Source organism: Bombina bombina, chromosome 1, assembly GCF_027579735.1.
Source record: "Bombina bombina isolate aBomBom1 chromosome 1, aBomBom1.pri, whole genome shotgun sequence".
NCBI lineage: Eukaryota > Metazoa > Chordata > Amphibia > Anura > Bombinatoridae > Bombina > Bombina bombina.
The window spans coordinates 880,476,950-880,549,038 of NC_069499.1; the positions used below are offsets into that span (position 1 = coordinate 880,476,950).

The 72,089-nt window shown below is 36.1% G+C and overlaps 1 long non-coding RNA gene across 1 annotated transcript; it reads right to left on the bottom strand.

Moving 5' to 3' along the window:
• Window positions 1–5,806: 5,806 nt before the first annotated feature.
• Window positions 5,807–22,772, bottom strand: LOC128640371 (uncharacterized). Its single transcript, XR_008399338.1, has 4 exons — window positions 22,712–22,772; window positions 7,995–8,290; window positions 6,979–7,071; window positions 5,807–6,811 (listed from the first exon to the last, which is right to left on the bottom strand). It is a non-coding gene; the product is annotated as an uncharacterized LOC128640371 (long non-coding RNA).
• Between the last annotated feature and the right edge of the window lie 49,317 nt (window positions 22,773–72,089).

Below are 72,089 nucleotides of genomic sequence, written 5' to 3' on the forward strand. Positions count from 1 at the left end.
GGACAGTCTAGTCAAAATTAAAATTCTGGTGTAGACTGTCCCTTTAAGCTACAATTACAGAAAATAAAAAAATCTAAGATTACAGAAAATAAAAAACAAAATTATCAAATTTTTAAAAATTATACCTAATCCCTATGAAAATAAAAGACCCCCAAAATAACAACACCCCCTAATCTAATGCTAAGCTACCAGTAGCCCTTAAAAGGGCTTTTTACAGTGCATTGCCCCAAGATAAATAGCTCTTTTACATTCAAAATACACAAAGTCCCCCCTAACAGTAACCCCTCCACCCACCAAACCCCCAAATCTAAAAAACCTAAACTACCCATTGCCCTGAAAAGGGCATTTGTTTGGGCATTGCCCTTAAAAGGGCATTTAGCTGTTTTACAAAGTGCCCACCCTAATCTAAATAAAAAAATAAAATAAAATAAAAACCTAAGTCTAACCCCCAGGTTGGTACTCACTGTTCCTGAAGTCTGACGAAGAAGGTCCTGCCCCATGGGGTGAAGTCTTCTTCCAAGCGGTGACCTCTTCTTTCTTCGTCCAGGAACAATCCGGTGCGGAGCAAAGGGTGGAGCTGAAGACCGATGACCGCAGAGCTGTAGACTGGCAACCCTGAAACTGAAGACCGGCGACCCTGGAACTGAAGACCGATGACCCTGGAACTGAAGACCAAAAAAAAAAGGCGTTGCCCGCAAAAGCATATGTAATGGGGCCCTCTATATTCACAAGAAAATAAGCAGGAATTGTGTTACACAAAAGTCATTTTTTGTTTCTATGCTTGTGTGACCTGTCACTAGCTAATAAAAAAACGACAGTGTGTACAGTACAGGGCATTTTCCAAATCCAGCACTGGGGATGCAACCTTATAGTGCACTGATTCTTGTCATAATTTTTTTTTGATGCAGTGGTAGTTGTTTAATAGCGATCTTGGAGGAAACAGACTACCTGTAATACAGCCAAACCCTGAGGGACCTGAACGATGCTGGAGCAAGGATGATGTGGAGCAGGAACACAGAGGTAAGAGGGACAGAACTATCACTGTGGGATTGTACTATGAGAGGCTAGTTAAGTGGAATTATTGCTACTATTAAACTTGGGGTGTTATCATATTACACTTAGGATTCATTTCTCTTGTGTTTGTGCTTTACTATGTCTGTAGTGAAGAGAAAACAGAATGATGGAATCTGGAGATGTTAAACATTGAATTACTACTGGATTTATTAATGTATACCCTATTTTCCCACCTTAATTCTCTACAAGTGTACATACAGTCATTTTCATACCTCCTAACATCCCCCAGAGACTTATTGAGACTGAAAATTAGGGTTACTTGTGGGCCATAGGAATTTTGTAGCCAGAGATGTGGGTGTGCCATGGTCAGAACCAGGTGGGTGCGCCATGAGGGGAGCAGGTCAGGCCATGGATGGAGCCCTGGGATTGGGAGGCTTGTGGCTTTGTAAAGAAGTTTGAGGGGTGGGATCATGACAAAATAAAAGACGTAATGTTAGGGTAAAGATCAGTGAGTGCTGCTGTGTGGGAAATTGGGTGGGGTGAATTGAACTGAGTATGGGTAGGTGGTCCTCAGCAGCTTGAGACTTTAAAAAGCTTCTGGAAAATGTTGTGAAAAATAGCAGACAAAGCTCTCAAATCATGATAATACCTCAAAATGTGTAATAATAGGGATCTGTGCATATGTACTTTATGATTGCACATTATATTGTAAAGTGCCTACAAAAAGTATTCAACAATGCTAGACATTGGTCTAGATTCTATAAATTCAGCAGGTCAGTGAGAATGAAGAGACTGGAGCAGTGATGTCAAGGTACAAGCTCAGTCCCTTAAAAATGTTTTTATCTTTTTATCCTTCATTCATCATGGCCTGTTGATGCCTCAAAATTTAATCATTTATATTTTTAAATAATTTAATCATTCATATTTTTAATTTTTAAATCCTTAAAAATGTATATTCAAGCTAATCTAAGTAACTTTAACTGGAAAGAGAGAGGTTTTATTTTTGCATCTAAGACTGGTAAGAAAACTTTAAACATGTTCACAAAAGGATAATAATTTTAATATATACAGATCTTTCTCCAATATTGATGTCAGAGTTTGTGCGCCAGCTGCTTGACTGACTTCATCTCGGTTTCTGTTCCTTTATTAATGCCAGAGTTTGCGTACAACTTACAAATGGTTGGTCACTTCTCAACTCCTACTTGAATACCCACACCACCACTTGTTTGTATCCTAAGTGTCTTCAGAAAGATGCTAATCTCTTTGTACTTTTGTTCTTCTGCTCACTGCTTTTAACCGAGATCCATCCAAAGTCTTTATCATAGCTAGTGGTTGGTTACTTTAACAACCTTTCAAAGAGAGGTGGGGTGCACCGGTCTATACTTAAAGCTTTACTTTTATTCAAAGTATACATTCATAAATCATGTATAAGAAAGGGGCACAATGCTAATAATACAAATAACAGGTGTAACGGCTGATGCGTTTTGGCGTAAGCCATAAATTTAGACTGAATTAATCTGTCTTACAATTGCCTCGAAAAGCCAATAAAGCACTATTATTGGATAAAAACAATCTTGTATCTTCCAACCAGTTGCTTTATCATACCAGGAGTCACATTATCCCATGCGTTAATATTCACTAATCATAATTGGCTAATATCAGAATATAAACGTAACAAAGACTCATTACACTTTAAAATAGATTCAATTCTCAACAGCTTTCCTATCAGAAAATGTTCTAGTTTTGTGACCATGTCTACCATGAATGGCTCATAGCTCATAGAGTATCTTTTATAATACAGGGTCCCATATAATATACATCTCCCTGCATCTTGAAAAGTTTGGTTGGTCAGAATAAAAAGTGATTGTATGGACTGATTGATAGTGGTTTTAATTTAATTGACAATTGAGATTAGGCAAAGGCAATGAACAAACATGTAAGTTTTGGACACTATAATACAATTTTAGAGATTGCTTAGTTAAGGTAGGTAGTACAACAGGAAAAGTATTTTAGGGAAAGTCGGAATAGTTAAAAATATGTGGTCAGAGATGGGTGTAGGTCATATAGGTAAGTGTAGTTATCGATAGTGGGTGAGGCTGGGTGTGTTTCTGTTTCCAACATATACTGCACGGTAACTATAAAACTAGATGGGGACAAACTGTACACAGTGCGCAGCACCCCAAAAGATGATTACCACTGCCAGCATACACCACAATACGTTTTTATCTAGATAACGGAATCTAATTGGTTAGCTTCTTGTCCTGGGTTTCTGCTTTCCTCTAGGCAAATGCAATCCCCCAACTTCCCACCCACAAACAATTTTATATAATTTTTGCATCTTACATTTCTCACAACTGTTCAGCGAATAAAAGCTTCCTAACAGTGAGGAAATTCAATGACTATATTCTTCCTGCCAACTTCTGAGTGAAAAGTGATCACAGCTTTGTCAGTTTCTGGCTGCAAGGAGTTAACCACCAATCCCTGTATGCCTAGTAGGAAAAGGTTACCAAGATAAAAACTGATCATTGTCTGTTCAAGAGGGCAGAGAATGGCATGTGGCCGATTTGGACTGAGATGTAGGAATGTGCAAGCTGATGAAGGTGAAGTGGGGTGTGTATCTCATTACAAGTGTAGTTAGAGCGGACTCAAGAGTGCAGACTTCCTCTACAGCCTGGGCCATAGCAGAAGGTAGAAGGAAGTAAAATGAGGTACAGTAGAAAAAGGCAACAAGGAAGAAGGAATGGACCAGGAGAATGCTTTACAACATTCGAAAAATGAAATTAATTTTAACACATTCCTTCATTCATTTTGAATGTTTCTACAACATTCTAACATTCGTTTAATGTATAGTAGTATTTCTAATGCTCTCTTTAAATGTAATATTAAAATTATGCAATATTCGAAATAGAAAAATTAGAATCAATATATTTGTGTCACTTATGTATCAATTTACTAAATTACCTACACATGAACTATTGAACTTCTGACTAGTATTTGTTTAATCGAATGTTACATTCGAAATTTCGAATATGGATACTCAATTTACTTATAAACATTCAAAAACGAAAGTAACTTTCAAAAATCGAAAATAACATTTGTTTAACGAATTTTAAGGGGTTTTCATCCATATCGACATTCATTTGTCCAAAATGAATGTACACAGGATTATTTGTTGGTCCTAACAAATTGCGCTTTGACACTTTCGCTCATCCCTTATGGAGAGGTTGGGGAGGAATAGCACATCAGCATGCATTGGAGTTGTCCCCCAAATCCGCTATTCTGCCACACCCTAGATTTATTCAACCTAGTTGCAGGCCTAGTCAGTTTACAAATTTACTTATGTGTGTAGTAATTTTCTAGTCAATTACCTTAAATCTCAATTCATCTAACATAAGCTGAAATAATTACTAGTAATTTACATGAAAGATATAATTGAATAATTGAGTATGATATTCTAAAGTTAAATAACCTAAATAAATAAAGCTGGAGACATATTTCTTGTATCATTTTTTATCATCTCTTGGGAAAAAAGAAGGATATTCTATGCTACATCCAAGCCACATTAATATATCTCACTAATGATAAATTCTGCAGATAAAAACTTCCCTTGTTCTTGTTGTAAAAGACCTGATCTAGCCCATTGAATCTGACAAGGAGCTTTTAACTAAGGAAAGAAAAAAAAATCAGCCAGGGTCCTTAGAGATTTAATTTATAATTCAGCAATATATTCAAGAATCATAAAGGTATCTTTAGCCCTAATAAAACTGCAAAAGTTAATGTATGTAAAATAACTATTATGAAAAGCATTATCAATAATTGCAAGACTAATGTACATGCATAATGAATGGATTTAGCTGCTGGGGTATTAGCCTACATCCTGAGTTGATTGAGAAAAAAGAACTTATGCATTTTAATGAAGGAGACATTATCACACACTGTACATGCTAACTGACGACCGTCATATTTCAGATGTTAAATAGATTTATCTTACGTAGCAGAGAGCTGGGAATAGGCTAAAATATGATGTTTAAATTTGGATTTAATCCGTTGTTTGATGAGCACAGAAAATAATTGCACAATATTGGATATTTTTGTCAAAGCTGACAATAACAAAAGTGACATTTATTTTTCTTGCAAGAGACATATCTAAGATGATTGCTTCTATGACGATATATTTATATATATATATATATATATATATATATATTATATATATATATATATATATATATATATATATATATATATACAGTATATTTATGTGTTAATATGTGTATATACACATGTTAACACATAAATATATATATGTATATATTCATATACATATATATTTAAATTTGCCGCCCATCAATGCATGACTTAGTCCCTTCACTGTGCTAGTTCTCATGCTGTGCCTGACACCATGAGAACGAGGATCCCATTGGCGCCTATAAAATTGCGCTCTCGTGTGCACAAAGCTTCCCAGCAATGCAAGGTTGTATTTGCATTGGGCTCAACTTGTAACACCAGCGCACATTTACTGAGTGGAGCACAAACATTGCACTTGCGAAAGCGATATTTTGCGATCCACTCCTAATCTGGCCCATAGTAAATTAGTTTATATAACTTGCAGCAAATATCAAATCCGTATTTCTAGCTGGTTATAGGTCTTGTAAAAAAAACGGATTACAAGAAGCAAAGAATTACTTTAATGGGACTCCACAATTTAATAGAGCCAGAAATCATTATCCTAGGAAATATATAGATTAACTTAAAGAAGAAAAGGCAGCACACTATATATAGATTAAGCTTATACATTGTTTTATATATTACAATACATGTTCATTTCATTTTATGTTTTTTTTATTATTATTATTTGTGATGATGGAATAGGCATGGTCAAGTTTATCTTCAATCTTTTCCTTGGACCAATTTTAAGAATCCTTCTACGTATATACAGATGTTATCAGTTATCATATTCTCAAACACATTCATTTGCACCATCAAGTTTTCCTTTGTGCTTTCCTCTGTATGACTTCTGAATCATATTCACCTCTGTGACATTCTCTGTTTTTGTGCCATCCTTTCTACCCTGCCATTCTCTGCCTGATTTGTACCAAACTGTTCCACTCCCCTTGCCATCCTCATGTCCATTTCACTAATCTCACCTTTTAGTTGTCCCCACACACTTGTGCCACCCCTTCTGATTCTGTGTATATATTACCCACTTTGAGCCATACCCTTTCTCTCTATGCCATGTTCTTCTCTTGGGCAATCCTTTGGCCTTCTGTTACATTCCCTCTCCCATCTATACACCCTGTGTTTTGATCTGGGCCATACTCTAACACATCTTCTTTTTTTTTTACTATCTCTTCCCATGAAAAAAATCCTCTCTCCCATTAGTGCCATCCTCTTCCACGTTTGTGGCATCTTTACCCATTCTGTCCCATCTTCTCCTGTTTGCACATCTTCTTCTCCTTCTGTGCCATCCTCTCCCATCTGTGCCATATTCACTCCCCTTTGAGAAAACCTCTCTCCTATCTGTGCCATTTTCTCACCACTGTACGCTATCTGAGCCATACGTTCCTGCTACTGTGCTGCCCAACGTTTGCCTATGCTCTCTCCCACTTGTGCCATATTTGCTCCCTGTCTGTTGTACCCTGCTTTTTACTCATCGTGCCACTGTCTCTATTTTCTGTGCCATTATATCTCTACGTTTTGCCATTCTTTCCTCTTCTTCATTTGTGTGTCATCCTCTTGTGGCTTTGTGACATGTTCTCTCCTGTTTGGGCCTTCTCTAAAAGGCCGCCACTCTTCACTGAAAAGTAAAAAGAAGTGTTTGTATAACTGTAAATGACCCCACTTCTTTCACCTTGAATTGAAAGCACAGTTAATTCCTTTCATTTGGACAATAATGCCATGATGGTTAAATTGTAAGCTCTCTGGGTAACAGGGCCTTGCTCTTTTTCATTGTATTGTACTTACTTGTTGTATGTCTTGTATACCACTGCACATCTGTTGGAGCTTTACAGATGATAATGATGATGAAATGACCTCTTTCCTTAGATTAACATAGCCCTGGAAAGACAATTTCTGTAATATTGCTTTAGCTCTAAAAGGATATAAACTCATTTTTTTTATATATGCATAATATACTGTATAACAACCATTTAGAAACATGTAAAAGATCAGCATTGAAAATAAATGTATTAAAAGCATTTCAACTGTTATTTTATTAGCAAATTTTGCGTTGTTTTGCACTCCACAGATTTCTGTAGTATGCACTTCCAATGCTTGTGTCTTTTGGAAAATGGAGAAAAAATAGCAAAATAAATCATTATTAAACATGTTATTTTTACTACTCATATAGGCAGAAACATATAGGCCTAGATTACAAGTGGAGCACAAAAACATTAGCACTATCATGCGTTAAAATCTCTTGAGAGCAAGCAAACCATACTGCTTTCATTTTTTTCACACAAATTACAAGTCCGAAGTTAACATTTGAGCGAAAGTCTTGTGTGTGCTAATATTTGCCTATCAGATAGCGAAGGTACATTTAAAAATAAACATATATGGGGGCACACAATAAAATTCATGTCAGATAATGTTTAAGCACTAAGCCAATGGCATAGTCGTAGTTTATCTTTGATATTGCTCATAAAATTTAATAGCTCAAAAACAAAAGCTTGGATTATCTAATTTTACTCCACTATTGGCAATTAAACTCTGTAATTTTAAAATACATTGGTACATTGTTATTAACAATCACCCAGCTCAGCTCATATGCCCCAATTCTGCAATGCATTATGGGCTTTTATAAAATATACAGCTCTCGCTTAAATGTTTCACACACTGGGTCAGTATCTAATCAGCTGAGAACATTAATAAACAAAGACGAGTCTACACATTTTGATAAATAGGATGAGTATTAGGCCAGTTTTAGTAAAATTGCATTTTTTTTTCCCAAAGCGTTAGAAAATAAGGGCAAACACTCAAACCTGATTAGAGAGAAGGAGGGGGAGATATGGTTCTGAAGGGTCCAGCCAGGCAGACAGTGAAAAATGACATCAAACGAGCAAATTAATGATTACGGGGGGAGATTTCATTGTACGGTTACACTTGTGAAGAGGGGGCCGCCCAGGTTCCTACAAATATTTCATTGTCAAGAGACTCCAGAAGATTGATTCAATTAAGATTAGCAGAGTCGAGGGGACGTGGCAGAGGGTTCGTTTAGATTAGAATTGTCTTCCCAAGAATCTTTAAGAGCTTCTGACCCCTCCACGGTCGCCAATCTCTGCAACAAGATTAGTAGACAACATTGTGTGTTATTATGATCTGTAGAGGCCTTCCATCGAGGAAAGTGCTCCCAAGCCCTGATTAATCAATCCAGCTGTGTTGAATAAATTCAGTCTTATACTTAAATATCCTTCTCTTAAAGTAACGGGACATTAAAGAAAACATTTTTACATTACATTTAAATTATGTTTTAATTGTGTTAGAGGATATTTATAAAAATATAAATATAAATGTAAATATATATATACTATACATATATAGAGGAACATAGGGCAATCACACTCTATAGATTTATAGAACAAAAACGCGGTTTATTGAAAAACGTTTTCGGGGAGTTTTTTTTTTTAATGAATTAACCTGTGCTGGAAAAAAAATAATTTTGAACATATTTTTTACCATGCTCAGGGTTGTAATCTTTCTCTCCATTAATAGATCTACAGATGGTCTCATCTGCTCGTGAGCTACTAGTACCAAAGTAAGTTGCGCACAGTTTCAATACATATATATAATTTTTTTTATCATTTTTCATTGTTACTCTTCTATATATTTTTTAAGTATACTGCCCCTTTCAGTATGCTGCTCGGCAGTGTTAAGATTTTAACTTCACTGTTTATTCTGAACTGGTAAAAAAAAATATTAACCTTATTTAATCAGTCTGATTTTGTATTGATTATATTTTACTTATAATTTGTGATAGCTAATTAACACCAAGATTACAAGTTTTGCGCAATACTTGGTGCGTAAATAACGCAAATAAATGAGCGGTATCGCACTTTCCATAGCGCTGCCATTACAAGTTTAGCCAAAACTTTCTCTTGTTGTGTGGTACGGTGCGATAAGCTCCATACCGGCCAAAAGCCAAGGCCTGACTTTACGTGCTCGTGAACGCTTTCCCCCATAGACATCAAGGGGAGAAAGTGTCAGAAAAAAAACTGACACCTGCGATTGCGGAATGGCGATCGCCCTAACGCAATCCCCATTGATGTCTATGGGGAAAAGAAAGTTATGTTAAAACCTAACACCCTAACATAAACCCCTAGTCTAAACACCCCTAATCCACCGCCCCACCCGACATCGCCGACACTAAATAAACTGATTAACGACTAATCCGCTGCCCCCCGACATCGCCGACACAAATTAAACAGATTAACCCCTAAACCGCTGGCCCCCCACATCGCTACTAATAAAATAAACCTATTAACCCCTAAACCACCGGCCCCCCCAAACACAAAACACTAAATTAAACTATTAACCCCTAAACCTAATACCCCCTAATTTTAAATTAAATTTACAATATAACTATCTTTAAATAAGTAAAAACTTACCTGTGAAATAAAAAAAAACTAAGTTTAAACTATAAAATAACCTAACATTACTATTTTAAAACAATAAAATTAACGAAAAATAAAAAAAAACTAAATTACAAATTAAAAAAATCCTAACACTACGAAAAAAAAATAAAAAATTACATTACAAAAAAATAAAAACTCTAAAATAAAGAAAAATAAAAACTCTAAGATTACAAAAAATAATAAACGAAATCATCCAAAATAATAAAAAAATTACACCTAATCTAATACGTATATAATCAAAAGGGAGGGGGAAAGTATCTTATTAATACCCCATAAACAAAATTAATACTTGTTAATGTGAAGAGTGGAAACTCTAATCCTATAAGAAGGTATAGTTACCTTCATAAGCAATAATATTAAGATGGGGAGGCGCTCTCAATTTGTTCCTTATATCAGCAATTCATGCCTATTTTAGGTGGATAATAGTAATTGGTCCTGACTTTGGCAGTTTGCTCTCAGACCGGTACTTACCACTCCAGTACACTTTATATGAGTTATTGTTGCGAGGTTAATCTTCTTTTGTAGTTAATTAACTTGTGCAGTCCGTGAGCATTTTTGGGTTTGTACCGAGCTTAGGATTTGCCATTGCCTCTATTTGATTTATATTCTGAACCCTTTGATTTGGAGTTTGGCGGTAGATGGGCTGTTAACGCTCCGTAGGCTTTTTTCTGGCCGCACCATAAATTTAACTCTGGTATCGAGAGTTCAAACAAATGCTGCGTTAGGCTCCAAAAAAGGAGCGTAGAGCATTTTTACCGCAAATGCAACTCAAAAACGTGCTCGTGCACGATTCTCCCATAGGAAACAATGGGGCTGTTTGAGCTGAAAAAAAACCTAACACCTGCAAAAAAGCTGCGTTCAGCTCCTAACGCAGCCCCATTGTTTCCTATGGGGAAACACTTCCTACGTCTGCACCTAACACTCTAACATGTACCCCGAGTCTAAACACCCCTAACCTTACACTTATTAACCCCTAATCTGCCGCTCCCGCTATCGCTGACCCCTGCATTATATTATTAACCCCTAATCTGCCGCTCCGTAAACCGCCGCAACTTACATTATAGCTATGTACCCCTAATCTGCTGCCCCTAACACCGCCGACCCCTATATTATATTTATTAACCCCTAATCTGCCCCCCTCAACGTCGCCGACACCTGCCTACACTTATTAACCCCTAATCTGCCGAGCGGACCTGAGCGCTACTATAATAAAGTAATTAACCCCTAATCCGCCTCACTAACCCTATCATAAATAGTATTAACCCCTAATCTGCCCTCCCTAACATCGCCGACACCTAACTTCAATTATTAACCCCTAATCTGCCGACCGGAGCTCACCGCTATTCTAATAAATGTATTAACCCCTAAAGCTAAGTCTAACCCTAACACTAACACCCCCCTAACTTAAATATAATTTACATCTAACTAAATAAATTAACTCTTATTAAATAACTTATTCCTATTTAAAGCTAAATACTTACCTGTAAAATAAATCCTAATATAGCTACAATATAAATTATAATTATATTATAGCTATTTTAGGATTAATATTTATTTTACAGGCAACTTTGTAATTATTTTAACCAGGTACAATAGCTATTAAATAGTTAAGAACTATTTAATAGTTACCTAGTTAAAATAATAACAAATTTACCTGTAAAATAAATCCTAACCTAAGTTATAATTAAACCTAACACTACCCTATCAATAAATTAATTAATTAAAATACCTACAATTACCTACAATTAACCTAACACTACACTATCAATAAATAAATTAAATACAATTGCTACAAATAACTACAATTACATAAACTAGCTAAAGTACAAAAAATGAAAAAGAACTAAGTTACAAAAAATAAAAAAATATTTACAAACATAAGAAAAATATTACAACAATTTTAAACTAATTACACCTACTCTAAGCCCCCTAATAAAATAACAAAGACCCCCAAAATAAAAAAATGCCCTACCCTATTCTAAATTAATAAATTTAAAAGCTCTTTTACCTTACCAGCCCTGAACAGGGCCCTTTGCGGGGCATGCCCCAAGAAAATCAGCTCTTTTGCCTGTAAAAAAAAACATACAATACCCCCCCCCCCAACATTACAACCCACCACCCACATACCCCTAATCTAACCCAAACCCCCCTTAAATAAACCTAACACTAAGCCCCTGAAGATCTTCCTACCTTGTCTTCACCATCCAGGTATCACCGATCCGACCTGGCTCCAAAATCTTCATCCAACCCAAGCGGGGGTTGGCGATCAATCATCCGGTGGCTGAAGAGGTCCAGAAGAGGCTCCAAAGTCTTCCTCCTATCCGGCAAGAAGAGGACATCCGGACCGGCAAACATCTTCTCCAAGCGGCATCTTCGATCTTCTTGCATCCGGTGCGGAGCGGGTCCATCTTGAAGCAGGCGACGCGGATCCATCCTCTTCTTCCGTTGTCTCCAGACGAATGACGGTTCCTTTAAGGGACGTCATCCAAGATGGCGTCCCTTGAATTCCGATTGGCTGATAGGATTCTATCAGCCAATCGGAATTAAGGTAGGAAAATTCTGATTGGCTGATGGAATCAGCCAATCAGAATCAAGTTCAATCCTATTGGCTGATCCAATCAGCCAATCAGATTGTGCTCGCATTCTATTGGCTGATCGGAACAGCCAATAGAATGCGAGCTCAATCTGATTGGCTGATTGGATCAGCCAATCGGATTGAACTTGATTCTGATTGGCTGATTCCATCAGCCAATCAGAATATTCCTACCTTAATTCCGATTGGCTGATAGAATCCTATCAGCCAATCGGAATTCAAGGGACGCCATCTTGGATGACGTCCCTTAAAGGAACCGTCATTCGTCGGGAGACAACGGAAGAAGAGGATGGATCCGCGTCGCCTGCTTCAAGATGGACCCGCTCCGCACCGGATGCAAGAAGATCGAAGATGCCGCTTGGAGAAGATGTTTGCCGGTCCGGATGTCCTCTTCTTGCCGGATAGGAGGAAGACTTTGGAGCCTCTTCTGGACCTCTTCAGCCACCGGATGATGGATCGCCAACCCCCGCTTGGGTTGGATGAAGATTTTGGAGCCAGGACGGATCGGTGATGCCTGGATGGTGAAGACAAGGTAGGAAGATCTTCAGGGGCTTAGTGTTAGGTTTATTTAAGGGGGGTTTGGGTAAGATTAGGGGTATGTGGGTGGTGGGTTGTAATGTTGGGGGGGCGGGTATTGTATGTTTTTTTTTACAGGCAAAAGAGCTGATTTTCTTGGGGCATGCCCCGCAAAGGGCCCTGTTCAGGGCTGGTAAGGTAAAAGAGCTTTTAAATTTATTAATTTAGAATAGGGTAGGGCATTTTGTTATTTTGGGGGTCTTTGTTATTTTATTAGGGGGCTTAGAGTAGGTGTAATTAGTTTAAAATTGTTGTAATATTTTTCTTATGTTTGTAAATATTTTTTTATTTTTTGTAACTTAGTTCTTTTTTATTTTTTGTACTTTAGCTAGTTTATGTAATTGTAGTTATTTGTAGCAATTGTATTTAATTTATTTATTGATAGTGTAGTGTTAGGTTAATTGTAGGTAATTGTAGGTATTTTATTTAATTAATTTATTGATAGGGTAGTGTTAGGTTTAATTATAACTTAGGTTAGGATTTATTTTACAGGTAAATTTGTTATTATTTTAACTAGGTAACTATTAAATAGTTCTTAACTATTTAATAGCTATTGTACCTGGTTAAAATAATTACAAAATTGCCTGTAAAATAAATATTAATCCTAAAATAGCTACAATGTAATTATAATTTATATTGTAGCTATATTAGGATTTATTTTACAGGTAAGTATTTAGCTTTAAATAGGAATAATTTATTTAATAAGAGTTAATTTATTTCGTTAGATGTAAATTATATTTAAGTTAGGGGGGTGTTAGTGTTAGGGTTAGACTTAGCTTTAGGGGTTAATCCATTTATTATAGTAGCGGTGAGCTCCGGTCGTCAGATTAGGGGTTAATAATTGAAGGTAGGTGTCGGCGATGTTAGGGAGGGCAGATTAGGGGTTAATACTATTTATGATAGGGTTAGTGAGGCGGGTTAGGGGTTAATAACTTTATTATAGTAGCGCTCAGGTCCGCTCGGCAGATTAGGGGTTAATAAGTGTAGGCAGGTGTCGGCGACGTTGTGGGGGCAGATTAGGGGTTAATAAATATAATATAGGGGTCGGCGGTGTTAGGGGCAGCAGATTAGGGGTACATAAGGATAACGTAGGTGGCGGTCGGCAGATTAGGGGTTAAAAAATTTTAATCGAGTGGCGGCGATGTGGGGGGACCTCGGTTTAGGGGTACATAGGTAGTTTATGGGTGTTAGTGTACTTTAGGGTACAGTAGTTAAGAGCTTTATGAACCGGCGTTAGCCCAGAAAGCTCTTAACTCCTGCTATTTTCAGGCGGCTGGAGTTTTGTCGTTAGAGCTCTAACGCTCACTTCAGAAACGACTCTAAATACCGGCGTTAGAAAGATCCCATTGAAAAGATAGGATACGCAATTGACGTAAGGGGATCTGCGGTATGGAAAAGTCACGGCTGAAAAGTGAGCGTTAGACCCTTTAATCACTGACTCCAAATACCGGCGGTAGCCTAAAACCAGCGTTAGGAGCCTCTAACGCTGGTTTTCACGGCTACCGCCGAACTCTAAATCTAGGCCTTAGTGTTTTTATTATTTTTATATTGGTTTACAATAAATGTTAAGTTTTAAATTGTATCCCCTTTTGGGTGACTTTTCCTGCCTCAGTACTATTTGTAATGGTATTAGTATATCCCTTTTTTGAATGCTCAGACACTGTACATCTTTCCTTCTCCCTTAGTATAACCCAATCTAATACCCCTATAAAAACAATAAAGCCCCCCAAAATAAAAACACCCCCTTACCTAACAATGAGAGAGAGAGAGAGAGAGAGTTACTGATGGTAGCCTTTGTTACGTTGGTCCCAGCTCTCTGCAGGTCATTCACTAGGTCCCCCCGTGTGGTTCTGGGATGTTCGCTCACCGTTCTTGTGATCATTTTGACCTCACGGGGTGAGATCTTGCGTGAAGCCCCAGATCGAGAGAGATTATCAGTGGTCTTGTATGTCTTCCATTTTCTAATTATTGCTTCCACAGTTGATTTCTTCACACCAAGCTGCTTGCCTATTGCAGATTCAGTCTTCCCAGCCTGGTGCAGGTCTACAATTTTGTTTCTGGTGTCCTTTGACAGTTCTTTGGTCTTCACCATAGTGGAGTTTGGAGTGTGACTGTTTGAGGTTGTGGACAGGTGTCTTTTATACCGATAACAAGTTCAAACAGGTGTCATTAATACAGGTAATGAGTGGAGGACAGAGGAGCCTCTTAAAGAAGAAGATACAGGTCTGTGAGAGCCAGAAATCTTGCTTATTTGTAGGTGACCAAATACGTATTTTCCACCATAATATGCAAATAAATTCTTTCCAAATCAGACAATGTGATTGTCTGGATTTGTTTCCACATTTTGTCTCTCATAGTTGAGGTATACCTATGATGAAAATTACAGGCCTCTCTCATCTTCTTAAGTGGGAGGACTTGCACAATTGGTGGCTGACTTTTTTGCCCCACTGTATATATATATATATATATATACATATATAATTATATATATATATATATATATATATATATATATATATATATATATATATATATATATATTAATATCTATCTATCTATATATATTTAGACATGTATATGTATGTATCTCTATGTTAAAGCCCTTTGAAGACTTTTTTTCTAATACCAGAGACCTCATATCTTTGAGCCCTTATAAAGTTTATGTGCAATCATTTTTTTTTCATAATTTTTATTAGATGGTGTTATTTTTAGTATATCTGTACATTGAAATGTATTTTTACCGTGTTTTGTGACACTTATTTGTTGTGCGAAAAAGTTAACCATAGCTCTGAAGATGCAGTAATCATTCTACCTTAAATCGCGTTTGCGCTGAAGCGATCACGTTTACTTTCAACTCTTAATACCTGCGGTAAACCCGACGAGTGCAAACACCCAGGCTCATGCAAATGTTAGCACTTCACTCATAATACGTCCCTATATAAGTAATTGTTTTTCCAAAGCTGTTAACTTTAATAAAAGTTGTGAATATTTGCATACTATTTTAGTGTCCTGTATTATTTTACAGTCGTTGTTTGGTCTGGATTGTACTCATGTGAACTAAATAAAATATCTGTGTGCCTTGCATTAGTTTAGCTTTTTGTACTTTAGTATCCATTTAGTACACTGGTTTTCAAACCTGTACTCAGGCCTCCCCAACAGGCCAGGTTTTCAGTATTACTTTGGATGAGAGCAGGTAAAATAACTGTTTACTAATCAGCTGATTATTTCACCTGTGTTATAGCTCAGATATCCTCAAAATGTGGCCTGTTAGGGAGGTCTGAGGATAGGTTTGAAAACCAGTGGTTTAGCATGAGTTGCCCATCCTTCATAGGTAATAAATTCAACAGAATTGTGAGACAGAAAAATTGTGCAAACAGCCCCATAGATTCAACAGGAATTTGTGGGCCTGATTTACTAAACAATGAGGCGTTTCTCCACAATATAGTAACTCCACTCCATAGGATAACTTTGGGATTAAACAGGTCTATATGACTAAAGAAATTAAAAGGACACCCTAAATGTGTATAACCTGTTATACTAATTGCAGAGTATTACATGTATAGGAAATCAATCCTTTGGCTTTCATCTTGAAATTGAAGTAGCTGGTTTTGCTCATTCTCTCCATACTAAAATTCACTGATTTCTTAAAATTGAGTAGAGTACTAATTTTTCCCGCCGGACTAGTAACATTCTTTTCCTGACCGGAATAGGACTGGAAAATTCCACTAATTCTAAGAAACTTGGGATTTTCCTATATTTAACATGGAGTATATATATATATATATATATATATATATATATATATATATATATACAGTATATATATATATATATATATATATATATATATATATATATATATAGTTGCCCTGCCCTCACTGCTGTCAGATATTTCACAGCTCGGGTGCTTCCTTAAATCACTGTATTTATTGTCTCCTGTATAAAGGGCACTCACAGGCCTTTGAATCATCACTTTATTTTATTCCAAATTAAGTTTTCTTCTAACAAAGGTAAAACTTAATTTGTAATAAAATAAAGTGAAGCGATCACGTTTACTTTCAACTCTTAATACCTGCGGTAAACCCGGTAAACACTATATATATAAACACACATATACACAAATGCATTCAATCTCTCATGCTTATAGAGAATGCCCCTTCTCTCATTTACTTGTATATTTATTTCTTAATATTCAACAGTTCCCCACCAGACAGAGACGCCGCCTCTTCACATTGTCACTTTATATCACATTTCTGACAGGTCCATTGTCTGTGCGCTGAAAGAAGGGTCTTTTTAATCACATCCCCTGGTTGTTTCTGCGTTAGGGTAGGCCCATTGATCCTTTTCACATAGCCCCTGTGCCCTTCTACACATTGCTTTACAGCATCCTACACATTTACACCCGCCTGATTTGGTACCAAGAGCTCTACACCTGCAGCTTTAACAAATGGGCACTGAGGTTAAAAAATGATTGTGAACTATTCCAAGGGACGGGTTCAGAGGTCGCCTTATTGTATGAGGCTGAGAATAATGCGATGTGATAGTTTGTTACTGCTATCTGTCCCATTCACTTGAGAAACTTTCTCTGCATGACCCCTTAGTGTCAAAACATTTCGACAGCCAGCCCTGTGTTGCTATTTCTAAAGAGGCTTAATTATGGGTCTTTGTCATTAAGTGCTTGTTGATTGGGTGATCTGGCTACATAATGTGTGATCATTGTGGGTCACAAAACAGTTATGGTAGGTTACAAAGTAAATTGCTCATGTAACCAGATACCTCTAGAACTAGCTTTGAAGAGTATTCAGCGCATGTGGCTAGTCTGAACATGTGGGGGAGGACTCTTGACTTCTAAATGTCAATGTATTGGGAGGAAGTCAATAGTGCTTCCTATAGCATTCATCCATCCTCAGTGTTTCTCGCCTCCACAATCTGCCTACTTAAGTTAATCCTTGATCAGATTTCCCAAAAACAGAGAAAACTATCTTTTAATATGGTACCTTGAAAGCGATAATGATGCATCAGGGAAGTTGGCTGATTTTTACCAACTTTTCACTAGTGATTTAACTTTTTAAATTAGTTTGAAGAAGAGACCTGCATGTTTTGGGTTCTGGGCTAAAAAAGGCATATATTTTTTTTTGGGGGGGGGGGGTTAAAAGCAAAAAGGGAATTCTTTCTAATTTGTTTGTTCTAATTTTTATTTTTTTTAATTAAAGCTAAACATTTTTTTTGTTTCTACCAATTATTGGTTTGATCCCAATGCTTTAGAAAAAAAACTTTTCAAATGATTTATCAGCAAAAATTCCCATAGACTGTAATGAGGATTTTTTTTTAGAGAAATAATTAGATAAACGTTACTAAAGCCTTGTAATCAACCTCTATTTTGTTAAAATCAGGATGAGTTTTTTATATTGTTTGGATATTGTTAGAATGGGATTCTAAGTCGATTTCCGAGAGCAGTGGCAGGTCTAAGGGACTCAGGAGTGGGAATAAACCCTAGTTCATTACTGTAGCAAATACAAAGTTGTCAGCTGCCCTGAAATTGCAAGGAATACATTTTTTATATGTCCAGTGTTGTATACAGAGCAAGGAGAGGGTCATAAATTGATTGAATGATTTCCCTTTGTACCCTTGATAATTTGTGGACAATTTATTGCATCTCCAAATTTAACAATCTAAAACAACCCCTGCGTGAGAGAATATTTAGTTCAAAGGGGAGTTTAAAGCACAGGTACAAAATTATCACTACAAGTCTGTGTTTAGAGGCACATTTTAAAGGGACATTATACACTCATTTTTTCTTTGCATAAATGTTTTGTAGATGATCTATTTATATAGCCCATAAAGTTTTTTTTTTAAAATAAATGTATAGTTTTGCTTATTTTTAAATAACATTGCTCTGATTTTCAGACTCCTAACCAAGCCCCAAAGTTTTATGTGAATACCGTCAGCTACCTTCTCCAGCTTGCACCTGTTTGTGTAAAGGGTCTTTTCATATGCAAAAGAAGGGGGAGGGGGGGAGTGTCTTATTTCCCACTTGCAGTGGGCTTTCCAGCTACCTTTTCAACAGAGCCAAACTGACAGCTTCTAAGTAAGTTTTTAAACAGTTTTATACTGGATTTTTATATCAGTATCTGTGCATCTTATTCTTTATAGTAGTGTCCATTACATGCAGTTATATGAAAATGAGTGTATACTGTCCCTTTAATAATTCTTCCTTTCAGAGGTTTTTATATTATTCAGATGCTTATTCCATAGCCAAGTTTTGTACAGCGTCATGTTATTCCTGGCCGCATACGTCACTTATTAAATTTCTAGACGTCTGTATCACGCATGCATAGAATTTTTAAGTATGTCAATACTGCGCCCCGCTTTGCCAAACACAAAGGTGTTATGCAAAAGTTTAGTACACATGTAACTACCATTTATAATACACACTCAGATAAGTATTAAAATCATTTTGTTTTCCATAGTTTCTGGTGTGTCATACAATCCTAAGGGTGAAATAACTAGGTCATATTGTCACATGCACTTTTACAGGTAGAAGTGTTTGGCAAAGTGGGGCGCAGTATTGACAGACTTACAAATCCTGTGCATGCGCGATACAGACAGTCCAGAAATTTCATGGGTCTAGAAATTGAATCAGTGACGTATGCAGCCAGGAATGTCATGACGCTGGCATGCATGCGCATTACGCTCAAACTTTGTGAAACAGCTGATTCCATGTCACAGTAAGTGACGTGGTTCGCTACTTTCACAGGTTCGCTGTTTTACCAGAACACCAGCGCAATCGTGTTATTTCTCTCCTCAGTTTAAAGAAGTTTTATATGAAATCTTGTGAGATTTATAGAGATCAAAGCAAAGTGTGACATCAGCACACTGATGAATATGACTGACTGTTGTATATTTTTTGACAGCTGACTATAGCTAAAGGATATCTGTGCACAGAGCACTTACTATTGTAAGCTGAAGAAATTTTGAAGTAAAATATATTTCTTTTTTTACATAGAGATGTTCATGCAATATTTTCTTATCAGCTTTTATAGTTATGTGCATAACTTTCAACTGATTTAGCATATGGGTAGTATTATGTCCCTTTAACAAATATCACAATGGTTTTGTCCCAATAACAAATATCACAATGGTTTCAGAACATGTTAATTGTTATTAAAGGGACAATAAACATTTTGGAATTACAATACATTTCTGTTGTGTTGTTATAGAATAAAATATCAGCCAAGTCTCAATGTTTTTAAAACAAATTAACCTCTTTTTTACTGCAATTATTTTTCAATAGCCAAACTCCACCCATGGCCTGCCTTATTTGGAGGAGCCAATCTAAGCTTTAGACTGCAGATAAAATGTAGTTATAAAATGTTTTGCAGCCTTTATGTAAAAAAGCCAGTTAAAGTGAATGTAAATTTTGATGATAAAGTGCCGGTTTTTAACAATTCGATTAAAAACAGGGGCACTTTAATTCATCAAAATTTACATTGCACTCGTGTTGTGAAAATACTTACCTTTTAATCTTGACAGCCGCTGCATCGCTTCCTCCGCCCGTCGCAAAGCCTCTTCCTGGGTCTAAAATGAGGAAGCCAGCTTCCTCCAATCACGGCGTTGAATCAGACACTGATTCCCCCGGGGGGGAGCCGTGATTAGAGGATGACCGATCCGTCATTTCTGACGTAGGAAGAGGCTTGCGACGACCGGGGGAAGCTGGAGTGGCTGTCAAGATTATAAGGTAAGTATTTTCACAACACGAGTGAAATGTAAACCGGGCACTTTATTATCAACATTTACATTCACTTTAATGACAGATTGGTAGCAGGGTTAGCCTTGATAAGTCAGCACAGTGCATTTCAAGATATGAGAATTAGAAATTATTACATTTTAAGAACTAAATTACATGAACTAGCTACCAGTGGTATAATCCCTTACCCATAACTGTGTTTCTCGCCATACAATGTACCATATTCACTGCTGTCCTCACTCCCCTAAAACTGCAACTAACGTTAACAGCAGTCCTGCCCAAGAGCTGTTAACGCTAACAAAGACCCTGCAATTAACCTCTTCTTTTATGCTCTCCAGCACTAACTATAACACCAACCTTGTCTCCACCACAGCACATCCTCAACAGTCAACTAATCCACCTATGAGATCCCCCACTTCAAACACCTTCATCTATACAATGCAAATAACTAACTTTCCTCCCGATATATAATAAAAAATTAACTGATCCATACAGGGCCGGATTTACATCTCAGGTGGCTGTAGGCACAAAAACCTGAAGCGTCCCCCCCTACCCCCCAGAAAAAAAGTGGAAAAAATGATGACTTTTTTTTATTATTATTTAGGACAACTAAAAATAAATATTAGATGTAAAATTACATTTTCCCTTTTATGGAGATACACAAATACACACACCAATTGCAATATTTGTTGTAATGGAAGCTACACCAAAAATCAATATTCAATTGACTCAAATGGCCATACAATTTCTATTATGTATAACAAAAACAAATCATGTTAAACTTTTAATGCAAAATATTCTAAAGAAAACCCTATTTAAAGGGACATAAAATGTGACAGTTTGCTGGGCATTTTATTATTGCACTAGTGCTTGCACAGAAGTGTGTTAGCCTCTTGCAAAAGAGTTAAACACATAGTCAATGTCAGTTCTGAGACAGCAATACAAATCTGTGGAGACCCAGATGGGCTCATAGGACATGTTTATTGACAAGCCATTAGTGTATTGCTTTTCTGGAGATGACTTTGACTATGTGCTTAACACTTTGTTGGAGTTAAACACAGTTTTGTGTAAACAATAGCAATATTAAAACTAGCAGCATGCAAGCTCATCACCATCAACAACCTGTGTAGCCAGTGGAAGAAAATATAAAATGTAGGTATTTTTTTCCACTACACGAAAAAAATCTTGTAAACTCTGATATTTTTGGTACAAATACACAGAGATGTTACATTTATTTTGTTCTGAAATATAAATATCATATGATGCTGCTCTCAAAGGAAAACATGGAATGTTGTAGATTATATGTAATCCAGGGGTTAACAAATGTGTTTAACATTAGAACTTAGAAATTCAATTTACCACAATCCAAAAATACCACACTTACTTGATAAAAGAAAAGATTAACCATTTTTAATGTGATGTGTGTGTATGTGTATATATATATATATATATATATATATATATGTGTGTGTGTGTGTGTGAGATGTGTGTGTATGTGTATATATATGTGTGTGTGTGTGTCTGATGTGTGTGTATGTGTATATATATATGTGTGTGTGTGTGTGTGTGTGTGAGAGATGTGTGTGTATGTGTATATATATGTGTGTGTGTGTGTGTCTGATGTGTGTGTATGTGTATATATATATGTGTGTGTGTGTGTGTGTGTGAGATGTGTGTGTATGTGTATATATATATGTGTGTGTGTGTGTGTGTGTGAGATGTGTGTGTGTATATATATATGTGTGTGTGTGTGTGTGTGTATATGTGTGTATATATATATATATATATATATATACACATACATATACATACATACAAATATGCCATGTGAGTGGTTTACACACATACACATTTTACAGCCTTACAGTCTACAAACGTTGTTGTCAAAGTGCCCTAAAGGCTGTAAATCACAATTGGCAGCTTGTAACAACGAGCAGAGCAGCTAGTCCCACATAACCTCCACACCTCCAAGACCTTTACAGAACAAAAACATTCATCCTGAAGCAGAATTTAAACTCCTGGCTATAAAAAAGGAATACAGCACATAACAAGTGAATACACTGCAACCCTCTCTGGTATCCAAGGGGTTAAAGTGCTCTGCTTGTTATGTTTTCATTCTAGGCAGCATTAGAAGCCTTGTACAGTCCTAACCTGTTCTGAAGCTTTCATTCCTCAACAAAAAGTGTCTGCTACACATCAGCATGGAGCTTGGCTGTATGAGGCAACAGAAGTACATAAAATAAAAGTGAAACTAAACATGTCTGGCGAAAATAGGAGGGGTTTAGTTTTAATATTTGCCCCTCTCTCCTTCATGGCTCCCTCAACTGCTGTAACATATTCCCAATGAAACACTCGACTTTGTAGGCACCTGGCAGCACAATTCTTACTAAAATAAAAGCCCTCATTAAAAAAAAAAAAAAAAAAAAAAAAAATATTTTTATTACTGACAGGCAGGCGCCCCTTACTGCAAGGCGCCTGTAGGCACATGCCTACTGTGCCTAATGGGAAATCCGGCCCTGGATCCATACATGTAAACTTACCTAACTGAATAATCTTTTGCAGACAGTTTTTCATAGGAGTTCCATCCTATTTTAATTTCCCAGCACTAATTGGATAACCAGGTTAATTAATCAGGATTGCTTATAGTAAGATAGAGTTTAAAAAATTAACCCAGGAATGCTTTATGTGGGTGTTTTTTTGGTGTTAAGGGAGTATTGAATTTGCACAAGGTTACAATTAAAGGGACGTTAAAGTCAAAATTAAACTTTAATTGTTTAGATAGGGCATTTAACTTCTAAATAGGCTCAGGAGCAGCAATGCACTACTGGGAGCTAGCTGGTGATGATGACTACACATATGCCTCTTATCATTTGCTCACCAGGTCCCAGTGGTGCATTGCTGCTTTTGAGCTTCATTAAAGGAACACTCAATGCAGTAGAATTACATAATTAACGTTGTCATAATAAAAAGAAAATGATTTAACACCCACTCTGAATTTCAAATAAGCAGTATGTTTTTTCTGGCAAATTTATTTTTTATCCCATTTTCCGGCTCCCTGTATCATGATACAGACATCAGCGAATCACAGACTAGTATACGTATATCTTGTGAGCTTGTGCACATGCTTAGCAGGATATTGTTCCCCAGAAAGTCTGAATATTAAAAGACTGTGCAAAATTTGATATTGGAAGTAAATTGGAAAGTATCTTAAAGCAGTGGCGTAGCGTGGGTTGTCAGTGCCCAGGGCAAGGCAAGTTTTGCGCCCCCCCCAACCCCATTTTAGATATGCTGCTTCTTCTTACATTTGGGACAAACCAAGCAAAGACCCAAGCCTGGTAGATCACATAAAGCAAGGGACACTGTCTCCTCTCCCACAAAATGTTCCCTTAACCATCTTTACTGGATAACTAACAGTTATTGCTGATGATACCCATATCCCCAAAATATGTCCCTTGTCATAAGCAGCTGCTAATCAGTAGCGCCTTACAAACAAAGCCATGAAAATAATATATTGGCAATACAAGAGGCAGTGGGTGAAGCCTGCAAGCATTATGTGCTATCCCCCTGTGATCAAACCCTGTCTGCAGCTCTCCAGAGCTGGGCAAATATATACAATATTAAATTTTAAGATTTATTCTCTTTTACACATGGGGGAAAGCCCCCCTTAAACCCCATCTGGTGGTGACATGTCCTGATCTGTAAAACTTCATGGTACAAATACTGCAGACCACAGGGTGCACCCACCCCCACATTGCAGCAACCCATATTGTATATGTGGTGCAATAGGTTTTTGGTAAGTCGTTAAAAAGAGGAAAAGGAGACACACAGGTTGGCAGCTGTTACATAAGGTTGTCCCTGCTGGGCAGACTGTCTTTTGGGTGCCAATGACATATAAAAGTGGGGTATATATTCTACCTTAATAAATATAACAATTGTAAGTAATCAATATAAAAGGGGCATGGGACAGACAACCCAGCATTACATACATATATGGGGGGAGGGTGTATGGTATTTAGGGGGGTGCTGTTAAATTTATTTACTAACACAAATTATAATTATTTTTTTTACTTTAAATGCAGTAAGGGTGGGTTTAATGTAAATAAAAAAGGCAATGAGCACCCAAACCCTAAAAATCGGTAAAAGTCCACACCTCAGGAGTCCAGCAAGAAATAGATTCAAGATGGTGAATTCATAGGACTTCTTTGATAGGAGACAAACACAGTGAAATGCCTGGTGAGCAGCACAATCCTGGTGCCAGACAGCACACAAATCCCTAAATCTACTTCTGCCCTAGGAAGATCATGAAGGGGAAAAATCAAATACAGGAAACATTTTTGTCAACTGTCACAAATATACTTTTTTTGTGCAAGGACAAGATGGCGTAAGTTGTAATCAGAATCCGGTCAAACATGAAAGTATGGTCTCTGATCACCCCACCATCCCACTAACTAGGTAACTGGGGTTAACAGAAAGGCAGAGCCCAGCCATGCTGCCACCAGTGCCACGGGTTTGAAAGAGATTTATTGCACTTTTTAAGGATTCCTCCCCCCCACCTCTGCTTAGAGATCCCTAAAAAGTGCCCCAGGCAATGCATGGCATTCTGGCTCTGGGTCCTTTGTTGGAAGGGAACTTAATTGTTGGGTAATAATAGAACTGTAATTAAGCTGCATTTTGCGTGTTGCTAGTATCAGGCAAAAACAGGGCTATAAGTAAGTCTGGTCCTGACACCTTACCTTAGTCGCGGCATCACCACATTCCTGACGGGTCGCAGAACAGAGCTGGGGGCCTGTCAGAATTTTTAGCCTCCCTTCTTCCCTTTGCTAAGTTGAGGCTGGATGCGCCCCTCAGAATTATGCGCCCGGGGCAACCGCCCCTGTTGCCCCCCCCACGCTACGCCACTGTCTTAAAGGGCCAGTAAACCTAGAAAATAATGTTATATAATTCTGCACATTGTGCAGAATTATATAACATTATATTAGTGCTAGCTTTATACAATCTAATATTGCTGGGCATTTTTTATTAAAAAAGACGGTTTTTCAGACCCGCCCTCTGTGCTCTACTGAGCGGTCTGGTTTTCCCTCAGAGCGCATCTGGCCAGCTGTCTAGTCACAGTCCGGCCCGACCGCGCCATTACACTCAATGCAGCTTGCTCCTTCTCTGTCTGATAGCGGGAGTGAGCTACATTGAGTTTAATGGTGCGGTTGGGCCGGGCTGTGACTAGACAGCTGCCCAGATGCGCTCTGAGGGAAAACCAGACCCGCTCAGTAGAGCACAGAGGGCGGGTCTGAAAAAAACTCTTTTTTAATAAAAAATGCCCAGCAATATTAGGTTACATAAGCCAGCACTAAAATAATGTTATATAATTCTGCACTATGTGCAGAATTATATAACATTATTTTCTAGGTTTACTGGCCCTTTAAAACTACATGCTCTTTCTGAATCATAATAGTTTTTTTTGACTTGAGTGTCCCTTTAACTAAGTGTTTTGCTCATTTGCAGGGCTAAAACACACAAATATTTGTAATTAAAAGCAAAATAACTAAATGTAACACATCAGAGTATTTTCTTTTTGCACTTTTATGCTGGAACAGGGTCAAAATGAATTTATGGCTTAATTGTGATTTGGGGCAATTAGGCAGCCATGTTTATGGTTTAATTGCAGTGTGGAGATAGGCTCAGTGTTGGATAGGGTTAATATTGATGAGAGAGAACACAGTATATTTTTTTGTGCCACATGTACCATATTCCCACAGCCTTTAGTATCAGTTAGCTAAAAATCTGAAATATTGGCTATATATTTATGGCATGTAAAGGGTGTCGGGCATTTAAAGCTTGGCTTCATTTTAAAGCTTACTGTATATGGTACTTGAGTCTGCATTCACCCCAATACCTAGGTCACCCCATTTCCCCTGGAGAACTCTGTTTTGGAGCAGGAATATATAACTTTACTAGGAGATGCTTCTCCAGCTCTTCACTAATCCCTCTATTATCCCGTACAACAGATTTACTAAAGAATAACGACATAAGAGAGTGTTGATGAATCAGATGCATTTAAAAAAAAAAAACATAGGAATTAAGGAGCTGGAAATAAATTGAGAGATTTCTTAAAGGGACCTGAAACCCAGTATTTTTCTTTCAAAATTCAAATAGAGCATGTCATTTTAAAAAAACTTTCTAATTTACTTCTATTATCAAATTGTCTTTGTTCTCGTGGTATCTTTTGTTGAAAATCATAGCTCAGGAGCGTGCACTTTATGGCAGCAATTTTGCAAGAATGTTATCCATTTGCAAGAGAACTAGATGGCAGCTCTATTTCCTGCCATGTTGTGCTCCAGTCACCTACCTAGGTATCTCTTCAACAAAGAATATCATGGGAACAAAGCAAACTAATAATAGAAAGAAATTGAAAACGTTTGTAAAATTGTATGCTCTGGGGCCGATTTATCAACCCTCTGTCGGACATGATCCGATCAGCGGATCAGGTCCAACAGGCATCGCTGAATGTGGAGAGCAATACGCTCTCTGCATTCAGCATTGGACCAGCAGTTTTTGTGAACTGCTGGTACAACGCCGCCCCCTGCAGATTCGCGGCCAAACGGCTGCTGGCAGGGGGTGTCAATCAACCCGATCGTATTCGATCAGGTTGATTTCCTGCGATGTCTGTCCGCCTTCTCAGAGCAGGCGGACAGGTTATGGAGCAGTTGTCTTTTTGGCGAAAGCTGAAAGGCTCGCCAGAAACACGGACCCTCAAGCTCCATACAGAGCCAGATAGATAGGCCCCTCTGTCTAAAACACAAAATAATTTGTTTGGGTTTCATATCACTTTAACAAATTTTACAGAATCTGTTAAATTCAGCTTCCAAATGAAGTCAAGTAAATATTAGCATTATATGTTGCATTTGCAAATCATATGCTTTACTGTTTCTATAGATATTGATATGGGAATCCATAGGCACCGTAAAGAACCTTTTTTTTAGCATTAAACATAAAGAAGTATCAATTTGAAATGAATTAAGCACAACTGAAGAAAAAATGCTGTTGTCCTTTTATTCTTTTCATTAAACTCCAGATGAGCTGGCTGTTTATCTGGTTTGCGCAGCGTTGCTGAAATCGTTTGTGTGAAATTTAGCATGACAGCAATTAATGTTTTCTGAGCAGAGAGCCTGGTTTGTGTAATCAGCAGCAGAAACGCAGGATGGCATCAAATCCCTCTTTCTGGCAGAGATTTTTTCTGTACTCGAAGCCTCTGGAAAAGGAATAGTTAAATGATTTTGAGCTTCCAAATTTTTATAGCATTATGTAATGAAGTTAGGTTACAAAACTTTTTTTTTAGTGTAAAAAATATTTTTTAAAAACTTTTGATGAATTACATTAAAATATTTCAAAGGTAGGTGAAGAAGAAGTTGCTTACCTCATTTCTAACATCATATACATTTCCAGTGTCCAACTTCCTAACCAATGAGGTCCGAAGATAAATATTATAGAAGTTTTAAGGGCCTCAAATAAATTTATGGTTATTAATTAAACACACAAATAAAGTTTTTTTTTTCAAACTTTTTTAAAAAAATATGGTAAGGCACAGGGCCAGATTTAGGTAAGGTTGCAGGGTACCCTCTGTCTGCTGATCATTGCTGAAAAGGGCTCTTTTATATGTTAGCCATCTTGTTGTTTCTCACCTGGACAGATAGCTCAGCATGCTAAGGCACTGTGGCTGAGCTCTATAGCAACCCAAGGGTTGCAGGTTCGATCCCCAGCGAGGTCCACTCAGCCTTTCATCCTTCCGAGGTCGATAAAATGAGCAATGCCTTGAGACCCTTATTAGCTGCGCTTTACAAGTACCCAATACATACATTCTTGTTAAAAACACAATCATTCACATAAGCCATTTTTTCAAACATATTTCTGGAGTCTTGCAATGTCATTCCACATTGTTAGAAGTTCTTGTTTAATGTGAGAGATATCATGAAGCCCTTCACATATCTACAGATGGTAATGGCAGGAACGGCTGTTGAAAATTAAGTGATGCTCAATGACTTTCGAACATGAAGTCCCCTTTATAAAGAGGTACCTCAGGAGCGTCTATGAATCTACAACAATTACTGAAAGATATTGATATATTTGCTGTAATTGTGGGTTACTGAACGTGATTAAACCATAGCACACTACATATTTGTAATGAAAACATAATTATATTGTAATCACAAAATGTATACAAACAATAAATATGTACACGGGGGGGGGGGGGGGCTGATGAGCAAAATCTCAAAAAATAAATACAAATAAAAAAATATATCATAAAATCTTTGGGAGCTTCTTTTGAGCATTATATTGCAATGTTTGTGTCTCCCCTTCACATCCATAACCCTGAATAGCTAGAAAAAAACTCTCAAAATTATATTTTCCTTTCTAAATGTCTTTGAGGGACGTTTTAATACTTACAAGACTTCTTAGATAATCGCGCCAAAGCATAGAGCTTTAGATCATCGGGCCCTGGGTATTTCAAGTCTTAATTTTATTTTGAGAAATAAATTTAGCTGCAGTAGTCCATGCAACAATATAGTCTAAAAGTAAATATGGTGTGAGAAATACTTATATCTTATTGGTTATGTGCAGAATACAGTTGTCATATGCAGTCCAAAATGTTACCCAAAATGTACACAATCTAAAGATAAAGAAAGTATATTCTTCCCTCTGATATGTTGAAGGTTTATCTCAATTTTATTTATTTATTTTGTAATTTTTTAAAACATTTTTGTGATGCTGGCATCCTTTTCAGTGGTAGTCATTCTATCAGGGCAACTACGATCAAGTGGCCCAGGTATGTCAACCGCTCCTTTAAAATGCTATATCTGATATAAAAATGAAAGTGGATTCTTGGTTGTCATATGACCCCTTTACAACATTCATGCAGGGCAGCCTACAACTACAGTAACCAGGGCTTATTGATGGTACAGGCACTGGGCTGGGCAGGCACAGCTCTATCAACAACTGGGGCAGTGTAGGAACAGATGGTATAGTGGCAATATATCTACAGCTATAAACCATACACACCCACATGCTGATAGATAGACAGGCAGATATAAGAGATACTGAACTGTTGTGCACTGCATTTCTGTTCTGGTCCAGATTCCATCAAAACAATAACCTGGAGCGCATTTGCCACCCGGCCCCCTAGTTCATTCTATGCAACGGGAATGTAACAGTAATCAATTTCAATTGAGATGATCTTGCCACTCGCTGCTCTCATGAGGGGTGGTCACAAATCCTTTCAAATTCTGCAGTTTTCAAGCAATGTAGTGAGATATTAGGTTCTCTAACAACTTTGAATCTAAACCAGTGAGTTTCTACCCACAGCAAGTTGTACATTTTGGGCTAAATTATAAGTGGAGCACAAAAATAGTAGCGCAATTGTGTGTTAGCATTGTTCAGGTACAATCAAAAGGGCTTCTATTTTTGCACTTGGGTCCAAAGTTATTTTTAATGCTTGAACGATAGCCTAGGGGGCACTAGCACCTGCATGTCGGGTACACTAAATCCCTCACATTATAGACTTCTAAGGGGGTACAAGTAAAATTCATATTGAATAATGCTTGAGTGCTAAGCCCAAGATGCGCTAAGCACATGATGCTCAAGGAGCGGAGTTTTTTTGTGTAGTTCTGCTCTATTTTAATAATAATGGTTATATTATTATTGACCTAAATGTAGCTCGCTCCCGCTACCATAACAGAGTGAACCGCTTTTAAAAAGAAGACCTGATCAGAAGAGCCTAGAGAGGGAACGAGGTAAGTGTAACTGGGGGATAATATCTCTCAAATCTTTTGATTTTTCAAACTGTCGCTAAGATAATATTACAGAATTATGTATAAAAAATGTTTTTACGTTTACTGGCCCTTTAAGATGCTTTGGTTAAACCATCCCCTTGTAATACCAGATTGTACTTTATTCTTTGCGCAAGTTCACACACAGGATAAAGCACCCTGTGCTATCAATTGCGCTTCACTTGTAAAATGTCATCCTCTATATAATGTTTAATTTGGCATAATTGATTAAAATTGTGACGTTTTCGGGGCATTCACCCCTTCAACAGACCAGTCTGATGAGCAGGTGAATGCCCAAAACGTCACGAATATGCAATAAATAAGGACTATCCCCTTATTTAAATCCATAGAGTGCAGACTCTTCTTTGTTGTCTATCTATTTATCTATCTATCTATATTTTTATATATATATATATATTTTTATATATATATATATATATATATATATATATATATATATATATACATATTTGTTTTTACAGTCTCTTTAAGCTTCATCTCTAATCTATCAAAAAAAAATCTCATCCCTTTTTTCCACTCGTTCTTTTTCTCACTATTCCTTATTATCTATCGCTTTGCCATTCCTTTATCAATATCCTTTTTTTTGTCAGGTCACTCCAGGGACTGCTTGATAAGACCTCACTGACAGGCAAGAAACATTGCTTCATGCAACAAAGAATATGTTAATTGTTAGTGTGAGGAAATCAAAAACCCTTCAACATGCAATAGAGTAATATCCATATGAGAATGTCATCATTGACAATGACCTAAATGCAATGCAGCCAAAAACATGAAAACAAAGCACAAATAGCAGGAATTGAAAATTCAAATATTCTTAAACAGTATATATAGCTGGATTTAAAGGGACCACATGCTCAGCAATTTTTTATTACTCAAATGAAAGAACAGCTTTTAAACATGTTGAGTGTTTTTGTTCCCCTTTGTCTTTCAACAGAGGATACTGAGGTAAGCTCAGGAGCATGCATGTGTATTGAGCATTTAATATGTACTGTATTGTTACAAACATTGTGGAAAACACTGTGCATGCTTCTAAAGCTACCTTGGTATGCACTCATAGAAAGAAACGAGAGAAAGTCTGAAGGTAATAGAAGCTATACGATTTTAATAGATTAGGGATGCATCTTAAAGAGACTATTAATATATATATATATATATATATATATATATATATATATACTGTATATATATATATATATATATATATATATATATATATATATATATAAAGAAGTCCACTCCTGACTGACTGACTCATCAATGCCCAGCTCAAAACGTTTAACCTAGGAACGTGAAATTTGGAAGTTACGTTGTTTTTATGACGTAGGCACCCACTAAGGAAGGTTTTTTGGAAATTACATCCCTAAGGGGGTGAAAAAGGGGGTGAATTATTTTTATTAGGATACTTATATCTCAAAAACCGAAGATGTTACAGACGAGAAAATTTGTATTTAGATTCTCCTAAGAAACACATATTTTACCATTTCCTGAGCTCCCACTTAAGGGGTATGCTTTCGGCATTTATCGATGTGCAGCGGACATTAATAAATAGGCCCCTAGATATATAATTACAATTTAATATTAAACTAATTGTAAAAAGAATAATTTTCACATCTGTCAGGTGAGTCATAATATATAATTACAATTTCATATGTAAACAGAATAATAATAACATATTTTTTATGTGCCCGACAGATTTAGACTCAGTGGTTCAAAGTGATGATGCAGTCCACTACTCGGTTGAGTTCTTGAACACTTTAAATCCTCCTGGTCTTCCTGAACACAGCCTTCTTCTCAAAGTGGGAGTCCCTGTGATATTATTGCGGAACCTCAACCCACATAAGCTGTGTAATGGCACCAGATTCCGAGTGAAAGCTTTCCACCCAAATGTAATTGAGGCTACGGTGCTAACCTGTTCTGACTAGGGGGAGTCGGTGTTCATTCCACAAATACCTCTTATACCTTTAGAATATCAGTTTGAATTCAAAAGACTTTAGCCCCCCCTAAAGGTTTGTTTTGCCATGACCATCAACAAGTCTCAGGGGCAAATTTTGAAGGTTGCAGGGATTGACCTAAGCAAAGACTGCTTCTCACATGGCCAGTTTTATGCCGCCTGTTCCAGAGTTAGCTCACCTAACTCTCCGGTGATCCTAGCACCTAAAGGGGGAACCAGTAATGTAGTTTACAAAGAAGTACTGAAATAGTTTTTTTTTTTGTAGGTTGCAGATGCCAAATAAATAATTTTTATTTTTTGTCTGTCTCATTGTCTGTTTGTAATTACACGAAAAAAATCCTGGACGCATATCAATGGAACAACTACCTTTGTTCTGTAGCTAATAGGCCCCGACTAACATCTGCAATAAACATTGCTTATTACGTTAAGACATCAACCTGTACATTATATTTTTTAGAGTTTGGACAAAAAACGCATGTTTCTTTTAAAAAAATTGTACAAAATCACAAAATCCACGCAAGCGAAGCCGTGGGCAACAGCTAGTATATATAACATAAAAGTTTACTACTGACTACCATGTCCCTTTAAGGTACTTTTAAATTAGTTTAAATATCGAACAGTGTATTTTTCACTGCTTCTGTGTCACTTTTTTATACACAGACGATTAGATGAGAGATCCTTAGAGCAGATATGTCAGTGGGAAATATTTTGATCTACACTCTCTAATTAGAAATGGGTGAATTGGAAGAAATGACATTTGAATGACAAAATGAATAGACTACTTATTACTAATTCAAATGTCTTCCCCTTGAATGTTACATTCTTCAGTTTCAAACATTTTTCCTTAAATTGAATTTCAGTTCAAATCTATAAGTAAGGGCCAGATGATCTAAAGATTGTCGGCTAGATTACGAGTTGTGCGTTAGGCTTAAAAAACAGCGTTGGCCAGTCCTAACGCTGCTTTTTAATGCCCGCTGGTATCACGAGTCTTGCAGGTACAGGAGTACTGCTAACTTTTTGGGCCAGACTCGGAAATACCACAAATCCACTTACGTAAATTGCGTATCCTCTTTTTTTCAATGGGACTTGCATAGCGCCGGTATTACGAGTTTGCCAAAAAGTGAGCGCTAGACCCTCACCTGTCAAGACTGGTATCGTAATTTAAAGTCAATAGTTAAGAGTTTTACACTACAATGCCGTAGCATAAAACTCTTAACTAAAGTGCTAAAAAGTACACTAACACCCATAAACTACCTATTAACAAACACTAAAAAAACCACACAAAAAATATTTTTAAGCCCTAATCTCCCGAACTGGACATCGCCGCCTCTATAATAAATATATTAACCCCTAAACCGCCACACTCCCGCCTCGCAAACATTAGTTAAATAGGTAGGGGGTGCAGGGGTTAATAAAATGGGAAGATGATTGCTAGGTTTTTAAGTAATGGGTACTGTAACTCATAATATCCTGTTGCTAGGTCTTTTGGTCAACTAATTTATCAGTTTTAATTAAATTCTAAAGCTACCTTGGTATGCACTCAATATCCTAGGTGCCGTAGGTTGATTATTCACCTGCCTCCACTGTAATCTGGCCTTTAATCTGTGTCTATAAGATATATAACATTCGTATGGTGAACGTCATAGCCATAAATTTAAATTTCTATTAACCTATAAAATACAACATTAGTAAAATGTAACAATGAACACCATAGATTAATATTACAAGTCTATGATACTAATAAAATAAATTATTGTTAGAATATGGGGGGTAGAACAATATTTGAATAATAAACAAGCAAATGATAACAGCATTTAAGGTGTTAAACAAATGTTGCAGAAGATTTGCTCATCTCTTCTCCTGATTGTTAAATAAATACATTTGAAATCGAGCATAAAATGTATTCAGCAATTAGCTATAACTGATGAAAAAAAGGGGGGTTGACTTTTGTAAAACAAATGTAGATCTCCAGACAGAATGAATTACACTAGAGTAATTGTACAGACGTTCAAAACAACATAATATGCTGAATTTGATGTTTTTAAAAGAGTCATGACCTTTTATTGCTCTTTCATGGTAAATAATAAATCTCATGATACATATATATTTGTTCATCATACCATTATACACCCCTTATAATAGAGGTATAATAGAATCATATATAATATTTTTCAAAGACACTAGGTCTATATTGAAAGGTATTTGAGACATATATGTATCTCTATATATAAGATATATAAAACATTACAGAGGATTACTATAGTTTTCTAAAGGAGTTACATATGTGTGTTATATTCTATTTATTATGGGATCTATTAATGTATTACATGCATCAAGTATAGTAGCAGTAGTATATCATATAATTAGTGGATTGTATAAATATGCAGAATGATGAGGAATGTAATTTATACTTCCACAGATATAGGTTTGTTCTTCTTTTTTTCCTATGAAAATATTCCTCCCCTTTCTTCTCTTTTATACAAGATATTACGATCATGGAATCATGATCAAGGTACAGCACCTGTGAATAGGTATGGCTCGTAGTAGCCAATCATGTGTGAGTAGCCATGGTACACGCCCACTGTATTTTAAATAAATGTAGTTAGTTTGCGCCAGGTTTATATTTATATGTCCTATAACCTCTGAGGAAGAAGAGTTTATTCTTTGAAACACGTTAAGTTTTAAACGGTGGGACTAATGGCTATTTCACAACAATATATTCTTTTTATTCATTGTATTTTTATATATATATTTTATACCCTTGCTTTGCCCTAAAAGGCGTGATTTTACCTTTTACGGTGTTTACTGGACATATTGTTGTTCGCCTGAGTTTCAATACTACTGCAGCCGCAGTGCATCCGTTTATGAACGGTTACAAGGCTTTATGGAACACTTGTGTGGATTACCAATCTTATAAATCCTTTCTTTGTACACGTTCAATGTTTCACTGATACCTCATACTAGGATTGAAGTTAATTAATGTAAATTGGTTACCTGTGTCCCTGTCTGATTTGTTGTTAGTTCGGTAAACAGTATTATGCTATGTCCCATTTCTGATTTGTTTTTCGTGTGAGATGCGGAGGACGTGTACTCATTAGGAATGTCCCAATTCCAGTGACGTCATCAAACCACGTGGACAGGATACCAGGAAGTGTTTGGCATCACTCGATTACACCAACAGCTCACCCACACATGGGAGGCACGGAAATCAAAATCTACAACGCCATTAGTTCAGAGACTCCAAGAGACATGAGATCATCTCTGTTCCAGCGCCTGACCTTACCTCATTAGAATTAGGTCTTGTCCATAAGTAGGATGACTCTACTTTTTGTGGATTACACTATCAAGTTACTTTCTGAGCAGAGATTTCGCGTAGCGCTGTGTATAACCCTGTTTCACTTATATATATATATATATATATATATATATATATATAAACGGCAGCGTGTGTATGCACTCCCACTAACGTCAGTCAGCTGCCAGGGTGCTCTTGTAGAATAATATACAAAGATTGAAAATAAGCACTCACTGGACTTCAGACAACAAAGTCACAAAATTTATTTTTATTGCGTGCTGTGACGTTTCGGGACCAAGCACAGTCCCTTCCTCTGACAATATTACAGTGAAATAATCAGCCTTAAATAGGCCCCAAACACACTCCCAGAAAAAAAGAAGAACCAATCAAAGGTCCTGTATCTAACACGCCCCAAATGACAACATATGATAGGTTAATAGCCACCAGTGAATTAAAAGACTACATAGTAAAGTATACAATAAAAATTTGCCACATCATCAGGGTCCATAGTCCCAGTTATAGATAACAGCATATTGAAAATGAAACAAAGAAATAAATAAAGAAATACTGCAATTGCAAGGTAAATCCGTACAATACCAGCAGGTCAGATGGTCCAATCACAAAGTTTATATAGTGGTCCAATAGTCATCATGTATAATGTAAACAAACTCCTAGCGATCACTAGTTGTCAAACACCACCCCTAATACGCAGCATCAAGGCGATCAGCCGTTCCATAGGATCTCAACTATTCTAGTGAGTAACCGCAAACGTGAAGTCTAAGCCTGCAACAACACAATGTCACATTTACACCTAATCGTAATGATCAGTGTTTACTGTACCCAGTCACGCCCACTATTGGGCAGGGTCTGTGCTCATCCTAGCCAATTATCCTGTTATGCCGATCGCACATGTTAATATCAAATACATAAACACCAAAAAGGCACGCTACCCAAGCAAACCCAGGTAAGAGATCAGTGCACTGTCTAATAACCGGGGAAAGACAGACACATAGTCTAGCATTCCTTAGTGCTTCGGCAAAGTATTACACCCTTCGGTTCTCATCAATTAAGTAGTAAACATGTTGAGACAAAGAAAGGAGCAGATCGTAATTATGTCTGCGTATTTTAACGCCTAAAATCTCTCACACATCAGATTATTGGTCTGAACAATTCTAGTGCGTAACAATAACAGCGAAATTTCAGCCTGCATCCACCCAGTACCCTATGGATACCTGATCGTACTCCTATGAGTTTACCGTACCCAGTCCCGCCCACTTTGGGGTGGGGTCTGAGCTCCTCTTTACCAATCAGCATGTCATCCCATTCATACATGCGAGTATGAAAGAAACAAACAGACCAAAGATGCCCTACCCAAGTGAATCCAAGGGAGCGATATAAACACAGTCTAATGTCAAGGGAGAGACCGACACACCGATAAAATAAAGACTATACACGTCATAATGGAACTTCTATGTTTACATATAAGCACAACAAATATGCCCTTCTTTTCTACATAATAAAGAGTATCCTTAGCAGAAACAATGATCGACCAAAATATATACATACAAGGGACAAATACCAGTATATAACAAAATATAGACTTGTAATCTGAACCAGTATTCCAATCCTACATAGACTATCAAAATAGATTGTGTAGGTAGTGAAAAAATGACAAAACTAGGGGTTTTTATAAAAATAAAAATGCAAACCCCTAGACATCTACACATATAAATGAGTTTGTCTGACCATATTTCAAACATCACCCCCTTATAGGAGTGTAGAGATCACCTAACCAATCAATGACCCCACAGGATTATGAAAAAAAAAGCCTCATATAGAGCTAATCTTAGCAAATTGTCATCCAATGTAACTCTGGACCCCGAACCCCGATGCTGGAACAAAAATATAATGTCATACCAATAAATAAAACCACAATTAAAAACAATATGAACAATATGTTAGAAAGAATCATACAGGGAAGAAAAACATCCATCATAGTATATACAACAGGCCCCTTCTACAAGGCTTTTAGGATAATCAAGGACACTTATCAATAGATCATGGACTCTCGAAGGAACTGGTCAAATTTACTTAGTTAGGTAACACTTTGTTTGGATAATCCACTTTTGGAGTAGCTATACCATAGGGGGACGCTTCCCCCACACACAGTATCTAGTGTATATAGAGAGTGAATCCTCATTAATTTACAAGTAACATTGCCAGCCAGGGTGTACATTCAAGCCTCTAGGGCTCAGTGTCCCCAGTTCATAAATCCACCTGGATTCCTTTTGTAGTAATAATTTTGCTTTGTCGCCTCCTCTTCTTAAGCGTGGAACATGGTCAATAATTCTAAATCTCAGTTCGTTCACTGAATGTTCTACTTCAAGAAAGTGGTGTGCCACCGGCTGGTCAGACTTCCCTCCCTTGATAGCTGTCCGAATACTGGATCGATGGTTCGCCATCCTCGTTCGGGCATCATCAATAGTTTTACCGGTGTAAAATTTGCCACATGGGCAATTAAGGAGATAAATAACAAATTTAGTTGTGCATGTGAGAACAAACATCTCATATTTCTTCTTCCTGTCAGGATGATTGAAGTGGGAACCAGTCAGTATCCCGTTGCAAGTTACGCAACTAGGGCAGCGGTAGCATCCCTTCTTTTCAGATTTTAGCCACGCTTGGTGACCAGAGTTGGAGCAGATGTCAGTTTTCATCAATTCATCCTTTAGGCTATGACCCCGTTTATATCCAATTCTCTGAGCTTTCCATCCCTTCAATGCAAGGGCAGCATCCATCTCAAGCAATTTCCATTCATTTTTCACTGCCTGAGATATGAGATAGCTCTCAGGGGAGCAGGTGGTAACAAAGGTGACTTGTCTATCCATCTTTGGCAAGATCTGTCTCTCAGTATCAGAGGGTGTAATGAGGATTCACTCTCTATATACACTAGATACTGTGGGGGGGGGCATTCCCCCATGGTATAGCTACTCCAAAAGTGGATTATCCAAAGTGTTACCTAACTAGGTAACTTAGACCAGTTCTTTGAGAGTCCATGATCTATTTATAAGTGTACTTGATTATCCTAAAAGCCTTGTAGATGGGGTCTGTTGTATATACTATGATGGATGTTTTTCTTCCCTGTATGATTCTGTCTAACATATTGTTTTTAATTGTGGTTTTATTTATTGGTATGACATTATATTTTTGTTCCAGCATCAGGGTCCGGGGTCCAGAGTTACATTGGATGACAATTTGCTAAGATTAACTCTATATGAGGCTTTTTTCGCATAATCCTGTGGGGTCATTGATTGGTTAGGTGATCTCTACACTCCTATAAGGGGGTGATGTTTGGGATATGGTCAGACAAACTCATTTATGTGTGTAGATGTCTAGGGGTTTGCATTATTATTTTTATAAAAACCCTAGTTTTGTCATTTTTTCACTACCTACACAATCTATTTTGATAGTCTATGTAGGGTTGGAATACTGGTTCAGATTACAAGTCTATATTTTGTTATATACTGGTATTTGTCCCTTGTATGGATATGTTTTGGTCGATCATTGTTTCTGCTAAGGATACTTTTTATTATGTAGAAAAGAAGGGCGTATTTGTTGTGCGTATATGTAAACATAGAAGTTCCATTATGACGTGAATAGTCTTTATTTTATCGGTGTTTCGGTCTCTCCCTTGACATTAGACTGTGTTTATATCACTCCCTTGAATTCACTTGGGTAGGGCGTCTTTGGTCTGTTTGTTTTTTTCATACTCGCATGTGTGAATGGGATGGCATGCTGATTGGTAAAGAGGAGCTCAGACCCCACCCCATAGTGGGCGGGACTGGGTACGGTAAACTTATAGGAGTACGATCAGGTATCCATAGGGTACTGGATGGCTGCAGGCTGAGATTTCGCTGTTATTGTTACGCACTTGAATTGTTCAGACCAATAATCTTTAAAATACGCGTACATAATTACGATCTGCCCCTTTCTTTGTCTCAACATGTTTATTACTTAATTGATGTGAACCGAATGGTATAATACTTTGCCGTAGTGGCAAGGAATGCTAGACTATGTGTCTGTCTTTCCCCGGTTATTAGACAGTGCACTGATCTCTTCCCTGGGTTCGCTTGGGTAGCGTGCATTTTTGGTGTTTATGTATTTGTTATTTACATGTGCGATCGGCATAACAGGATGATTGGCTAGGATGAGCGCAGACCCCGCCCAATAGTGGGCGTGACTGGGTATAGTAAACACTGATCAATACGATTAGGTGTAAATGTGACATTGTGTTGTTGCAGGCTTAGACTTCACGGTTGCGGTTACTCACTAGAGTAGTTGAGATCCTATGGATGGCTGATCGCCTTGATGCTGCGTATTAGGGGGTGGTGTTTGACAACTAGTGATCGCTAGGAGTTTGTTTACGTTATACATGACGACTATTGGACCACTATATAAACTTTGTGATTGGATCATCTGACCTGCTGGTATTGTACGGATTTACCTTGCAATTGCAGTATTTCTTTATTTATTTCTTTGTTATATTTTCAATATGCTGTTATCTATAACTGGGACTATGGACCCTGATGATGTGGCGGATTTATATTATATACTTTACAATGTAGTCTTTTAATTCACTGGTGGCTATTAACCTATCATATGTTGTCATTTGGGGGGGTGTTAGATACAGGACCTTTGATTGGTTCTTTTTTTTTTTCTGGGAGTGTGTTTGGGGCCTATTTAAGGCTGATTATTTCACTGTAATATTGTCAGAGGAAGGGACTGTGCTTGGTCCCGAAACGTCACAGCACGCAATAAAAATAAATTTTGTGACTTTGTTGTCTGAAGTCCAGTGAGTGCTTATTTTCAATCTTTGTAGATATATATATATATATATATATATATATATAAATATATATATATATATATATATATATATATATATATATATATAGTTTGGTGCTTTTTCTTTTATATGTTTTGAGCACTGTGTATAACCCTCTTTCACATTCACTTCACATTCACTTTACTTGGAGAGGCATAGTATAGGTTTGTGAAGGACCCTATCCTGTGTCTAACTGCACTTTTTTAGCTGCACGCTACATGTTGCATATCTTGCACTGAACTATATTTGTCATAACTAGAGAAGCAACTTTTTTGCACCACCCTTAGACCCTTTCTGTGGGGGGAGTTTTGTCACTACCTCCAGAGTAGGTTCCTTTTCCACTTTTTTACATATATATATATATATATATGTATATATATATATATATATATATATATACATACAGAGAGAAGTGCACTTACAGGAACAAACAACTGTCTCAATACCATTGTTAGCCTGTTCTATGGCGATTTACAACCTGGGTGCAGCTTTTTAGCCCAGTAATGTTTTTCACAGAGTAGAACTTTCCTGTAGCATATCAGTCTTTTTCCGCCTATTACGGTTAGTCCAGCGCTGAAATACCAGGCAATTCCTCTCTGAACAAGGAACATAGCAACCCCAGACGATCGTTTCGGCCTTCATTGGGCCTCATCAGTGAGGTGTAGCCATATTCCTTTAAGCACACTGAGTGAGGAGTCCACATCTGGTTGCCCTTTTTTCCCTTAGGGAGACTAAATACATACAGAGAGAAGTGCACTCATAGGAATGAACAACTGGCTCAATACTATTGTTAGCCCGTTCTATGGCGATTTACCATCTGGGTGCAGCTCTTTAGCCCAATAATGCTTTTCACAGAGTAGAACTTTCCTGTAGTATATCAGTCTGATCCATCCTATCAAGGTCAGCCCAGCACCGAAATATCAGGCAATACCTCTCTGAACAAGGAACAAAGCAACCCCAGATGATCGTTTCAGTCTTCATTGGGCCTCGTCAGTGAGGTGAAGCCATATACCTCTAAGCACACTGAGCAAGGAGTCCACGTTTGGTTGCCCCTTTTTCCCATAGGGAGACTAAATATATGTGTGTATATATATATATATATATATATACATATAAGCCTATTGTATCTGGTAAACAAAAACTGTTTAAAGGCCATAGAACCACTGGTGTTGTCATTGTTATCATGATTTAAATAAATAACAATATGCAAAAAAATATATTATTCCACACCAGATATTTAAATAGAGGAGTGATTATATTGCATGATTTACTAATTAACTATGTTAATAGTTAACTGACTAATAGTTAATTAACTATGTTAATATTAACTGACTGATATGTTAACTGGAGATTGACATGCTTCTACTTAAAATATTTCTGATTGGCTCAGGAGACTGTGGAGGCATCACACAAAGAGGTAGGGAGCTGACTGGCTCCCTGCACATGCACTAAGACCTTCGAACTTCATGTGAAAGTCATATTTCTTTTTTACTTAATGTGTACCTAAGCCCAAACATGCAGTCATAATTTACTGCCTGTACACTAAATACCAGATTTTCTGTGTGTCTTCAAAAATGTGCCCCAAACCTCATTAAAATTTATGTTCATTTAATCAAAGTACATGTTAAATAAAATATAAAATGCACTATTTAATCTCCCTCCTACCTTTAAGATTTAGGGGCCAGTTCTCTAAAGATCAGTGCTGCAAGGACATTAAGAGCTGTATGTCTCACTAAGGGGCATAGCGTCCATTTCTTAATGTGAAGGAAAGATACATAACTTACAATTTATTGCTCAATAAAATGAGCCATTTAGAAATTGTATTTATAGTACAACGTAAAAATCATATTAAAGGGACATTAAACACTATATACATTTAATAAGCATAGTATTGAGGTTATTCCCCATCTCCCTCAATCATGGGTGCCACCATCTTGAAATCTAGCTATCACTTCATTCCAGTGCTGATGTGTTTGAACATGTACATAATTTCTCCTTTAGATACCTGCAGTGTCACCTAGGTTCCAAAATGGAAGCACTCATGATTAGAGGGAGGTGCACAAAATGTATTTAGTATTTAGTCTACCTTTAATAATTAAAAATTCAGGGACTAAGCAACATTTTAATGTAAATTACATTTAAAAAAAATCTTAGATTAAGTATGCAGGAAAATAATTGTATCTAACGTGCACTTTATAAATCTGATTAAGGTCTAGTCAAGTGGATTGCTAACTGTAGCGTGTGATCGAAATCAACTTTTTTGCATGTGACCAAAAGAGCACATATATTACAAACTGAAAGTAAATGCAAACGTGAGAGTGCAATCGTGATTTATACTCTTCGGGGTAGTGTGACTTCAGAGCTTGCGTAAATGGTAGGGGTAAAAAAACGTTGTATAAAACACAACATAAATGCACGTAAAAGTACAGCTACACTCATATAAACACTGTCTGATAAAAAATAAAAAAGTTATAGAGGCTCAAAGATTTATGGTATAAGGTGTTTGACAATAAAGGTCTGGAAAGGGCTTTAACATATATATGCATACATTCACATGTCTAAATATGTATATATGTATGTAGAGATGTATTTATATTTGTATATATGCATTCACATATACACATAAATACATATGTACACACACATATATGAATATATATATATATATATATATATATATATATATATATATATATATGGATTAAAAGATTGGTTTACAGGCGCAAAACAGTGCTTATGACTAAAAATTAGTCAATTAACATTCATGAGGTCAAAGATCAATTAGTACAAACTGATATAATAAATCCAACAAAATAATAATACAAAAAAATTGAATATAAATTGAATAAAAAGAGTATATACTTTAAAACATGTATATCACAAAGATATATATATATATTATAAAAAAAGTCCTGTGACTGTAGTCCAACGATAAAATAGATAAATAACTAAAATAATTTATTTTCACGTGAGGTGAATTAGATAAAGCAAACTCCAGGTAAGTTGGTGTGCCCACAGATAAAGCAAACTCCAGGTAAGTTGGTGTGCCCACAGAGACACAAAATAGTAGATAGACTTCCTACTTACAAAAAATTACCTCAATCGAAATGATGTAAGTGCCACACAGGTTTGTTAAGTAGTTGGTTGTTTCTAGTCGTTGGCTCCTTGTATGTGTGTATGGATCCACTCCTTCCAAAACCCCAGAAAGAGATTTTTCCTCCTTGTTTATACACTCAGATCGAGCAAAATGCCTTTGGAATACAGCATACAGTCTGCAATATACATGCATTGGAGCCCTTTGCAGTCCAATGCCTGAAAATATGAAAAAGTATTTTTATTCAATATTTAATAATGGTTTTAGCTATGTATTTACAGTAAACATTTCATATTCCAATGTACTTTACATAGGGGAATATGTTCTAAGTATTTTTAATTAGATATTCCTATTTCTAACTGTATATTTCTATACCTATATATAATCATATATATAGGTATAGATATATATTTTACCCCCAAAAAAATCATATATATATATATATATATATATATATATATATATATACGTATATATATATATATATATATATATATATATAAATACTGCTCATAGGAACTGACCCTTTTTTTAAGATCACTCCACGAGGGCAGCCCCTGCGAGGGTTGGCTTGAAAAACCACGTCAGAACCAGCAAAGTTTAGCCAATCGGGCCCTTAGTCTTAAATAGACATAGACATGTGGCTTACAGATGGCAGCTGGCCAGGGTATTTTATGTGGCAATTAGTTGAGATAGTGGCTAAAGAACCAAAGATCAGCTCTGATATGCGTATGTGGCTGACAGGACTTTGGGTTAAACTGATTTGAGTATGTGACTGTTAGATGATTTGCACAGACCGGGGTCTAATGTGGTTGACTTTGGCAGTCTGCAAATTAGGCTGTTCTACCGCGCATGCGCCTATTTTTGATCCCTGATCATCCCTGGTGTAAGAGTACAAAGACTATATCAGAATATGTGTGTGGACTATAAATACACAGACTAACTACTGCAGGCAAGATATGGTTCTGAGAACTCATATAGGCAATGAGAGAAGTGGCTCTTATTACTCTTTAACACCTTTTTTTCTTATTTAAAGCCATTCCAATCTATTAGATAACCTTGTGAAAAGTCACTTAACACAAGATTTTAAAATGCAATTAGGACACCATAGTACCTTTATACATTGCATTGGGACATTTTGAGAATGGTTTAACTTCTTGAAAAATGTGGCACTTTGTAAGTAATTTATCTAGGCTGTTTTGCTTTTCTTCACTGTTGACATTACTGCTCATGCATATTGCTAATAAGGGGGGGTGTAATGAATGAAACAAGCAATGAGAGAATGGGACACAAATAGGAATGGGAAAATGTTTTGCAACATTCGAAAAATGAAACTAATTTTAACACATTCATTCATTTCGAATTTTGAACATTCTAACATACTTATAATGTAATAGTATTTCTAATGCTTTCTTTGAATTAAATATTCAATTCGAATTATGCAATAATCAAATTTGAAATATTCAAATCAAGTTATTTGTAATAAAATATCTAATGTTATCCTTAAATGTAATATTTGAATTATGCAATATTCGAAATAGAAATATTCAAATTTGATATATTTGTATATATTATGTAACAATTTACTAAATTCCCTACAACATGAACTATTGAACTTCTGAAGAGTATTTGTTAAATCGAATGTTCCATTTGAAATTTTTAATGTGGATATTCGATCTTATTATGAACATTACAAAACCAGAAATACATTTGATTACCAAATTGTAATGGATTTTCATTCTTATCAACATTCGATTGTCCAAAACGAATGTCCACAGCACTATTAGTTCTACCAAATGAATCACACTTTCAGTATATTCTCCCATCCCTAGACACGAATATTGGATGCACTGACTGATCTTGCTTCGATAAAACTGCCGCAAGGTAGGGTTTTCTTGAGAACTTGGGTGGCCGTGTTTTGGAAGTTGATGGGAATACGCACTAAGATGGAAAATGTCTTACCTCTTTAAACTGATTCTACAACCTTATCAGCTGTACACAGACTGCCGATGTTCTAATACTGTATTTGTACTATTTTTATTTTTAATAAAGATGTTATAAACATTTTCAAATGACACTTTCTCTCAAATTAATATCATCAGAATATTCAATATTTGGGCTTCACAACATTTTTAATTTGAATTTATAAAAAAAAATTTGAGATTGCTAATTGCGCCAATGACAAAAAGTGATATTGTTTAAGAGACAAAAACTTTTTTTGCTTTGTGACTGCATGTTAAATTCCTTGCCAAAAGCCCTTGGAAGAAGCCTTCACTATGACTGTTTTTTTATAGTTTGTTTTTATATATATAGTTTTTCATTTTTGCGTGTGCATTAACTAGATTTTTCTGGTGATTATTTATTAATGTGTGCAGTTTTATTCATTCAAAAAGCAAATCTTTTAATGGATTGGAATGAAACATCTTAGTTTTACAATGTTCACACCGGAATTCTGAGGGGATGGAATAGGGGTCATACTATATTATATGTAAGAGGAATTTGATAGTAATGAAACTCAGGTAGTGTATGTGAGATTGCACATACTGAGCTGGCGTATGTGGCAGGAGTGAGGCTGAGAGTACTGATATTTTAAGAACCATCTATGTGTCCCATGGGATTTTCTATAATGAAGCATCCAGCATTTTGCTGTAATCATTTGCTGTACACGCTTAACTTCCTAACGAGAGCCGTGTTTATACAAGTGTATAAAACACATCTGTCCTGGCGCAGATACCTCTGCACATGTGACCGATTCAACGCCTGAAAGTTAAATTAATGGTAAAGAGTTTAATTGTGAGTAAACAATGCCACATTAACGAGCGTTAAGTACAGCAGTGGGGACTGATGAACGTCTGTTTGGGGCCCAGATGTGACGCTTTTCTTTCTACCTTAATTATACCATTTTTTTCTTGCTGGTCTCCTGACATACTAATTTATATTGGTGGGATGGTTTAACTCTATCAAAAGCTGAATGATGTGATAAGAAGCAATTTCTCCACTATGTAAAAAAAACTAGTGCTGGAAACAAAATAAAACCAAGACAACTCAAAAAGGAAAGTAAAAATTAGACAACAGAATCCCATATATTAAGGAAATATTAGCTACAATAAAGCTATGGAAGAGTAATGGCATGCATTGCTATGTCGGTATATGATGTTTGACTCTGGAAAATGTATTTATACAAATATATAATAATAATAATAATAATAATAATAATAATAATAATAATAATGCACTACTTTGATTGACAAGATACAATGTTAGATTCCTCTACTAAAATCTAAATTATCCTACAATTGGGGATGGACAAATGTTTCAGGGAATTCCTTAAAATGAATTAATATTGTTCATTCTAAACTTAAAGCTATTTTTTCCTTTACCAAACTGTAACATTCGATTATGAAATAACTTTTGATTATTCTTATAACAAATTTTGAATTTAATAAAATTAAGCGTTATGTTTATGGGAATGTAAAATTTGAATGTTTGCATTCAACATTCAAATATTACAGTCAATATTTATTTGTTCTCTAGAAACATTTGAATGACAGAATGAATGTCAATATAATTTTAATATAAATTAAAAATGTTTAATATCAGTTTACATGTTTCTTCAATTTACAATAGTTTGACTGGAAGTCCTTGATAACAAAAAAGGTAAAGTGGAGTTAAAAAAAAGTGGAGTATGTTCTTCCATGGAGCATATTTAATAATAATTTAATAATTCTTGATTGCTACAATTGTTCTTCAATGGTTAAACTCCATAAACCAGTTTCTTTATTTAGAGGAGCCAATCCAAACTTGACCCCAAGGATGACAGAGCAAAATAAATAATGAAAGTATTATAAAAAAAAAAAAATGACACACAGTTCAGAAAGAACATACAATTTTAAACAAATTCTCATTGCTTCATTCTCTTGCTGTCCTTTGTTGTAAAGTATACCTAGGTAGATTTAGGAGCTGAGAGGCAGCTGCTGATTGGTGGCTGCACATATATGCCTCTTGTCATTGGCTTTCTAATGTGTTCAGCTAGCTCCCAGTAGTGCATTGCTGCTTTTTTAATAAAGGATACCAAGAGAATAGAGAAAAAATTATTATAGACTATGGAAAGTTGTTTAAAAATATATGTTTCAACTGCATTATAAAAGAAAAAAAAATGTTTTTCATGTCCCTTTAAGGCCTACATTTGTGAAGTATTCAAAGAGAAAGATTTCTAATTCAGTAAAGTTTGACGCAGTTCTCAAAAACCTTAGTAAACTTCATAGAATAACACATGAATTGGAGAGACTTGTCTAACTGTAGGTATCTGAATCTGTTGTAACTCCAGGACACTGTGTTAAATCCTGAGGAACCCAGGGTCTTAGGTGCAGAGAGGTTTATACTAGCTTACTGATTAAAATTCCTTGAATCTAATTCCCGTTACGGGTTAAAAGCTCTCACAGTATGTTTAGCCCTAAAAAAAACACAACGAAAAGGTGTTAATAGCTTTTCCTGCGAAGCTCCACGCTGATACATTACACACATCCTACTTATCCACACACAGTGAAATGACAAACGGGTTTGATCAATTAGATTATAATGCAAAGTGGAAATTGAGGGGAAACAAAAAGGCAGCCAGCTCAGAAGACCTTTTAGTTGCTAATGTGCTTGAAAAAAGCACTTAATTGAGGTGGTAATAATATTAGCTGTTATTATCATCAATAATTTGGTTTTATGTATTAGTACATGGAAGCTCTGTCACAAAACCATGGGATGGTCTTTGTTATACACAAGAACATGAAGCTTGTTGATGGATGAATGAAAGATATTCCAACAGCTGTTTCCGAAGGTCTCAGAGCACAGAAGACAGCTATTATTTCTCATATTCCTGCTAAAGTCCCTCGTACACGAGATATCTGAAGAAAGCACAAGTTCTTCCATCTAGTTAAATAAAATAGTAGCATAATAAGTGATTCAGCCATTTAACATTTTATATAAGACTATAACGTATTTCCAAATTGATTTTAGAAATTTTTTCAATTCAGTTGGCCGTAATTTATTTACTGAAAATTGAATTAATAAGCGCAATGTGCACTTATTTTTCATGCAAATGAGTTCATAGACATTTCATGCTACAATAGCTAAATATTAAAGACAACTGAATCAGCAGAAGAGATGATAAGAGGCTATAGAGAGATGGCAATTTGCACTTGTGGTCAGTGAGGCTTTAATATGTTTCCTACATGTCCAAGTGTTGGTGCTGTTTTTTAGTGATTGTTACTTATTATTGGAAATTTTGAGTTTTCATTAAATTAATTTTGTAACTTTATAACTTTGATTTGTATTTAATTCCATACATGTGACAACCTTCTTACCTTCTTTCATAAACATTTTAAGGGGGAAATATTTTTTTATCAAATTTCAGAACAAAGAATCTTGAGTTAAAAGTTTAAGGTAGCAGCGGTTCCAGTAATTAAAGGGACACTAAACCCAAAAAAAAAATATTTCATGATTCAGATAGAGCATGCAATTTCAAGCAACTTTCTAATTTACTCCTATTATCAAATTTTCTTCATTTTCTTGCTATCTTTTTTTGAAAAAGAAGGCATCTAAGCTAAGGAGCCAGCTAATTTTTGGTTCAGACCCTGGACAGCACTTGTTTATTGGTGCTGTCCAATCAGCAAGGATAACCCAGGTTGTGAACCAAAAATGGGCCGGCTTCTAAACTTACATTCTTGCTTTTCAAACGAAGATAGCAAGAGAATGAAAAAAAATGGTAATAGGAGTAAATTAGAAAGTTTCTTAAAATTGCATGCTCTATTTGAACCATGAAAGAAAAAATTTGGGTTCAGTGTCTCTTTAAGCCTTGTGGGAGCAAATGTTTACCATAAGGCATGTGGACGTATTTACAATAGTGCTAATGTCCCAGGATACAAAGGACCGCCATGGATAGTAAAAAATAAACTTTTATTGTAAACAGTTAAAATGCCCTAATTGGTAAACAGTGACCTTAGCATCACAGCCAGACCAGCCAAAAAGAATCATGTGGATCCTACATATTTTGTGCTGTTTCCAGCACTTCATCAGGGATGGTGTATTAGCAGGCAGTAGTGGACTTATTAAACAGAGGGCCCTGGTCCATATTTTTCTTTTTGGGTAACTCAGTAGTAAGCAATATCAATGATATACATGCTGCTCTGTATATTTATTTGCTAGATACATTGACAGACAAACAGACAGGTAGATAGAATAGACCAGATAGACAGACTAGATAGGATAAGATGGATGGATAGATAGATAGATAGATAGATAGATAGATAGGTAGATAGATAGATAGATAGATAGATAGATAGATAGATAGAGAAAGAGACAGACAGATAGATAGATAGACAGAGATATAGATAGATAGATAGATAGATAGATAGATGATAGATAGATAGATTATATATATATATATATATATATATATATATATATATATATATATATATATATATATATATATATATATATAAATAGATCGACAGACCACCTGCACTGTTTAAAGGTTACACTGAATTAGTAATGTACACATTCTGTACACACCTGTTTATAGACTGGCTGCCATGGTGTGTCCCCACCCAGCACATGAACTGTTGTGCCACTTCACCTGCTGCACCAGTGGAAGCTCCACCCCTGTTTTCAGGTATTCTGTGGGTGACAATGTGAGTGTTATGTGGTCAGTGCAGGTGTGGGGGGTTAATGGGTGTTCAGTGGGTAGAGTCTGTGCAAATATGGAGAATCACAGTTGTTCTGTGGTTAAAGTTGAAGTGCCCAGGGGCATGACTGGGCTTTATGGGAGAGGACACAGAGGAGGTACAACCTAGACTGTGGTGCTTTTTCATCCCTGTGCACCCCTATAGAACTGCCAAAGCTTGAATGGGTGCAGATTCAGGCATTATTTGTTCCGCATACCTTGACTACATCCATAGCTTTAATACTGAAGTGATCCGAATACATAAAATTATTTCTAGTTAATGATAAATATGCATAAAAAAATATTTTTCTTCATAGAACTAAGATTATACTGAACTTCATAACCCATTCTTTTCATAGTAATGATAGCCATGATTGATCAATACAAATTATTAAAGGGACAGTCTACTCCAAAATGTCATTATTTAAAACGATAGATAATCCCTTTATTACCTATTCCTTAGTTTTGCATAACCAACACAGTTAAATTAATATACTTTTTACCACAGTGATTACCTTGTATCTAAGCCTCTGCAGACTGCCCCCTTATTTAAGTTCTTTTGACAGACTTGCATTTTGACCAATCAGTGCTGACTCATAGGAAACTCCACAGGACTGAGCACAATGTTATCTATATGGCACACATGAACTAGCGCTGTCTATCTGTAAAAAAACTTTTAAAATGTACTGAGATAAGAAGCGGCCTTCAAGGGCTTAGAAATTAGCATATGAGCCTACCTAGGTTTAGCTTTCAACACAGAAAACAAAGAGATCAAAGCAAATTTGATGATAAAAGTAAATTGGAAAGTTGTTTAAAATTGCATACTCTATCTGAATTATAAAAGTTTAATTTTGACTAGACTGTCCCTTTAATTATCTTGAATCTATATAGGAAACTTACGGCTAGATTTAGAGTTTTGTCGGTAACGACCCGCGTAGCTAACGCTGGCTTTTTTCTGGCCGCACCTTTAAAATAACTCTGGTATTGAGAGTCCACAGAATGGCTGCGTAGAGCATATTTAACGCCACTGCAACTCTCGATACCAGAGTTGCTTACGGAAGTGGCCAGCTTCAAAAAAGTGCTCGTGCACAATTCCCCCATAGGAAACAATGGGGCTGTTTGAGCTGAAAAAAAACCTAACACCTGCAAAAAAGCTGCGTTCAGCTCCTAACGCAGCCCTATTGTTTGCTATGGGGAAACACTTCCTACGTCTGCACCTAACACTCTAACATGTACCCCGAGTCTAAACACCCCTAACCTTACAATTATTAACCCCTAATCTGCCGCCCCCACTATGGCTGACCCCTGCATATTATTATTAACCCCTAATCTGCCGCTCCGTAAACCGCAGCTACTTACATTATCCCTATGTACCCCTAATCTGCTGCCCCTAACACCGCTGACCCCTATATTATATTTATTAACCCCTAATCTGCCCCCCACAACGTCGCCTCCACCTGCCTACACTTCTTAACCCCTAATCTGCCGCTCCGTAAACCACCGCTACTTACATTATCCCTATGTACCCCTAATCTGCTGCCCCTAACACCGCCGACCCCTATATTATATTTATTAACCCTAATCTGCCCCCCACAACGTCGCCTCCACCTGCCTACACTCATTAACCCCTAATCTGCTGACTGGAGCTCACCGCTATTCTAATAAATTTATTAACCCCTAAAGCTAAGTCTAACCCTAACACTAACACCCCCCTAAGTTAAATATAATTTAAATCTAACGAAATTAATTAACTCTTATTAAATAAATTATTCCTATTTAAAGCTAAATACTTTCCTGTAAAATAAACCCTAATATAGCTACAATATAAATTATAATTATATTATAGCTATTTTAGGATTTATATTTACTTTACAGGTAACTTTGTATTTATTTTAACCAGGTACAATAGCTATTAAATAGTTAAGAACTATTTAATAGCTAAAATAGATAAAATAATTACAAAATTACCTGTAAAATAAATCCTAACCTAAGTTACAATTAAACCTAACACTACACTATCAATAAATTAATTAAATAAAATACCTACAATTACCTACAATTACACCTAACACTACACTATCAATAAATGAATTAAATACAATATCTACAAATAAATACAATTAAATAAACTAACTAAAGTACAAAAAATAAAAAAGAACTAAGTTACAAAAAATTAAAAAATATTTACAAACATAAGAAAAATATTACAACAATTTTAAACTAATTACACCTACTCTAAGCCCCCTAATAAAATAACAAAGACCCCCAAAATAAAAAATGCCCTACCCTATTCTAAATTACAAAAGTTCAAAGCTCTTTTACCTTACCAGCCCTGAACAGGGCCCTTTGTGGGGCATGCCCCAAGAAACTCAGCTCTTTTTCCTGTAACAAACACATACAATACCCCCCCAACATTACAACCCACCACCCACATACCCCTAATCTAACCCAAACCCCCCTTAAATAAACCTAACACTAAGCCCCTGAAGATCTTCCTACCTTATCTTCACCATACCAGGTTCACCGATCGATCCAGAAGAGCTCCTCTGATGTCCTGATCCAAGCCCAAGCAGGGGGCTGAAGATGTCCATGATCTGGCTGAAGTCATCATCCAAGCGGGAGCTGAAGAGGTCCATGATCTGGCTGAAGTCATCATCCAAGCGGGAGCTGAAGAGGTCCATGATCCGGCTGAAGTCATCATCTAAGCGGGAGCTGAAGAGGTCCATGATCCGGCTGAAGTCTTCTATCAATGGCATCTTCAATCTTCTTTCTTCCGGATCCATCTTGCAGACCTCCGACGCGGAACATCCTGCTGGCCCGACGGACTACCGGCGAATGAAGGCTCCTTTAAGGGACGTCATCCAAGATGGCGTCCCTCGAATTTCGATTGGCTGATAGGATTCTATCAGCCAATCGGAATTAAGGTCGGAAAATTCTGATTGGCTGATGGAATCAGCCAATCAGAATCAAGTTCAATCCGATTGGCCGATCCGATCAGCCAATCAGATTGAGCTCACATTCTATTGGCTGATCGGAACAGCCAATAGAATGCGAGCTCAATCTGATTGGCTGATCGGATCAGCCAATCGGATTGAACTTGATTCTGATTGGCTGATTCCATCAGCCAATCAGAATTTTCCTACCTTAATTCCGATTGGCTGATAGAATCCTATCAGGCAATCGGAATTCGAGGGACGCCATCTTGGATGACGTCCCTTAAAGGAGCCTTCATTTGTCGGTAGTCCGTCGGGCCAGCAGGATGTTCCGCGTCGGAGGTCTGCAAGATGGATCCGGAAGAAAGAAGATTGAAGATGCTGTTGATAGAAGACTTCAGCCGGATCATGGACCTCTTCAGCTCCCGCTTGGATGATGACTTCAGCCGTATCATGGACCTCTTCAGCTCCCGCTTGGATGATGACTTCAGCCGGATCATGGACATCTTCAGCCCCCTGCTTGGGCTTGGATCAGGACATCGGAGGAGCTCTTCTGGATCGATCAGTGAACCTGGTATGGTGAAGATAAGGTAGGAAGATCTTCAGGGGCTTAGTGTTAGGTTTATTTAAGGGGGGTTTGGGTTAGATTAGGGGTATGTGGGTGGTGGGTTGTAATGTTGGGGGGGGGGTATTGTATGTGTTTTTTTACAGGAAAAAGAGCTGAATTTCTTGGGGCATGCCCCGCAAAGGGCCCTGTTCAGGGCTGGTAAGGTAAAAGAGCTTTGAACTTTTGTAATTTAGAATAGGGTAGGGCATTTTTTATTTTGGGGGGCTTTGTTATTTTATTAGGGGGCTTAGAGTAGGTGTAATTAGTTTAAAATTGTTGTAATATTTTTCTTATGTTTGTAAATATTTTTTATTTTTTGTAACTTAGTTCTTTTTTATTTTTTGTACTTTAGTTAGTTTATTTAATTGTATTTATTTGTAGATATTGTATTTAATTCATTTATTGATAGTGTAGTGTTAGGTGTAATTGTAGGTAATTGTAGGTATTTTATTTAATTAATTTATTGATAGTGTAGTGTTAGGTTTAATTGTAACTTAGGTTAGGATTTATTTTACAGGTAATTTTGTAATTATTTTAACTATTTTAGCTATTAAATAGTTCTTAACTATTTAATAGCTATTGTACCTGGTTAAAATAAATACAAAGTTACCTGTAAAATAAATATTAATCCTAAAATAGCTATAATATAAATATAATTTATATTGTAGCTATACAGGTAGCCCTCAGTTTACGCCGGGGTTAGGTTCCAGAAGGAATGGTTGTAAATCGAAACCGTTGTAAATTGAAACCCAGTTTATAATGTAAGTCAATGGGAAGTGAGGGAGATAGGTTCCAGGTCCCTCTCAAAATTGTCATAAGTAACACAATACATTATTTTTAAAGCTTTGAAATGAAGACTTTAAATGCTAGACAGCATTATAAATCTAATAAAATAATCACACAACACAAAATATATAATTAAACTAAGTTAAATGAACAAAAACATTTGCTAAACAGCATTATAAACCTAATAAAATAATCACAACACAGACTTCACTTGCATTTTTCTGCAAACAGTTCTTTCTATGCATTCCAATCTGTACTGAGTTCTAGACAGGAAGATCTCATTCCTTTGAAATCTGCTCAATAGCTCAGGTATGGTTAAACTGATTAATTTCAGCTTGCTTGGCTTTTCTGCAACACAAGCGGACAACTCCACCTACTGGCTATTTTAATAAATGCACTGCTTCTCAATGCTTTTCAATAGCAGTTACATGACTGGAAAAAAAGGTTGTTATTCTGAAACAGTGTAAATTGAACCGTTGTAAAACGAGGGCCACCTGTATTAGGATTTATTTTACAGGTAAGTATTTAGCTTTAAATAGGAATAATTTATTTAATAAGAGTTCATTTATTTCGTTAGATTTAAATTATATTTAACTTAGGGGGGTGTTAGTGTTAAGGTTAGACTTAGCTTTAGGGGTTAATAAATTTATTAGAATAGCGGTGAGCTCCAGTCAGCAGATTAGGGGTTAATGTTTGAAGTTAGGTGTCGGCGATGTTAGGGAGGGCAGATTAGGGGTTAATACTATTTATTATAGGGTTAGTGAGGCGGATTAGGGGTTAATAACTTTATTATAATAGCGGTGCAGTCCGCTCGGCAGATTAGGGGTTAATAAGTGTAGGCAGGTGGAGGCGGCGTTGTGGGGGGCAGGTTAGGGGTTAATAAATATAATACAGGGGTCGGCGGTGTTAGGGGCAGCAGATTAGGGGTACATAGCTATAATGTAGCTGGCGGCAGCGTGCGGACGGCAGATTAGGGGTTAATAAGTGTAGGTAGCTGGAGGCGACGTTGTGGGGGGCAGATTTGGGGTTAATAAATATAATATAGGGGTCGGCGGTGTTAGGGGCAGCAGATTAGGGGTACATAAGGATAACGTAGGTGGCGGTCGGCAGATTAGGGGTTAAAAAAATTTAATCGAGTGTCGGCAATGTGGGGGGACCTCGGTTTAAGGGTACATGGGTAGTTTATGGGTGTTAGTGTACTTTAGAGCACAGTAGTTAAGAGCTTTATAAACCGGCGTTAGCCCAGAAAGATCTTAACTACTGACTTTTTTCTGCGGCTGGAGTTTTGTCGTTAGAATCACTTCAGACACGACTCTAAATACCGGAGTTAGGAAGATCCCATTGAAAAGATAGGATATACAATTGACGTAAGGGGATCTGCGGTATGGAAAAGTCGCGGCTGAAAAGTGAGCGTTAGACCCTTTTTTGACTGACTCCAAATACCGGCGGTAGCCTAAAACCAGCGTTAGGAGCCTCTAACGCTGGTTTTCACGGCTACCGCCAAACTCTAAATCTAGGCCTTAGTTCCTGATGATGTAAAAGTTGCCGCTCAGTGTCTAAAAAGAGCCATCAGTGATATGAGATCCTTCTCAAAATGCTGTAAAAATGCTAAAGTCATTTCACATAAAAACGTGTATTGACAGTACCCGTTAAAATTTGTATTTAAAACCTGCAGATAATATTATTTATTGGAAATTTCCAGTCACAGTTGTAATCAGGAGGTTAAAATTCAATGGATTCCCTTATATTTCTATTTTAAAATTAATCTTGCGGCCTTAGCGATTGGGCTACCCAGGAGTGTGTCTTGGGAGTGTATGAAGTTTTGTCATAGTTACCATGGAGATTTTCTAAGCATGTTACGATTGCACTTCAGGTCTAGCTGTTTTTGTTTCTCAAAATTCATGCTGTTAAATCTGTTTCAAAACACACAATGCGTTTAGTAAACTGAAAGAAAAAGATGTTTGTGAAACTTGATTTGAATTAAATCTAAAGTTAACTGAACACAGCATAATTTGATCTGTATGTACCTGTACTTCAAAAAAGCATTACTCTGAGAGTATCAGTGTTGGTTTCTACCTGTCACATTCCCTCTCCACTGTATGATTTTGCTATCAAGGCCAGATTGGCCTACAAGGACACCAGGCAATTTCCTGGTGGGCTTCTGCAGCCTGGGGCTGGCCAGCTACAATTTAAATGGACAGTCAAGTCGAAGTTAAACTTTCATGATTCAGATAGGGCATGCAATTGTAAACAACTTTCCAATTTACTTTTATCATCAAATTTGCTTTGTTCTCTTGGTTTTCTGAGTTGAAAGCTAAACCTAGGTGGTCTCACATTCTTATTTCTATGCCTCTTGAAGGCCGCTTCTTATCTCAGTGCATTTTGACAGTTTTTCACAGCTAGGCAGCACTAGTTCATGTGTGCCATATAGAAAACATTTTGCTAACTCCCGTGGAGTTACTTATGAGTCAGCACTGATTAGCTAAAATGAAAGTCTGTCAAAAAAACTGAGATAAGGGGGCAGTCTGCAGAGGCTTAGATACTGTACAAGGTAATCACAGAGGTAAAAAGTGTATTAATATAATGGTGTTGGTTATACAAAACTGGTGAATGGGTTATAAAGGGATAATCTATCTTTTTAAACAATAACAGATTTGAAATAGACTGTCCCTTTAAGGGGCTGGTGCTGTGAGCTCTATCACTTCTTTTTGCCACTGAGCTATACATATTAAGGTCACAAAGTATTGTAAGATTTATTTTATAAACCATGTACCATTTTAGAAGCCCTCCTTTGAATGGTTCCTCGGGTCTAGTTAAGTCATAGAAAAATAGATAAATAGATTTTGACGGCAGAATAAGAGCGATAGGCCCAGCAAGTCTGCCAGATATTTCCTAAAAGTATAAACTTATCTATTTTGTAGGATAGCCTTATGTTTATTCTAGGCATTATTAAAGATCTCCACCATGTTTGTCATTACCACATCTTGTGGAAATTTATTCCATGAATCAATCACAAAGAAACTTTTCCTCAAATTACTCCTGAATACACTACCCTTCAGCTTGTCACGCAGACAGAGTGGCACACTGTTTTAAGTGTCTTCTCTAGATCACACCAGTGATCATTTTCACAGTGGGAAAATAAGTCATGAAATTGGGTAGTATGGTGCCTATAGAACAACAATCTGACTTTTTCTTTTATGACAAACTAATGTCATCTAATTCTAAAAAACAAAATATTGGATAAGTATTATCACAGTAATGCCATTAAGAAAGGGCAGGGTCGACTCAACCATGGGTCCAAGTGTGTCCAACAGACCCAGGCAACACTTGACAATTGGCAGCACTTCAGTGACTGAGTCAGTCACTTTTAGACCCAGAACAGTACTGTCCTCTATCTCTATGGGGGAAGTCGCAGGCTCCCAGAAGCATAACCTCATCATGCACAAAGACACAGAACTGGTCAGAGCGACATTCAAGGTGGGACAAGTGTATCTCTTCCCTAACTTCCTTCCCACTTATTGCGCAATTGTGCATAAGCATTGGTTGTATGCAGGTAGGCAGGCTTAGTAAGGTTAGCAGCCAGCTAGTAGTGGATATTCTAATTAGTAAGGTTACTACTAGGGGGCATCATTGCATTCTCAAATCCAGGCAGCAAATATTTTGAGCTGTCCCTGGTTCTACAGATACAAAATAGGGCTGGTCTTCACATTTTTCCCAGGCTGCCTTTTATTCCCAGTGAAGGTCTTTTTGCTATCCAGAGAGTTTTCTTACTTTCCAAGGAAGTTACCTTCCAACTCATCAGGAATCCAGGTTCAGCACCCCTAATAATCAGCACACAAATAGGTCATAGTCAATATATCTGTAGCTAAACATATCTTTATTTATTAATGGGGTGTTAAAATAATAATTTAATAACTACATTCCAAAATATCTGTATATTTAATGAAAGTGGGATGTCATTGTATTCTTTTGTAATTCAGACAAGGCCTACAATTTAAAAAAAAAAAAAAAATCCAATTTACAGCTATTATAAAATATGTTTTTGTTCCCATGGTGTTGTTTGTTGAAGATATACTTAGGTAGGTATCGGTAGCACTACATTGCAGAAAATAGTGCTGCCAGTTAGTGCTTTTGCAAATGGATAACATTCTTGCAAAACTGCTGCTATATAGTGCTCCAGATATGTAAACGCCCTTGAGCTTTTCCCAACTTTTCAAGAAAATGTAAAAGTTGTTTACAATTGCATTCTCTATCTGAATCATGAAAGACAAATTTTGGGTTTCATGTCCCTTTAAAGGGATCATGTATAGTTTTAATTATTTCCTTTAAGTTACAGAACATGAAAGATTCCAGTAAAAGCATCTGAAGAACAATATTGTATTTCAAACAATTTCCTCATCTACCTAGTTTTTTCCATAGTACCTAATATGGCTGTGTCTTCTGTTCTTTATCTCTGTGAAAACAACAAATCAGGAATCTCGAGCACCCCTCTCCAACTGTCAAATAAATATTATCTGAGTCCATGTAATGACGGACAAGTTACTTGTTCCCACCAGGGATGAGACCATCATGAACAGCTGGTTAAAGACAGGGATAGAGGGCATTTAATGCTCTTATCAAGACTCTGTATCCTAATGGGATTTAAACATTAAAACAAAACGTGTTTTTGTTTCTAATTTACCTGATATCAGTTATCCAGTACTTCAGCTTTGAAACACTTGATGCATTCGAGATGGAACAAAGATTAGAGACATGTGGCAGACATTAGTAATGTTGTTGCAAGAAACAATGTTTAGATTGAATCCTAGAGGAATTAAAGGTTATTGTTTTACCCAGGTTGACATTATACCCAGCATTAGTATTTAGAGAAACACGGCATAATATGATACTGAGATGGTAATATTGTATATATGTATCATAAATTGATCATATTGGATAAGTGATAAAAACTGTAAAAAAATATATGATAAAATTGGCATTTAAAGTGAAGTTAAAGTTATTTACTATTGAGGGCAACCAAGTGTATATCCTATGAACCTTAATCTAGTCGCTAGGTTATTTTATCAATAACTCCCATATTTTATCATTTTTTTTTTATTTTAAATTCCCTACCGTTTTGGTTCCTAACTCCTCCCAAGCCCTTCTTCCGTGTTAAAGTTGTGAACGCGCATATGAGAGACGTGGAGAGCAGGTGGGACCGCTCTCCACGTCTCTCATATGCGCATTCACGATTAAAAAATTCAGTTGCGCATGTGTTACTCTAGTGGGTTATGCGCTCCTCGAGTTTAGTTTTCCATTGCGCATGCGATAATCGGCGAGCCTGCTTCAAGTGTGAAACGGGAGCGTGCATTTGCAGATGACGTCAGCTGACGGCCGCCTAATGGCCAGAATATCAATTGGCCAAAAAAAAACGTGACCTACTGTGATTGATATTTTTTTTTTTCGGGCTGAATTTAGGGAACGCGTGTAACAAACTTTAGAAAGGTAATAACTGTATTTTTAATAAAAAATATAAAAAATGATGAATGAAACTTATATTTAATTTGCACACATAATGCTATAGTTTATAGTGATTAGGCTAACTTTACCTTCACTTTAAATACATTAGATAGCCATAATCAATTTTACACCATTACTTTTGCATTGATCACTTATATCATGCTTTTGTGTAGGCGCATGGAAATCTCTGTGAAAAAAACCTTGAAAAGCTTGTAAATTATAGTTTTTGTGAGACTGCTTACCTAGTTGTAAGAAAACAAGGTTTTAGTATTTTATTGCATTTTGGGTAGCTTAGTTCATTTAAAGGGACACTGAACCCAAATTTTTTCTCTCATGATTCAGATAGAGCATGCAATTTTAAGCAACTTTCTAATTTGTTCCTATTATCAATTTTTCATAATTTTCTTGATATCTTTATTTGAAAAGCAAGAATGTAAGTTTAGAAGCCGGCCCATTTTTTGTTTACAACCTGGTTTGTCCTTGCTGATTGGACAGCACCAATAAATATGTGCTGTCCAGGGTTATGAACCAAAAATTAGCCAGCTCCTCAGCATAGATGCCTTCTTTTTCAAATAAAGATAGCAAGAGAACGGAGAAAAATTGATAATAGGAGTAAATTAGAAAGTTGCTTAAAATTGCCTGCTATATCTGAATCATGAAAGAAAAATTTTGGGTTTAATATCCCTTTAACACATTTCCTAATAGTATGCCATAAAAAAGAAGCCAAATCATGCTAGCTCAATTTAAAGTTTTTACGTGAGCTCTCATGTGTTCTAGCCTGACTAGTCTAAATCGTGATTGCGCTTGAGTGAACACATTTACATTTAATTCATAATATCCGCACTATTTCCGTTACGCTCAAAAAGAAAACAATATCACTCACGTGCAACAGTTAGCATGGCACTCAATCTAGCCCTAAATGGGACAACAGAAAAACTGACTATTATAATTGACTTTATGCTCTAAAGATAAGTGTAAATGAAATATGGCTGCACTTTGGTTTTTATATTAGAGGACTGTACATTCGTATGTGAATCATTTATTGTTTTGCATGATTTTGCTAAACTTTGGCCATATTTAGACAGGAAGGTTTGTATAAGATCATTAGTTGCTCAGAGATCCATTTTATATTTAAAGAATCTTTTGTCTGTCATAAAATGCATCTGTGAGATGTAAAAAAAACTTAGTCTGAACTTCAAATGCGTAGTAGAATATTTTTTTTAAAAATTGCAGTTATGTATATTTCCACTCCCCCTGTATCATGTGACAGCCATCAGCCAATCACAAATGCATATACGTATATGCTGTGAACTCTTGCACATGCTCAGTAGGAGCTGCTGACTCAAAAAGTGTACATATTAAAAGAATGTGCACATTTTGTTAATGGAAGTAAATTGGAAAGTTGTTTAAAATTGTATGCTCTATCTGAATAATGAAGTTTAATTTTGACTTGAGTGTCCCTTTAAATCTTAAAGGGACAATCTACTCCAGGATTTTTGTAGTTTAAAAAGATAGATAATTCCTTTATTACCCATTCCCCAGTTTTGCATAACCAATAATATATATATAACTTTTACCTTTGTGATTACCTTGTATCTAAACCTCTGTAGACTGTCCCCTTATTTGAATTCTTTTGATAGACTTGCATTTTAGCCAATCAGTGCCCTCTCATAAGTAACTCCACGGGCGTGAGCACAATGTTATCTCTATGGCACATGAACTAATGCCCTCTAGCTGTGAAAAACTGTCAAATGGATTCAGACAAGAGGCGGCCTTTAAGGGCTTAGAAATCAGCATAAGAGCCTATCTAGGTTTAGCTTTCAACTAAGAAAAGTAAATTGGAAAGTTGTTTAAAATGACATGCCCCATCTGAATCAAGAAAGTTTAATTTTGACAAGACTGTCTTTTAATGGGCTATAGCACTGTAATATAGGGGCCAGTGTTATAGCAACTAGGTCAGAAACTCCCTTATATATTGTTATTGTTACCTACCAATTCTGTTTAGTGAACAACATATAACAAGTTGTCACTATTTCGCAAAACTAAAATTCTAAAAAAAAAAAATTGTATATGAGCTAGCCTTAAAGGATTACTTTCTGTTATAATTTTTAAGCCAAACAACTAACATATTAAAGTTAATAAACATTAATTAAAACCTACTGACCTATATTTTCTCCAAAACGAAGTTTCATAACGTTATAAAAGTTATATCTTTTATTCGCCGATGATGTCACGTTATCCTGCCCACTATTTTCAGCACTGCGTGTTCAAAATACTTAAACCAATGAAATTGTGTTTAAAGCGCCATTTTGAAACCTAGGTATTGTAAACGGATTGGTACAGAGCAAAGGATGACCACAGAGTGGGTTTGGAAAACAATTAAATTTGCAGACAAGATTTCTGATATACGGTAGAGATATGTTAATGAAATGCTATTGATAAAAAGCGTATTTGGGGTAGTTAGTTAGTAACAGGCATAGAAAATATTTACTTACAGTGGCCCTTTAAATATTTTAAAAACATTTAAAACTGTTTTGTTAAAAAAAAATGCATTGTTTTCTAGGCCAGGGGGATAACCCTTGAAAACTGTGTTTATCTCTTTTGCCGGCCAGTTAGGGGCAGATATGTTTGAGATCCTGCACTGATCAAGTAAACACTTTGTAGAATGTTGTAGGGCCTGGGTTCTGAAATCTGCAAGACTCACTCCACATACTTATTTTTAAGAGATACATTAGAGGAAAGGGGGCACTTTTATTACTCATCAATCAAAATTTCATGGGGAGTTCAAATTCTAGTTTAATGTTCTTTTAAGAGTATTGCTTACTCAATACACAGCAGACACATGCTTATGTACTAGAATAACACGTGAGATTAGTAGGCTATATAATGCATAACCGAGAGCTAGCTGAACAAATCTGGTGAGCCAATGACAAGATGCATATGAGCAGCCAAATATAAGCAGCTAGTTCCAATGTAGTCTACCTAAGTATGCTTTTCTACAAAGGAAACTAAGAGAATGAAATACATTGGATAACAGCAACTGAAAAACTTTCACACTCTTTCTGAATCATGAAAGTTTAATTTTGACTTTCAGCTCCTTTAATATTCAAAAAGTATTTTAAAGCATAGATTTGTTACCATGTGATAAACATTTGTGGGTTCCATGTCTCTTGAAGTTCAGGTGTTTAGTAGTTGGTTTATACTAGTTGTGGAACAGTTAGGCTCAAATTATTTTTATTTTTTCTAGGCCTAAAGGGATATTTGTTATAATAATTGATGTAACAGAAATATAATCCTTGGGTTTTCTCCCATGTATTCTTATTCTTGATGTAAATGATTAAGGTATGGGATTTAAAAGGTAAATTTTCTTTCATGCTCTATTGCTTATTTACACAAAGAACCAATCTTTCGGATTAAAAGTAAATTCGGCGACAGCTGCACATCTATCGATGATGTCACCTACACGCAGTGTTCCAGCCACATTAAGGTAATGTGTGAAGCATAAGGGCTCATTTGAAGTGTCATTATAAGCGGGATGCTACATTAACGCTGCATGAAAACTGCGAGAGCCAGGCTTAAATCATTTCACAGATTATCTAGGAAGAAGAAGGAAAGACTGTTACAATTATGCGTGCGGCCAGTGATTTCTCTGCAGGAATCTTCTTAGTGCTCATTGCCAAGGCATACAAAATATTATCTGGTTTTATTTCACAGACCACTTGCAAAACAGCAACATCTTTGCATATGATGCCTGCAGCAGCCAATGTCCTAGATTCCAATACACCTGTTATCGTGCAGTTTTTGCACTTATACCCAACCCATTCCAATCCATTTGTCAACCTATGATATATATGGCTAGATTATATATGTGTAAATATATAAATACATATGGACAAGAAGTAGAATACACCAACTCAAGATGAGGATGTAAGCTATTTACATATGAAAGCTCAAAACTATATTCGTATAAGCAAATAATAACAATAAATAATATAACTAAATAGGATAACCAAACAAGAATGATATTAATATTTCAGAATCTTAAAAATAAGATATGATGCTAATCAAATTATGAAACATAAAAACCTGTTACAAAAATTAATGGTATTCCAAACTAATGGTAATCATTAATTCTAAAGTGGGATGAGTATCAAAGAATAGCTGCCCAGAGGTGATAAGACAGAAATGGTGAATAACGTTTTCCAAGTAACTCAAGGGATAAATGTAAAGAAAGGGTAAACGGTCTAAATACCTCAGCGCTATAGAGTGACACTAAATAAAACTAACTTATTTTCAAAATAAAAAATAGTAATAAATATATATGTGTATACTCTGTATACAAAAATATTGGCGATACAAAATAACAAAATATTATAGATATACGCGCTCTAGATCTAAAGAGGATAGAAATAGCAAAGAGAAAAGCATAAATTCAGAAAACGCAAATGGATATGGGTTTCAACTAGAATCCAGGGCATATAGGGGACAGCAGTAGTACATATACACAACCAGGTAATGATAATAAATTAATAAGTATAATGAATATAAAAACACATAACACAGCTGAAAACCAAGGCACCCTATATATGATGACAAATGGGGATGATAAAATCCTAGTAATAATAGAATACTAGTAATGTACATACAATTCTAGTATTCTATTATTACTCTGATTTTATCATCCCCATTTGTCATCATATATACGGTGCCTTTGTTTTTATACTTTATTTAGACAGCTTACCCTTTCTTTACATATAAATATATATGTTTATTTTTATATATATATATATATATATATATATATATATATACTGTATATATATATATATATAGAGAGAGAGAGAGAGAGTGATAAAAATGTGTGTGTATATATATATATATATATATATATATATATATATATGTATATATATATATATATATATATATGTGTGTGTGTGTGTGTGTGCATTGAAGCCGTTTGCAGTAGCTAAAACTATGCAATATTCATATTTAATTAAGTGTTTAACTATGTATTTACTGTAAATATTTCCCATTCCAATGTTCTTCACATAGGGGAATATGTTCTAAGTTTTTTAAATAGATATTACTGTATATATATATATCTGTATATATCTATACCTAAATATAATCATACATATATAGGTATATATATAAATATATATATTACCAAAAAACATCAGATATACGGTATATAGAAATATGTATTTAAGAATAAATAGAGCATAATCTGCTATGTAAAAACCATTGGAATGTAAAATATTCATATTTCATGTTGGGTTAACGCACTTGAGTAAATTCAATCAAGTTTGCGCACGAGTAATATTCTATTATCGAATGTTATTTACAGTTTTAGAATGTCACATTCGAATTCAAATATTGCATTCGAATTTGAATGTCACATTCAAATTTGAATATTACATTTATAAAACATAGTTGTAGACTAGAAATACTATTTCAAATTCAAATGCTACATTCGAATGTGACATTCAAATTCGAATATTACATTTATACAACACAGTTGTAGACTAGAAATACTATTTTGAATTTGAATGTGACATTAAAATTCAAATGTGACATTCAAATTTGAATGTGACATTCGAATATTACATTTATAAAAAACAGTATTAGACTAGAAATATTATTTAAAATTTGAATGTTACATTAAAATTCAAATGTAGCATTCAAATTTGAATATTTCATTTATAATAGTTGCAGACTAGAAATACTATTTAGAATTTGAAGATTATATTCAAATTCAAATGTCCCATTCGAATATTACATTTCAAAATTGAATGTGATATAAAATACATAGCTAAACATTCTGTTATTCGAACAAATATTTTTTAATGTTATTGAAAAATTCAAAAACAAAAATTCGAAAATAAAATGTTAGAATATTATATAAACATTCGAAATTTGATTCAAACGAACAAATGTATCAAAATTTGGTTTAAATTTTAAATAATGCAGGGTCAGATACATTTTATAATATTTGCATATGATATGATGACTTCAGTTCTCTCTGGAGTATATTACAGCATTATCAAACAACATTATTAATACATTTACATATCAGAGTCTCTGTATTTCCCTTTTATAGGTGATTACATTTTGACGTTTAATTTACCTTTAATGTATAAAACTTGGAGGAGAGAATGGAGAATTATGATTGGAAAATACAAATATTGTGAAAAATACTTAAACATTTGCCTGAAAAAAGAGTGAAATTGTAAAATATGGTATTGACAAATGCTGTAAAGGAATTAAATACTTCTTGGGATGTGCATAAATCTAATTTGAGGATTAATTAAATTTAATTTGTATGCCAATTGCATGTTTTTTGTTTGTTCTGGCCTAGGCCTTCATCAATTTGCTGCCTCCTAAATCACCCTAGGCAACCCTCAAAAAGCCTCATCTTTTTCTCACAACTGGAGACCGAGGATACATTTGGCAAAATATAATATCATAGAACTACCCTTCAACATGTCTTGCCCCGTCAACTGCCTCAGGCACATGCCTAGGTCTCAGAAGGACCCTCCTACTATATTATTTCACTGTCATGTCCCATATTGTATACCCCAATGATCATGTACTTAACGTTGCAGAATACTGTAGTGATTTACAACTTAATGATTATATTAAAGGTTGCGTAAAGTCAAAATTAAACTTTCATGATTCAAATAGATGCAATGTCAACGCACTTTTGAAATTACTTCTGTTATTAAATTTACTTTGCTCTCTTGGTATCTTTTGTTGAAAATCATATGTACATATCATCATGAGCAATAATGCTAGCTGGTTATTGGTGATAACTAGGGATGGGCAAATGTTTCTAAAAATTCAGAATTTAAAACAAATTTTGATACATTCGTTTGTTTGAATCAAATTTTCGAATGTTTATATAATTTTTTGTTTTCTAATTTTTCAATAACATTCAAAAATATTCGTTTGAATAACAGAATGTTGAGCTATGTATTTATTATCACATTCAATTTCGAAATGTAATATTCGAATGTGACATTCGAATCCGAATGTATCATTCAAATGCTAAATAATATTTCTAGTCTGCAACTGTGTTTTATAAATGAAATATTCGAATTTGAATGCTACATTTGAATTTTAATTTAACATTCAAATTTGAAATAGTATTTCTAGTCTAATACTGTATTTTATAATTGTTATATTCGAATGTTACATTTGGATTTGAATGTCACATTCGAATTCGAATGTCACATTCAAATTCAAAATAGTATTTCTAGTCTACAACTGTGTTGTATAAATTAATATTCAAATTTGATTGTCACATTCATATGTAGCATTCAAATTTGAAATAGTATTTCTAGTTTACAACTATGCTTTATAAATGTAATATTCGAATTTGAATGTGACATTCGAATGTGACATTCAAAAACTGTAAATAACTTGATAATATTTAAGAATATTCATTCTTATCAACATTCAATTATGTAAATAGAATTTCTACAATAACATTTGTGCTAGCATTCAAATTTGAATATAAACACATTCGCCCATCCCTACTGGTTAGAACACAATACAAACTTATTTACATTTCATCCTAACTGGCAACAGTAAAAGAGACCAGCTACACAAGTTCCACCAGGCTTTTCAAGAGGTGTATTCCTTAACTGCTGTTTAACTGTGAAACCTTTATTAATTATGTCAACAAAGTTACAGTTATAGATTTTTAATGCAATTCTTTTGAAAGTTGATTTCTTACTCTACAGTGCATAATTGGTGAGGTATACCATGCATACATAACAAAAACTCTGACTTTAAAGTTATTTTAAGGTCAGTAGGACCTCTTTGAAAGAAGATCCTAAAAAGTGGCATATTTATTCATGAGAAAAACCAATAAATTCTTCTGTGACACTTGCTATTCAAATTTTATCATCTGAAGTTGCTTTTATGTGAATATATGATCTGCCTGGTAGAGAAGTTCACCTGTAAAACTCAGGTAAGTTGTTGTAAACATATAATTAAAGGGACATTATACACTAGATTTATCTTTGCCCATGTCTTGTAATGTATTGTTTTGCTTATTTTAAAATAACATTGTGCTGATTTTCAGACTCCTAACCAAGCCCCAACATGTTAGATATATACTGATGCCTGCTTCCTCTTGTCTGTGTAATGGGACTTTTCATATGCAGGGGAGAAGGGAGTGTCGCTTTCCCAGCCCCTTTAAGTTGGTGTCCCAGCCTAACTTCATGAACTTTATACTGGATTTTTATATCAGTGTTAGTGCATATTATTTTTTATAGTAGTGTATATTACATGCAGTTATATGAAAATTGGTGTATACTGTACCTTTAAGATCATTAGATTCGAAATCAGAAATATTCGGAAATAGACTGATATACATTTCACTGCTGGCTCTCACATCAGTAAAGCACACACCCTTGACTGGTGCCTCTATTTCAAGTCAAATTTAATGGGATCCATACCTGGCAATGTTAAGGAAGGGCACCATGCTGAGATGGTCTCTGCAGCTGCTGGCAGAATATCTTCAGAGCAAGCCAATGTATGTCCAAATTAAACACAGACTGTGACCATAACACCCACTGCTGGGAGCAACCAATTCATACCCTAAGCGTGACAGCCCTGCGTCCACGTTTAAATCTTCCATTTCCACTAAGATGTTAACTCCTTAGGAGCCAGTAATGCAAAACAAACATTAACTTAAAATCTGTTACTGAATGTACTTAAACACACACAATTATATTATAACTATTATAAGGCAGCATTTAAAGCTGTAAAAACATATAGTCTTGTGAAACGAAGGCTAATAACTCTTTAAATTGTTTAATTTAAACTAAAAGGAAATATATGTTTGTTGCTCAACTAGGGTTGCCATCTTTCTTGGAAGAAAATACCGGACATGCTAATTAACATAAACTTGCATAAATAATTAAACAGCAAAACTCAAAAACTAAAGCTGATAGGACTGATTTTAAATGCTCATTTGTTTATAACTAGTACTCATCACACTCAGAAGAAGTTTCACTTTGACAGGGGCTTTCTTTCAATATTTATTCTTTGTTTTCTACATTGACATGAACCTTAAAAATACCGGCCGTGTCGGTAAAATACCGGCTGGGTGGCAACCCTATGCTCAACTGATACCTAGATAGAAAGTTTTCACTGTCTGGTATGGACAACATACATAACTGTATAGGTGAGGAGGGACAGTCCTCTACAGATTGGAAAAAATAGCCCAGAAACATATACTTATATATACAGTATATATAAAATCCATTAAAGTGCATTTTTACTTTCAATTCCAGCTAACAGGATGCATACATGCATGCAGAATAATGTAGAGCAACTCAAAGGCTAGCACTCACTGATAGGGATGAGTGAATGTGTTGAAAATGTAATTCGTTTGGTAGAACAAATGGTCCTGTGGACATTAGTTTTGGATAATCGAATGTTGATAAGAACGAAAATCCATTAAAATTCGATAATCAAATGTTATTTCTTGTTTTCAATGTTACTTTAGTTTTCAAATGTTCATAATTAGATTGAATATCTACATTCAAAATTTTGAATATAACATTCAAATTAACAAATACTATTCAGAAGTTCAATAGTAATATGGTAGGGAATTTAGTAAATTGATGAATAATAGATTAAAAAAAATTCTATTTTGAATATTGCATAATTTGAATATTACATTTAAAGAGAGCATTAGAAATACTATTACTAAAATATTGATTCAAATTTTTCTAATGTGTATATGTATATATAAGTGTATATATATATATATATATATATATATAGAGAGAGAGAGAGAGAGAGAGAGAGAGAGAGACAGAGAGAGATAGAGAAAGAGAGAGAGAGAGATTTTTATTTTATTTTTTGTTAAAGGCTATACTGAATTTTAAAATTTATTCTTTTTGACTGAACAAACAAAACATTTGAGTACAATTTCCCTTTATATACATATGGCTAGATTAGGGGTTTTGAGTTATGAGTGGCTCAGTGCTAACTTGCAAGTTTTTGTCACCGCTCACCTCCCTATAGCGCTGCTATTACAGGTTTTCATAAACCCGGCATTAGCAGGCAATATGGCAGCGTTGAGCAAAATTGAGCTCCATACCGCACCAAAATACCAGCGCTGCTGTGAACTGGTTTTACGTGCTCGTGCACGATTTCCCCATAGACATCAATGGGGAGAGCCGGCTAAAAAAAAGCATAACGCTCCATAACGCAGCCCTATTGATTCCTATGGGGAAAGAAAATGTATGTTTACACCTAACACCCTAACATAAACCCAGAGTCTAAACACCCCTAATCTGCCGCCCCCGACATTGCCGCCACCTACATTATACTTATTAACCCCTAATCTGCCACCCCCGACATCGCTGACACCTACATTATACTTATTAACCCCTAATCTGCTGCCCCGACATCGCCGCCACCTATCTACACTTATTAACCCCTAATCTGCCGCCCCCAAAGTCGTCGCTACCTACGTACACTTATTAATCCCTAATCTGCCGCCCCCAATGTCGTCGCTACCTACCTACACTTATTAACCCCTAATCTGCCGCCTCCAATGTCGTCGCTACCTACCTACACTTATTACCCCCTAATCTTTCCCCCCCCTTCCTCCCTCTTTTCCCTCCCTTTCCCTTTCTTTTTCCACCTCCCTCCCCCTTTTCCCTCCCCCCTTCCCTCTTTTCCTTCTCCTCCCTCCCTCTTTCTCTTCCTCCCTCCCTCTCTTCCCCATTCTCTTCCTCCCTTCCTTTTTCTCTCCCCCCCTTCTTCTCCTCCTCCCCTCTTCTCTAACCCTCCCTTTCTTCTACTTTCCTCCCACCCTTTGACATGCTTCAATAGGACATTATTTTTACCCCCCCCAGGATTGACTTAGTAATGGCTGATTGACATGTCATGTATGTTTAATACTTGTATCTGTGTTATCCTTATTATATGGCACTCTGGACCGGAGTCTTCCTCAGACCACGTGCGCTGGACTCTATCTAAAGAAGCGCACATCACAAGGATAGTTGGTATGTGTCACTAGGACTTAATCCTCTCCCTTCAGGATGGGAATAATATAAGATACTCGTTCTGTCACATGTTATTGAAAGTGCACTTATATTATATTTGTTATGCTTCATCGCAAATAATCCTATTCCTAATATTTCAGAGATGTTCCATTACACCTCTCATTGACCAGGCCTGTGATATTGTTATTTACATGTCAATTTGCAATTTTCTAATGTTTGTATTTTTTCTACTGTTTGTATTTGCTCTCTGTTCACAAGATTTAAGGAAGCCAATCTGGCCCCCTCCCCTTTGTCCCCTCCTCCCCCCCTCCTTCCTCTTTTCCCTCCTTCTCCCCCTACTCCCTTCCCCCACCCTTCCCCCCTCTCTCCCTCCTTTCCCCCTCTCTTTTCTCCCCCTCCTTCCCCACTCCTACTTCTCCCTTCCCTCTCTTCTATCATCAACTTTTTCACTCTCCTCCTACTTCCTTTCCCTTCTCACCCCCCCCCAACTCCCCGGTCCATATATAATAACTTACAAAGCACTGCTAATAGTGCTCGTATATCACTCTTGCTATAATAGTATTCACAATTCTAATGTTACAATGTTATAAATTACTATGTTCATAGTTATGTCATTATTGATTGGGATAGTATAGCTTGGCCTACACTTTACATTCCATCTCTTAGGGCAGCTTAAAGGCATATACCCTCTCAAGCGACTAGTTTAGCTTTGGCTGCTGGTTCAGCTGTCTAGAACCAAACCTTCAGAACTTCTTTTTCCCTTCTGGTAAAGAAGGAACCTTTTATTTTATCCCACTTTTCTGTTTTTTCTTTTTCTTCCCTTTTTTTTTTTTTTTCCCTCTCCCATGAGGGCCAGGGGCGGAGGCCTAACGCCAACTTGTTTGCATCCATT